Source organism: Primulina tabacum, chromosome 4 (genome assembly GCF_025594145.1).
Source record: "Primulina tabacum isolate GXHZ01 chromosome 4, ASM2559414v2, whole genome shotgun sequence".
Taxonomy (NCBI): Eukaryota; Viridiplantae; Streptophyta; class Magnoliopsida; order Lamiales; family Gesneriaceae; genus Primulina; species Primulina tabacum.
The window spans coordinates 12,692,654-12,764,742 of record NC_134553.1 but is presented as its reverse complement, the minus strand read 5'-3'; the positions used below and the strand labels follow the sequence as shown (position 1 = coordinate 12,764,742).

Below are 72,089 nucleotides of genomic sequence, written 5' to 3'. Positions count from 1 at the left end.
TTGCAAATTACCTATAAATACCGCATCCTTAGTCATTTCTTCCCACAACAAATTCTTCTCTCTTCAACTATTTTAAGTTCTAAGTGTAAGATTTTAAATATTATTTTAATAAAAAAATATTTTAAATTCTAAGTGTAAGATTATAAATATTATTAATTTAGTAAGATTGTAAGTTTTTTTTTAGGTTTATTAAATTATAACAGTAAATTTTTTTTATTTTACGAAAAATTTAAGCGACGGAAATCATATGACAAACCGTCGCTTATTAGCGACGAAATTTATATAAACATCGTCGCTAATTAGCGACAGAATATTAGTATTTGTCGCGGATTTGCGACGGACATTTAAACAGTCGCTAATAGCGACGGGTTTTAACAACGGTTTTACAAGACCTACGGCAATGGTTTTTCACCGTCGTCTTTGACGTCTACGACAACGGTTTTTCACCGTTGTCTTTGAGCGCACCGTTTAACCACAAGGGCTTTAACAACGGTTTTATTTGACCTACGACAATGGTTTTAAACCGTTGTCTTTTGCCTTTTTTTTTGTAGTGAGATTTTCAAAGGCAACTGGACTAGCAAACTGAACTACGCAGACAACTGACTGATCAGTTGGAACTGATCAGTTACTACAATCAGTTGTGAGCCATTAGCTACATCCTATCATCTGATCTTTTAGAAGTATATGTCATCAGTTAGATAAAAGGACGTTCAACAGACAACTATACAAAAGCTGACTGCAACAAGTAGTGGGATCGCCGCATTTCAGAAAAGCTGCAGTGCACGACTGTCAGAAGAATGTTGACGTGGAAAACAACGGATAGAAAGTTTCAAATCGCATTTAATATTACCGTTGGAGGCATAGCCTATAAGTAGCAGAGAAGAGCAGCTGAGTTAAAAAATCTGGATCAACCCGATCGATATACTATTCTATCAACTAGGCTGTCACTCTGCTGAAATCTTTACAAATTTCAAAGCTCACACTTATTGTATACAAACATAGCATTCAAGGCTATACTTCGAACTTACAAGCACAAACTGTTATTATCATAATACTTGATCTTGAAGTGTACGTACGAAAAATCAACCTACGTAAACCACATGCATGCAAAATTATTTTAATTGCTTAATTGTTTTATTTAATTGTTTTTAAATGTTTGCATGATATTTATTATATGATTAAATGTATGATTGCATGATTAAATGATTATATGACATGTTTTCATGAAATTAAAGTTTTTACCCGAATATTCGATAATAGGCAGGGGAAAGGAGACCGGGGACGACCAAGACAAGAATATGTATTTTTCATTAAATAATGGTAAGGCTTCCTAATATAATTAAAAATGATTTAATTTTTCTAAAAATGTTGGAGTTCAAATTATTTTACGAGTCGAGCTCGATATTTCCTTGGAAGCCGGTTTTGGGCAAACAAGGAGTTTTAAAAGATCAAAAATATTATTTTATGGAAACTTATTTTAAATTTTTTATTATTTAATTAAATAAGTATTATTGGGCCCAATTTAATTAATTTAATAGGCCAATTACCCTTAAGCTTGCAAGCCCAAAACCAAAGCTCATTAATATGTTAATTAAATTATAAATAACTAAACCTAGGTCATTTAATTCCACAATTCCACACCATATCAGCCGTAACACACCACCCACACACACTTCAGAATTTTCGAAAAATAGGAAGAAGAAAAAGGCTTGTGTTCTTCGTCGTCCAATGTCGCACCCTCGCTGAAGATCGTATATTCGAGCGTTATAAACGCAAATGCACGTTTTCTAAACTCTTTTAAACATCATACAAATCATAATATGTGTGTTTTAATTGATTATGTATGAAAAATATGTGGGTTCAATTATTTTACGGTATGATACGTATTTTCAACGTTTTATGATTTTACGCTTGTTTTAAAAATGTTTATGAACCCAACGGACACGCTGCCAATACATGATAAAATATGATTGATTATGATCAAAACATGACAATTTTAAAAAGAAAACCAAGCTGGAACCGTAGGAAGAAAATCAGTATAAGTGTTGAGAGTTTTTTTGAAGGTTTGTGTGCTTGTTGAGGTTCAAGGTTCGGTTCTTGTGCATGGGGTCTTGGGGCTCAACCAGGGCTCGGGGTTGGGTCCTAAGGGTCGTGGTCTAGGGCTAGGATGGGTCCTAGGGCGGCTAGGTGCGTGGGAATGGTTAGGGAAGAGTCCTAGTGAACTAGGACTCTCCCCCATGCTTGGTGCGATGGTGTGCTTCGGGAGAGGGGTGCAGTGGGGCTAAGGGCGGGCCAAGGTGGTCCAGTAAAGTCCTAGGAGAGTCCTAGGAAGGTTGAAGGCAGGCTGGCTAGTAGAAACAGGGGCTGCGAACTCCACAGCGCTGTTGCGCATGCACAGGGGGAGGGGGCTGTTCGCGAGGCTTCAGAAGGGATTAGTAGGGTCTGGGTGAGGGTCAGGCTGGCTAGGTAGGTCCATCAGGGTCCTAGAGTGATGGGCAGTGGTTGGGCTGGCCACTGACACGAGAGAACCGTAAGAGAGCTTGGGGCGCGCAAGTTGCTGCTGTGCGTGGGAAGGGGCTGTGCACGTGGCTTGTTGTAGGGGCTCGACGGTGGTCTAGGCTAGGTCTGGGCTGGTCTAGAGTCACTAAGAGTCGTGGGTGATCAATGGGTTGAGGGCTAGAGGAGTCCTAAGCCAACTAGGAGTCTCGGGAGAGGATTGGTGCACGCACAGATTGTTGGGTCTAGTTCCAGGAGAGTTTCGGTGAGCTAGGGGCTGATTCTTTGTGCTGGGCTTGGTCAGGAGGGTGCCTGGGTGGGTTGGCTCAGGTTTGGCTTGAGGTGTCTCGACCGTGGCTCGAACAAATAAGGAGATGGCTCGGGTGGTTCGATAATGTGTCAAAAATAAAAAAATTAAGAGACTAAAATTGGAACCATGGGTCCATGGGTGTGGATCATGATTTGGAATGGTATAATATAAAATAAAAATGTGATGTTTAAAATTTGGGATCAAAATAATGAGTTTTGGATTTATCCGGGATTTAATCGCCTTACAAAATGCTAATTAAAGAATTAATTGAAAAACCTAATTTTAAGCTTTATAAAATTATGAAAAATTATATATAAGCTTAAATAATTATTCAGAATAATCCCTTGTCATAAAAGGGTGAAAAGATAATTTCAAGAATTTTTACGACTAGGGGCAAAACGGTAATTTTACACTTACGAAAATACGAAAATGAATTATTTATGCTTAAAGCTTATTTTAAATGATTTTTAAAGGATTTATTTATGTTTAAAGTTATTTTAAAATGATTTTACAATTTTTTATTTAATTATGCTAAAATGATTTTAAATTGTTTATTTATGTTCAAAAGATATTTTAAATACAAATATGATTTTAATGCATGTGAATGTATATGTATTAATTGTTATCCATGTTTAGAATGTGTTGAGTCTTTAAACTCACTAGGTTTATATGATGCAGTTTTGGATGATTTTTGGGAGGTGCTGACGCTTGAGTGGATCGAGTGCAGCAGTACACACCCGAGAGCCTTTATGTTTCCGCACTAGCTATATAGATAAATGATTTAAAGATTATGTTAATGATTTTTATTAGAGATATTTTTATGCTTAATTTTATTGTTAGTCGATCTTTTTAAAGGTCGATTTAGGAATTTTGGATAGTCGATGATTTATGATTTTGTTATATGCACTTGAGATTTCATATGTTAACTTATTATGAATGTTGGAAATGTTAAGTTTATTTATTTGGTATTTTTAAGTTATGGTTTATACTTTAGTATTAAAAAAAAATCGATGTCGTTTCATGAAGAGATCCGTTGTACTACATTATTTCAGTCCAATTGAGTACTGTAATCTAGTTCATAACTAAGAGTTTCAGTTTGGCATTGTTAAGTCCAAAACTGAAGTGGGTCGTACAACTCTTTGTATCGATCAAAATCTTTTAGTGAATATCCTATCTTTGTGATATAAGGGGTGACGTAGGAGTGTTTGAAATCTCCGAACATCCATAAAATCTTGTGTCTTCTTATTTCATTTTTATTCTATATATATATCAGTCAGTTTATTTCCGCACTTTTATTGTTAACTTATTGATATCGACTTACAAGATTCCTGAGTATCAGTTTATCACTAAACTGACTCATAAAAAGAGAAAAAATTGTGAATCCTTAAAAGAGGTCTATAGGATCATATGGATGCTTGTCCCTATTTTGACTCTTGTGTTTTATTCAACCCCCCCTTCTAAACATTCTTTCACCTTTACCCGATCCTATCAAGTGGTATCCGAGCAGTTGAATCTTGTTCTTGAATATTCCAATATACAAACTGATTACCATGTCTTCATTCAACAAAATTCCAATGTTCTCCAGGGAGGATTTTGATGATTGAAAAATCAGAATGCAAGCTCATCTAGCTGCACAAGACGATGACATGTGGTACGTTATTTCAAACAGACACATGAAAATATTAAAGGCAAACACTGTTGTTGCCATAACTGATGGGCCACCACATCGCATTGAAAAACCACGAGATGAATGGACAGCTGAAGACAAGAGAAAATCCAACTTGGACAACGTGGCTAAAGACATTTTGTACAATACGCTGGATAAAGTCACCTTCAGCAAAATAAAAATGAGCAAAACTGGTAAGGAAATCTAGGAGAAACTGATTCAGCTCTATGAAGGCAATGAGCAAACCAAGGAGAATAAACTATCTGTTGCTGTTCAAAAATTCGACAATATCAAGATGAAGATTGGAGAATCCATGCACGAATATGATGAAAGAATCAGTAGCATAGTAAATGAACTGAATGCACTCGGAAAGATGTATTCAAATAAAGAGGTAGCACTGAAAGCAGTCAGAGGTCTTCACAAGAAATGAGATGTTAAGACCATGACAATGCGAAAATCACAGGACCTGAACAAGGTCGAACTTCATGATTTATTTGCTGATTTAAAAGCCTACGAGTTTGAATTGCAAACCAGAGAAGGGAAACCATCTACACCAGCTGCTACAACTGCCCTAACTGCTGTCAAACTGCAACCAACTGGTTCAGTTGACAAATCTGCTGATCAGTTAAGTAATGACGCTATGTCATTGTTTGTCAAAAAGTTTGGAAGATTTATGAGAAGAAATCAAAGAAAATTTCAAAGACAATATCAAAGAAATAACTCCAAGGAAGAACCTAATGTTTGCTACAACTATGGCAAAGCTGGTCACTTTATTGCTGACTGTCCTAATCCAAAGAAGGACAGTCGAGGCTCAACTGAGAAAAGAAAGAAATCTTACGAGCACAAGAAAAGAACTAAGGATGATAAGAAATCATACAGAAAGAAACATGAGGTGCTTCTAGCATAGGAAAACAATTCTAAATGGGTAGAATCTGACAGTGATGATTTAGAACCGGAGAGCTTGAGCTGCTCCAATGATGATGATGAGGAGGTCAAGTGTCTGATGGCTGATAACACAGAACTGAAGTCAACCAGTCAACAAGTATTCGATTTTAGTTCAACTGACTTCACACGAGATGAAGTTATTTCTACACTTCAAGACATGGTAAATGATTATCACAAGCTTGCCCTATCTTTTGAGAAGGCCAGAGCAAAGCAAACTGATCCCAAAGACGATAAAACTGAAATTGATGAATCAATTTATCTGTTGAGTCTTAAACGGGAGATTGCTGAGCTGAATGCTGAAAGAAGCAAGAATCAATTTATGATTCAGCAGTTAATGCTTGATAATTCAAAGCAAATTGAGCTTATTTAGGCATGGAATAAATCATCTTTTGCACTAGATGAAATAAAGGATAAGCAAAAATCAGTTACTAATAAAACTGGTTTAGGGTTTAGCAACCAAGATGAAACTTTCACCAGTGATACTCAGCCAAAACTGAACATGGGCAAAGGGAAATATATTCACTTTGTAAAATCAGTTGTGGTACAAAAACAACCTGAGCCAAGTAAACCAGTTGTACATCCTATTGAAATAAGAACAAGGCTAGAAGGTATGGTATTGGTTATAGCTCAAAAATTTCATCTGACCCACAAAGTCATTCACCAAAAAGGTTCAGCAATAAATACCCGAACTATTCAAATGGCTACTCCAATTACTATAACAGTAAGCCAGTTTAGAAAAGATATTGGCTGAACAACCAGTTGAACAAGGCTAAAGCTCACATTGCTTCATCTGCACACTACACATCAAGCACACACAAGCCAAGAAAAACTATTTGGAACACAAAAACTGGAAAGTCAGTTAGACTTGTCCAAGTCTGGGTTCCTAAAGGATTAATCAGTTTAGGACCCAAATAGATGTGGGTACCAAGATTATATATTGTGTTTGATTGCAGGTGACAGGTACAAAAAAAGAATCAACCTGGTATCTGGACAGTGGATGCTTGCGTCATATGACTGGGGGATGCAAATTTGCTATCCCAACTGATCAAATACATTGGTCCAAACATCATTTTTGGAGACAACTCCAAAGGTAAAACTGTGGGTAAATGTAAGCTTATCCATGGTAATTTTATTATCAAAGATGTTTTACTAGTTGAGAATTTGAAATATAACTTGATTAGCATCAGTCAGTTATGCGACAATAAATTCTCAATTCAGTTCGACAAACACACTTGCTCAGTTAGAGATTCAACTCACTCTAACTAGCAATCGTTGTGGGAACACCTACAAAGTCAGTTGGACTGATCAACCTTATACACCCGTTTGTTTTATAGCTTCTAAATCTTCTAAAAACTGTTTGTGGCATAAGAGGTTGAACCACCTAAATTTTAAATTTATTGCCTATCTGAGTAACCATGATATGGTAACGGGTTTGCCCAAAATAGATTCTTCAAAAGATCAAATTTGTTCGGCATGTCAGTTTGGAAAGCAAGTAAGAACTTCATTTCAAAACAAAGGTTGTAAATCATCTTCCCGATGCTTAGAACTGCTACATATGGATCTTTTTGGTCCTATACTAGCCATGAGCTTAGGGGGAATGAATTACACCTTAGTAGTCGTAGATGATTTTTCAAGATTTACTTGAGTTATCTTTCTTAAATCCAAAGACCAAACTGCTGCACAAATGATTAAGCTTTTCAAAGGACTATTAAATGAAAAATCAGTTGGAATCGATCGAATAAGGTCTGATCGAGGGACTGAATTCATCAATAAAAATATTTCACAATTTTTAGAAAATACTGGGATCAAGCATGAGCTCTCAGCAGCAAGAACTCCTCAGCAAAATGGTGTAGCTGAGAGAAGAAATCGGACCCTTAAAGAAGCTGCTAGAACAATGGTTGCTGATTCTGGTATTTCTCAGAGGTTTTGGGCAGAAGCAGTAAACACTGCATGTTACACTCAGAACAGATCAATGATTAATAAGAATCATTTGAAAACACCGTACAAGATCTAGCATGGACGTAAAAGCGTGGTTTCTTATTTCAAAATATTCGGCTGCAGATGCTTTATTCTTGATAATGACAAAAATCATTTAAAAGATTTTGATGCTAAATCCGCAGAAGGAATATTTCTTGGGTATTCTTCAGTTAGTAAAGCTTACAGAGTTTTTAACAAATGCACTTTGAATGTAGAAGAGTCTATTCATATTTTATTTGATGAATCTGTGATAACTGATAAACCAACTGATCCAGTTGAGCTAGTTGATCGCTTTACAGATATTAGATTGGAGGATGATAATGAAGAAGATAATCACATTAATCGAAATATCCTTCAAACACCAGAACCAGAAGTGCTGGATCAATCAATTGAACAAGAAATTGTTACTGATAATCAGTTGGTGGAGCAAAATGATAATACTCAGTTACCAAGTGATACATCAGCAACTGAAACTGAAGAAAATATTCATTTGTCAACCGAAGCAGTTGCTGAGTTGGATGCAACAAATGCTGAGTACATATGGAAGAAATCACATCCACCAGAATTGGTAATAGGTAATCCATCTAATCCGGTAAGAACTCGGAATCAAATGTTTAATTTATTTATTCATTCAGCTTTCGTTTCCCAACTGGAACCTAAGAAAACTGATGAAGCTCTTGCTGATCCTAACTGGATAAATGCCATGCAAGAAGAGTTAAATCAGTTTACCCATAACAATGTCTGGAACTTAGTTTCAAGGCCAGTTTCTAAACCATTATAAGTAAAAAGTGGGTATACAAAAACAAACTGAACGAAGATGGTTCAGTTGTGCGCAGAAAAGCGAGGCTTGTAGCACAAGGATATAGGCAAGAAGAAGGAATAGATTACGATGAAACTTATGCACCAGTTGCAAGACTGGAAGCAATCAGAATGTTCCTTTCTTATGCTTCATTCAAGAACTTTAAAGTCTACCAGATGGATGTGAAGAGTACATTTCTGAACAGTCAGTTGTAGGAAGAAGTATATGTTGAACAACCACCAGATTTTGTTAATCACTCTCTTCCTGATCATGTTTATCATTTGAACAAAGCCTTATATGGTCTTAAACAAGCTCCAAGAGCTTGGTATGAAACTCTTTCAAAATTTTTAACTGATCATGATTTTATTGTTGGATCAGTTGATAAGACTCTGTTCAAATTTTCAAAGAATGATCACATTTTACTTGTGCAAATATATGTTGATGATATTATTTTTGGGTCAACTAACCCCAAATTGTGTGATAAATTTGCAAAGTTAATGCAGGAAAAATTCGAGATGAGTATGATGGGTGAACTGACATTTTTCCTCAATCTGCAGGTGAAGCAACTGTAAACTGGTACTTTTATCAGTCAGACTAAATATACAAAGAAATTGCTTAAGAAGTTTGGCATGGAAACATGTTCAGCTGCAAATATTCTCATGAGTTCATCAATCAAACTATACAATGATCAAGGGGGAATATCAGTTGAGACGACACCTTACTGAGGTTTAATAGGTTCATTATTGTACCTAAATGCTAGTCATCCTTATATTGTATTTTTTGTTTGTATGTGTGCTAGATTTCAGGCATATCCTAAGTAATCACATTTTTCAGCTGCTAAAAGCATCTTAAAATATCTTAAAGGCACACAAAATGTGGGCTTATGGTTTGTTAAGGACTCTTCTTTCAATTTAGTTGGATATTGAGATGTAGATTATGCAGGATGTAAGCTAGATTGTAAAAGCACCAGTGAATCATGTCAGTTTCTAGGAGACAGACTGATTTTATGGTTTAGCAAGAAGCAAACATCCACAGCCACTTCCACAACTGAAGCATAATATCTTGTTGTTGGAAGCTGCTGTGCACAACTGATCTGGATTTAGCAACAAGTGAAAGACTATGGAGTCATCGCAAAAGAATCACCAATAGTTTGTGATAATACAAGCACGATTGCAATTACATACAATCCAGTTATTCCCTCTAGGACCAAGCACATCGATGTCAGGCATCACTTCATCAGAGATCATGCTCTGAAGAAAGCAATAAGGCTGTAATACATACCAACTGAACAACAAGAAGCTGACATCTTCACCAAACCATTACCAGAGACTAATTTTTCTCATTTTCGCAATATTCTTGGTTTAATTGATCTGTCTTAATTATATCAATGATAATTTTGTTATGTCAGTTGTTGTTAATTTTTATTCAGTTAGTCAAATATCAGTTAATAACTATTCAGTTAGCCATTATCAGTTAGTTAACTGTTTGTCAACTGATATCAGTTCATATGCCGATAAGGAAAGAGCAATGAATCGAAAAAATAATTTTATAAATAAAATCTTTCACATATTACACGATTTAGTTCCCTTTCTATGGCATTTTGCCAAGAGAACATCCAATCAGACAATGCTTTACAGGAAATTCTTTTTTAGTCTTCTGAGAAGATAATCTTCTCTAGCGATCTCTGCTTCTGCATCAGCATCAACTCCAACAGACCTTCATCAGTAGCAAGATCTGAAGTGTGGATCATATTAATACGTTTCTTGTACTTTATCTCGGTTTCCCTCTGTTTATCAGTAGCAACCAACCCTTCTCGATGAACAGTTTGGAGGTCTTGAACTTTAGTCCAGTTGGACATGACTCTCTCAAGGACATAGCTTCCTTCTGTCTCTCCAGACGGCGAAGCTTTTTTGGAGAAAGAAGGTTGTTGGAACTGTTTGCTCTATCCATCTGTCTTTAATTGTCGTCGTTATCAACTAATGACAATGGTCTTATTTATAGACAGTTTTTTATTGAAGAAACAGAAAAAGACGAAGAGACTCTAGTCAACTGAAAGCCTTTGACTTATTCAAACTAAGTTTCTCTAACCCTTTATTTTATTAATATGCATTTACTGAGGGGAATATCGAATATAAACGGTTAACTGAGAATACAATAGTCAGTTGGTCTTCAACTGAAATGACTCAACCGAAATGACTCAGCCTTCAACTGATCACTCAGTTCCTGACCTAACTGATTTTCTCCAATAAGTTAACTAATTAATCGATAAATATTTCATAATAAGTGATGTGACTGTTAATTACGCTTTAATTGATGTCTTTCAATGAATAGCGTTTTAAAATGTGGCCCCACGTAGCCCATTTAAAGTCTACACACATTTTCACCACTCAAACACACAATTTTATCCAGGACTGACATGTGTCCAAAAATTTGAACAGTCACATACATATGTACTTGAACCCTCTTCATTTCAGTTTTTCTTTACGCGCATTTCAGTCTACAAAGAAAATCAATACACAGAACTTTCTCTCTCGCAGATAACCAATCTTTCAGCAATGGCAAATCAAGTTCCGTCATACATGCTGAACGCAATGACAATTGATTTTGATTCACTCCTGTCTGTCTAGGACAAGGATATCAATAATGTGTTTCTCAAACTGGAGGCTGCTGGATTGAAGACATTTCTGGGATTATCTTCCCAAGAAATTTATCCAAAAGAGATTCAAGATCTCTATGCCAATGGATTTATCTCTGCTGACGGCAACATCACTACCACCGTCAACAATCAATTGGTGATAATCGAAGAAGAGTCCTTCAGCAACATCTTTCAGCTTCCTACTGATGGACTGACAAATATCTCTGATGTGAAAACACCTGATGTCAAGGAGATGCAGACTCTCCTATCTGTTGATGGATGGAAAATCAAGGTTTCCGATCCCAAGAAAGAACAGAAGTTAGAAATCCAGTTACTGTCTGACATCGTGCCCAAAGGGCTACTCGCCAAAGCAGGATCCTTTGCTTCTCTCACACTGGAAAAATTTCAAGTCATGACTGTTATCATGGCTGGAAAAGGAATGCAATGGAAAAGGTATCATCTTCAACCTTCTCAAAAACATGTTTCAGTCATCGAAACAATCAAAGGGATTTGCAGTGCCGCTCAGTTATTTGCTGAAAAGCAAGAGTTTGGTGGGTGACTCCTCTGAGAGCTCATCCAAGTTCAAGTTATTCAACTTGAAGAATGTTCAGCTGTCGAAACTCATGCTGGACATCTCTCCTGAACAGTTCATTAAGGTGAAAAAGGAGATTGGGACGCAGGAGGCTCCCAAATCAGTCAAGAAAGCCAAGCAGACAATTCAGAAGAAGACAATCAAACGCAAATTGATTTTCAGTGAAATTGATTTTGAGAAGACTCTCTATCCTAAAATCTTCAATAAGCCCAGAACTCTCAAGACGAAACCAATAGTTGTTCTGAGCACCATCCCAACTAACAGGCTGATACAATCTAGAGCCAAACAGCCGATCAAGACTGCTCCTCTGAGAGCAATACCTGTTGAACCTTCAACTGATGATTAGTTACCTCCTCCTACTACTCAACACAAGAAGACTATCACCGAATCTGGTGATAAGAAGAAACTTACTGGAGTTAAAGCTCCACTGATCACTATCTCTGGCCCAACTACTTTTTCATTTTCCAGACCCAAAGGGATAGTGATTAGAGAAATTATTGATGCAACTAAATCAGGACTGAATATTTCTCATGTTCTGACTGACTCAAAGGGAAAGGCCAAGATGACAGAAGAGCCCAGACGTACAAACACAATTCAAACTCATATTGACCTAATCTGAAAGAGGTCAATGAGATTTCTGAGACTAAGCTAAAAGCTTATGATGAATGGGTCAGGTTTAGGACTGAAGTGTTTGCCAGGCAACTACGAAAGAAATCAGTTTTGAAAAAATTTATTGCCCTTGAAATTATAGTCCTGAAAATGGTCAAAGCGGCCTCAGTTGTTCAAGCTTTGCGGAGGAATAAGTACTTCTTTGATCAAGTACATGCAAAGAAATTAAGACAAATGATTATTCAGCTACACCAAAATTATGATCCCACCAGTCCAACTGCCTTTAATGACAAAGCAGTTCATGATCAATTGGACTCGGATCTTTTGTCACTGCAGATGGAGATTAAACATTGGGAACTGGATCAACATCTGACTATTCCAGTAGATTCCCACAATATTTTCATCAGAAGAGGAAGCTGAACAATCAGTTCAACCACAAAAGTCATCCCAAGAACCAGTTGTTGAATCTTCTGAGCAAGTAACCGTTTCTTCCTCAAAGGATGCGCAACTATCAGCTTCTGCTCCTCAATTCTCAACTGCAGAACTACAACTATATTCTGATGCTGAATTATCATTGGCAAACATCGACGAAGTTACTAAATCATTTGCTGCTGATATTCAGCTGATTAATACAAAAGCAGTTGAAGAACTAATCCCAACTGAAGAACCCGCCTCACAGGATATTCTTCAACCAACTGAAGAGCCAGTTCAGTCGACTGCCACGACTGAACAGGCAGTTGTCACAGAAACTGAATAGCCAGTTCAGTCATCTGCCATGACTGAACAAATCGTTCCAACAACAACTTAAGAGGCTCAGCTGCACTTGATACAATCTGAATAGGTGCCACCTGAAGATCCAACCACAGTTTCAGTTGTTAAAACAACTGAAGAACCATTTTCTGAATCAGCTGAGCAACCAACTGAAGAACCAACTACTGTTTCAGCTGATCAACCAACTTCAGAGCCTTCAAGTTCCACTGCTGTTCCGAATCTCTCTTCTCCTCCACAGCTTCAATAAGAAGCTATATTAGACGATATTACAGAAATGGTTAGTCGTGAAACTAAAACAACTGACAGGGCCTTGGTGGTCTTTAATCAAGAAAATAGGGAGCAGGAACCAGAAACCTCTGGAGCCATGTCTCATGGTATACCAATATAAACTGAATCAATGTTCGAAGAAATTCAGTGTAATGACTTCTATTTCTGACATCAAGTCAACCCAATTTCTACATGCTATGAAGCTCGACTCTGCAAAAGATTACACTATAGGAAGACTACAGCAAATCACAAATGATGTAACTTAACTATTTTTCAAAATGGATGAACTTAGAAAAGATAGAGTGTCAGCTGAAACACACTTCCAAACTCAAGCCTTGTTCTCAAGACGCCTTAATTTTTTGGAAAACACTGTCTCAAAAAGAATGGATTTGCTGCAAGTAATTTTGATGAATGCAGTATCAAACCTCTCCTTGGATGTTCATATGTTATCCAAAATGGTGAATGTGTTTGACAAAAAGGGGGAAGAAGAAGGAAAATATCAGCAGGAGCAATCTACAAAGAGATCCAACTTATCAATAAGAAATAGAATGATTTTTGGCAGATTTTGAAGATTATTTTAGTCAGTTAGAATATTCCTTTATTCTTTCATTCTTTATGCGAATCTGTACATTGAAAGAGTTGTCAATAAAAGGTTATTTTATCTACAATGAGTTCAGTTGATCAGTTCATATTTTCTAAGTTTTGTCAAACACCAAAAAAAGGGAAATTGTGGAAACTGAATTTCGGAAGTTTGACAAACTGAGCGCTTAATAGATTGAACTAACTGATCAAGTAAACTGATAGAAATTGATCTAAAATACACAAACTATTGGTTGCCCATAACTGAAGATTAGTACGCAGATTTTCAAAGGCAAATAGACTAGCAAAATGAACTACGCAGACAACTGACTGATCAGTTGGAACTGATCAGTTACTACAATCAGTTGTGAGCTTATCAGCTACATCCTATCAGCAGATCTTTCAGCAGTACATGTCATCAACCGACAACTATACAAAAGTTGACTGCAACAAGTAGTGGGATCGCCACATTTCAAAAAAACTGCAGTGTATGACTGTCAGAAGCATGTTGACGTGGCAAACAACGGATAAAAAGTTTCAAATCACATTCAGTATTACCATTGGAGGCAAATCTTATAAATAGCAGAGAAAAGCAGCTGAGATAAAAAATCTGAATCAACCCGATCGATATATAATTCTATCAACTGAGATGTCCCTCTGCTGAAATATTTGCAAATTTCAAAGCTCACACTTATTGTATATATTCATAGCATTCAAGGCTATACTTCGAGCTTACAAGCACAAATTGTTATTATCATAATACTTGATCTTGAAGAGATCATTTGTGCTACATTATTTCAGTCCAATTGAGTATTGTAAACTAGTTCATAACTAAGAGTTTCAGTTTGACATTGTTAAGTCCAAAACTGAAGTGTGTCTGTTCAACTCTTTGTATCGATCAAAGTCTTTTAGTGAATATCCTATATTTGTGATAGAAAGGGTGACGTAGGAGTGTTTGAAATCTCCGAACATCCATAAAATCTCGTGTCTTTTTATTTCAGTTTTATTTTATCTATCAGTCAGGTTATTTCCGAAATTTTATTGTTAACTGATTGATATCGACTTACAAGATTCCCGAGTATCAGTTTATCACTAAAATGACTCATAAAAAGAGAAAAAGTTGTGAAAATTGTTAGTGTTTATTCAACCCCCCTTCTAAACACTCTTATACCTTTACCCGATCCTATCATAGGTTAAGGATTCAGTTTTAAGTAACGAGGCCAAAAACTCTAGCATCCACTGCATGCAAAATTTCGAAAATCCATATCCATATTACTTCAAAATTTCGGCTACCTCAATTGGAATTAAGGGTTTGAGCCGCTTTTTGATTTTTGATTTCAAACGATAAAAAATTTTCAAAATTTTCTAGTGCAGTTTAGAGGAGGAACAAATATTTTAGTGGTAGACTTGATTGGAAAAAGAAGATTTCAAGAATATCGTTTGTAGAGAATACTACTAGAGCTATTTCCGTCAATCCAAGAATAGTTGGTGCCAAGTGATTTATTCACTTAAGGTATACTCATTAACACCCTATGAATGCTTTATTTGTTTAAACCATATGAGTGTCCAAAGATATTATTTGAACGTCAAAATAAAATTTTTTAAACTTCCGCTGTGTTTTGGACACGAGAAACCGATACCCAACAGTGGTATCGGAGTCAGGTTCCCTACATCATATGATTTAATTTCATGTTGAGTATTTTATATCTAACCACACAAGAAAATTTTTCTGAAAATTGATGCACCCTTAAAATTTTGATTTTAATCAGAAAACAAAAAAAATTCGGACTGTCCGAAATCTATGCGCACGCTGCACTGCCACCTGTGCACCCAGCGTACGCGCCAGCGCCCGATCTGATTGGGCAGCGCAGGCAGGTGCCCGAGAATGTCTCGAGCACCATGCTAGGTCATGAGCTTGAATTGCTACAAAAAATCAAATATTATTGAATAAATTGGAAATTAAATAAAATATGTTTATTTTTTTTATTAAATTCTTTAATAATTGTGGTGGTTAGGAATAAAATTATTAGATGGATGGTTTAATCAATTATTCAAATTTGTTTAATTAATAGACGATAATATATGATATTAAATGCATGAATGATGATCGAGAGCCTTGACCAATGTGATAGGTGTATGTTATGATATTTTACTATTTTATTCATTTTGTTAGTATTTGATATTATTAAAGTTGATCTAGTTTATTGCCCGTTCCCACCCAATGAGATGTATCTTTTATGTGACATGACTATCGAAATGTAATTATTAGAAATAGTGGGAGATCAAGACTGGAAGATGGTAGACCCGATGCACAAGATTAATACGTGTAAAATATTGGAAGCTCTTGTAATAAGTTGCATTTGTATCCCTGCATTCACAAAGGTTATGGGCCTGAATCCATGTCTGGTTCACATAGACCTAATAATATTGGTGATCGATCATCCTTATTAATTGTTGTTGTTGAATGTTATATTATGATATATATGCGATATATAAGTATGCATGTATATATATTATTAAATAATATAGTTGCATGAATCCGACAAATATACAAACTCATGGCGCTCAATTTTAAATTAAAATGCTGACCTGGAAGCCCGAAAGCTGTGACTTCCAAAGGATATATGACGTGAATTGAGTGAAACTCTCATGACTTCATCTCATATTATTGAGGGAACTCATGGCGATCGTCCACTACAATTCAATATTGATGGATCGGTTGGACACATGAAAATAAACGATATCATATTATTGGGTCCTTATTAAACGTGAGGCGAAACACACAGAGGTTGCATAGAGATTCAATTGGATTCTACCTTTTAGAAATTATAATTGGCTGATATTATTTGAGATCATAATTATCTAATTTGGCTCTATGTGCCTACTAAGAAATTATGATTTCTCTTTTACATCAGAGGGTAGTGGAAATATCAAAACAGTGGGAGAGAAATTTATAAAATTCTTAAAAATATTTTCAAATAATAAGTTGCCATTATCTGTTTTCGTTTTCAGTGTATTTACGATGACGTCTCGTAACTCGCTTTAAATATTTTTTGATCAAACAAGATGATTGTCCCTAACTCTAATGATTGGTTTTGAAATTTAAATATTGTTTGAACTCGAAAAGGATTGTGTATGTGCTTGATAAGAAGCCACCGAGGGAAGCGCCTTTGGACGTCACTGAGACTGAATTGATTAAGCTTGAGAAATAGTGAGACCGTGATCTTCAAGCTAAAAGCTACATGTTAGCTTCTATGACAAATGAACTTCAAAGGAGGTTCAAGGAGGCGGTGAATGCTGCTGACATTCACTTTCATCTGAAATAATTGTATGGTGTGCAAAATCGCTCAGAGAAACATAATACTGTTAAAGAATTCATGACCTCACACCTGCGAGATGGGACTTCGGTCCATGAGCATGGTGTTAGGATAATTGGTCTGATTGAGAAGTTGGTGGGACTTGATGTGGTTATTCCTAGTGAGCTCTCGACCGATATTCTCTTGCTATCACTGCCCCACTCGTTCGATGGATTTGTAGTAAATTTTTATATAAACAAACTTGAGGCCACCCTTGAAGAGTTCATCAACATGCTTACTACTTATGATGCCACAATCAAGAAAGAAAAACATGTTCTTCAAGTGGGCTCATCGTCCGATATGGAAAAAGAGCCCGAAATAGAGGGAAGATGCGTTCTGCCCCACCCAAGAAGAACAAGCCTATTAAAAAATAATACAAGAAATCCACTCCAGAGCCCACAAAGTCTGACAAGTTAGAAGACATCTATTTCCGTTGCAACAAACCTAGACATTAGAGGCATAATTGCAAGGAGTATCTAGCCTAGAAGCGTTCTAGCCATAATATGTTTTACATTGAAGTAAATGTCTCAAATAAATCTTCTTCTTGGGTATTGGATACCGGATGTGGTTTTTATCTATGCAATGATTTGCAGGTGATGGCAAGAAGCAAGAGACTTAGAGATGGTGAAATATTTTTGAGATTAGGGAATTGAGCAAGGGTTGCTGCAACTGCCAGTGGAGATATTAGTTTGATTTTAAACATAATTTTAAGTTATTTTTGGGAGACGCTTTATATGTTTCTGAGTTGGTTAAAAATATTTTTCCATTTCTATGCTTGATAGAGATGATTATTCTTATATTTTTGCAATGTGTTTGCAATATTTACAAGAATGAATGTTTGATAGAAACCGACGAATTAATGAATGATCTCTATATCTTAAAATTTAAAGATATTCCGTTGAACAATATCCAAGCACATATGAAAACAACAACAAACAAAACAAAATTAGATGATACAAATCCCGCACAAATATGGCACACTCACTAGACTAGATCATATTTCTCAAAGAAGGATGCACAAAATAGTGGGAGAAGACATATTTGACTTGTCAAGACATAAATTCTCTACCTACTTGTGAATTCTGTCCAAAAAGACAAATGACCAAGACTCTCTTTAATGGAAATGTGGAACATGCACATGGTCTACTAGATTTGATCCACACAGACGTTTGTGGTCCGCTAAGTGTTAGCACGAAATATGAGCAATCCTACTTCATTATCTTTTCTGGTGATTATAGACACAAATCCGAAGCATTTGAAAAATTCAAAGAATTCATATCAGAAGTAGAAAAACAATTAGAAATGATTATTAAGACACTTCCATCTGATCGAGGTGGAGAATACTTGACTACTGAATTCTTGGATTATCTAAAAGAGAATAAGATTATCTCACAGTAGACTCCACCAGAGACACCACAATTGAAAATATACTGCATATTTATAGTAGAGTGCTTCAAAGTAAAATTTTTTCAACAATTATCTATATTGTTTCCCCGCATTATGGACATATTCCATATTTATCATTAAATTCTCTTAAATTCAATTGAATTTAAGTCCATGTTTTTTATAAAGCTGATACACTACATCCTAATAGAGTGGCTCCTGTTATTTTGGAAGTTGATAGGATATTGTATAATATTTTTATATCGAGCTTTCAACTGAACGACTCAAAAATTCACATTCATTTTGGGAATTCTCAGTACTGACCTTTCTGCAGTGCAGTTGGAAAACAACGATTTGAAATATGTAATGCGTTCAATAGTTTGGACTGGTTACTTGTCAGAGGATGTCTTGCAGCTGTAGTTTGATAAAGTCCATAGGTTTGATTTCTAGATAGAAAGAACGACTTGAACTTCGGAAAAGGCTTGCAATAATCCAGCAGTATGAAAAATCAGTTTTATGATGAAATGAGCGGCTGGATCCTGGAACTGGTTGATATTGTTTATTTTGTCAATCGCTAAAACTTAATTGTAATAGAAATTATTTTAACAAAATATAAATTAATATATGCAAATTAATGTGTTTATATGGCCATGGTTTATTAAATTAAATATTTATGATTCTCGGGAAAAAAAAAGACATCCAAATATTTATAGACATCGATATATAGTACTCATATGTTTAAAATAAAAATTTAAGAACATAAAAATAATTTAAATAACCATTTTCGCAATTTTTATTCAAATTAGTCTTTAAAATGTAAATTTTAAAAAGTAAAAATTTATTTCTCATTATTTTTTTTACTTCCTATATAGTAGCATTTTTTAATATTAAAGCTAATATATGATATATAAATAATTTGTAAAGTGTCAAAGACAAAATAATGATTTGTTACTATCATTTAATTAAAAGATTAGAACCGAAGTATTAAATCAAATCTAAAAAATTGTAGAAAATAAATTTATGAATTATGTTTATAATAAATTTTCATATTTTTACGATTATTGAACAATATACTAAAAACTACGTAATATATTATATTTATTTCAATGATTATTTGAGAAATTTAAGAAATAATTTAAGTAAAATCTTTTTTTGGGGAATAATTATTCACTAACTTGTTGTAGTGCAAAAATGGTAGGTTAGAATTATTAAATTATACAAAGCTATATTATGAAATGTTTAGCAAACAAATCTATTTTTAAAAATAGAATTAATAATTAAATTTTCTTTTCAAATGTCAAGAAAACAAATCTCAATATCTTAAACCTCAATTAAAATTTTAAATTTTATTTTATCTCAAATAAATAAATTATCAAATATCTAGTATTTGATATCCAATATTTTAACTAAAATATTGAACTATATAATCTTCGAGATTTTCTCGAGTCTTTCTTCTTCTCAAATCAATAAACCAAATCTCAAAAAACTTGAATTCTTTAACAAATTGGTTATCAAATATTTAGTATTTGGCATTTAATTTTTTTCAAAAAAAAAAAAATTGGCCCACTATTCATTTGAATTCTCGAGAATCATAATTCACAAAATCAAAGAAACAAGTTTGATTGTGACTTGAATTAGATAATCAAAACTATAATTTGAAATTATTTGCTTTCAGGGTTAGATGGCAGCGGCACCGGCGATGGCGGCAGCAGCGGTGTGTTCCCTGTGCTCTCAGCTATCAAGCTTTCTTCAATCGATAATTTGCAAAGAAAAACAACTGAAGAGGAAGAAAAGCTTTCAGCTCAACTAGCTGGTTTGTAGCAAGAAATAGCAGATATGCCATGATGCGATCCGGGTGAATCGGGTGAGCCGAGTCAGGACAATACACCGGATCTGATTGTGTTTTGTTTAAGAAAATGAGCGAGGAGATGAATCTGTGAGCTATAGCTTCCACTGTGACCTGCAGACAAGGAGATGAACTCATGAATGGGCGCCGGAGGGGTGTTCGGCATGGCCACTCTGATGCTTAAGTCAGCAGGTGAAGATGATAACCAGTGTAGTTTTTAGAGAAATAAAGAATACTTGTGTAAATATGTGTGTTAACATATGTGTGAGGGTGAATTCTCCAGAAAACCAGAGAGGGATCCAGAATCAAACCCCTTAAATGAGAAGCATACCTACTATTTATAGGAGAAAATGTTGTAGGTAACTTGTTTACAGTGCCTACTTGCCACTTGTCCTCTTAGATGTTGACTTCCTGTCACGCCACCCTATTTTTTCATCGTGTCACATCAATAGGATTCTGTCAGATATGCTTCTTGAGACAAGATCTTATCTTCTGAAACACTCAAGTGCGGCACTCTTATCGAGGTAGCCCGGGTAGAATGCCTCCCGGGAGCTTATATAGAGCCCGGGTTTCTGGTTGCCCGGGGAGTTGAGCCTGAGCTTGCACCTGCCCGGCTTCAGAAGAATCCATCATGCATATTAACCCTAATTTGAGAATCTATTTGATATCCCAGATCATCCATGACCCGAGCTCTTATGGGATATCATCACCCTTATCTTAAATAGTAGGGCTAGAGTCATACTCGCTGTCTCGATCAGTCGTGTTTGGATTCCCAAAGAAAAATAATCAATCTTGATTCATAAAGCATCGGGGGCTTCAAATATCCCAGAGATAGGATGAGGTTCCGGGAGCTTCAATCTCCTGGTCTTTAAATAAGATTTCGGAGCCTCGTGTCTCCTGAACTTTTATCGATAAAAGATGCTTCGATGGAATATTCTTTCCTTCACTGTCTTGTGTTTTATAAACTGAGAATACTTGCAATATTTCCGACCTTAGAAATAATTAGATTCTTCTTGTTTGTAAACCTGCTTTTGAACCGAATTTCTGAATTTTTTTGAGTGTTGGAAAATAACAGGTAACTTCAAATAAGTAGTCGGGATGTTAGGCCTTGAACTGAATAAAAATCCCTTTACTTAGTAAACGATCGAGGTGTGGAACCCCTAAGTCAATGTACAGAGCCTTGGAACTTAACAATAACCAAGGTGCGGAGCCTTGGGCCGGGGAGCATGTCCCGGGACTTGGGAGTGGTCGAGGTGCGGAGCCCCGAGCCAGGGTTAGAGCCCTGAGCTTATCGATAACCAAGGTGCGGAGCCTTGGGCCGGGGAGCATGTCCCGGGACTTGGGAATGGTCGAGGTGCGGAGCCCCGAGCCAAGGTTAGAGCCCTGGGCCTGGGCTTATCAATAACCAAGGTGCGGAGCCTTGGGCCGGAGAGCATGTCCCGGGACTTGAGAATGGTCAAGGTGCGGAGCCCCGAGCTAGGGTTAGAGCCCTGGGCTTATCAATAAACAAGGTGCGGAGCCTTGGGCCGGTGAGCATGTCCCGGGACTTGGGAATAATGTGTCGAGGCCTTATATCTCCCGCACTTTCAAGAATGTGCCGGGGCCTTGTGTCTCCCGGACTTTAAAGAATGTGTCGGGGCCTCAAACCTCCCGGGCTTTCAATATGGTGCCAAGGCCTTATAACTCCCGTACTTTCAATATGATGCCGAGACCTTATATCTCCCTGACTTTCAAAAATGTGCCGGGGCCTCATGTCTCCCGAGCTTTCAATATGGTACTGGGACCTCATGTCTCCCGGACTTTAAATAAGATGTCAGGGCCTCCTACCTCCCGGGCTTTCAATATGGTGCCGGGGCCTTATAACTCCCGGACTTTCAAGAATGTGCCAGGGCCTCGTGTCTCACGGACTTTAAAGAATGTGCCGGGGCCTCATACCTCCCGGGCTTTCAATATGGTGCCGGGGCCTTATAACTCCTGGACTTTCAATATGGTACCGGGGCCTTATATCTCCCGGACTTTCAAGAATGTGTCGGGGCCTCATGTCTCCCGGACTTTCAAGAATGTTCCGGGGCCTCATGTCTCCCGGGCTTCAAATAATGTGACGGGGCCTCATATCTCCCGGACTTTAAAGAATGTGTTGGGGCCTCATACCTCACGGGCTTTTAACCTTTCTGCTCCTTATGCTATATTAGTTTTATTACAAACCAAATCACTAACCTGGAAATACTGAATCCGAATTCATTTTTCGTAGAGTAAAATTTCTCTAGTTGAGCTAAATTAGTTGACTAATATAGTTGTATGCTATTGAGTGCATAACAAACACTTTCCACGCCAATCCGGCATAGCTGCTGAGCTTCGAGCCCATATAAAACTCCTTTCATAAAATCTGAGTACCGAGCCGGTCAGACTTATTTTTGAATGGAAATCATATCTACGTCTTGAGCTCATTTATCACAGACGGCGCCGATGATACGAATCGGGTGAATCGGGTGAGCGGAGTCGGGGCAATCCACGGGATCTAATTTGTGTTTTGTTTAAGAAAATGAGCGAGGAGATGAATCTGTGAGCTATAGCTTCCATTGTGACCTGCAGACAAGGAGATGAACTTGTGAATGAGCGCCGGAGGGGTGCTCGACGTGGCCACTCCGATGCTTAAGTCAGCAAGTGAAGATGATAACCAGTGTAGCTTTTAGAAAAATAAAGACTAGTGGTGTAAATATGTGTGTTAACATATGTGTGAGGGTGAATTCTCAAGAAAACCAAAGAGGGATCCAGAATCCAACTCCTTAAATGAGAAGTATATCTGCTATTTATAGAAGAAAATGTGGTAGGTAACTTGTTTTCAGTGCCTACTTGCCACTTGTCCTCTTAGATGTTGACTTTCTGTCACGCGACCTTATTTTTCCATCGTGTCACATCAATAGGATTCTATCACATACGCTTCTCGAGACAAGATCTTATCTTCTGAAACACTCAAGTGTGGTACTGTTATCGAGATAGCCCGGGTAGAATGCCTCCCGGGAGCTTATATAGAACCCGAGGAGTTGAGCCCGAGCTTGCACTTGTCCGGCTTCAGAATAATCCATCATGCATATTGACCCTGATTTAAGAATCCATTTGATATCCCGGATCATCCATGATCCGAGCTCTTATGGGGTATCATGCCACTAGCCCCAATAGCAACAAAATCAAACCCAGATTACAAGCTCAATGAAGAGGTTAAAGAAGAGATCGCCAAGATTAAAGAGACCATGTTTGTGTACGATGGAAGAAGATAATGAGTTGATGCTGATTACATACAAAGAAGTGGAGAAAATACCCACACCGGTGAAAGCTCTGGAGGAAATAATAGCTGCCAAGAAACAACGACTTTGTGTTCAGGCGTGGGGAATTGAGAAGGATCGAGAGTATGATTTAAGAGAGGAGACGGAATCTTGGAGCATTTAAGGCATCGTCCTCCGTTATAGAGAGGGTGGAAACTCCACCAAACCATCGCTATTTGCATTCTCCGAGACTCTATTTCGGAGAGTGTTACGATGATCACTCAACATTCAGAGTATCAAATAAGAGAATAATATAAATTCCAAATATCTCATCTTTAAAAATTGTAAATAAGATTTTTTTTTTGTCCATTTCAATTTTTAATTTTGCTTTTTAGTTAATTTTAGTATTAATTTTTTTTTATCTCTTTTAAATTTATCTGAATTGTTTTATTTTTTTCATTAATTAATTTTAGTTTTATTATTTATAATAAACATCAAACAGAAATAATGAATAAGATCATGAAAAAAATACATAACAAATTTTATTACAAACACTTTTATCGGCTGAATTTAACACTTATTGTCTTGATTATATTTTATATTTGTATGATTAATGTTATGTGTTGTTTACAATTTGATTACAAAATAAACGCATTAAATTTAAATAAATCGATTCAAATACACATTTAATTGTGTTATGTTTAATAATAATATACGTAATTATTTAATATATTATACAATTTATTTCATGTTTATCGAATTAATTACAATACATCATGTAATTATTTAATTATACATGTGTCTCTTTGAAAATGAAAAGAAAGAAAAAAAATGGAGTATGTTCAAGAAGGTTTTTGAAAATTAAACTCATTAATATCTTTTTGGGAGGATAGAAGGTAAAAAATAGAAGATGTCGGATGAACATGACCTTAGCGTAAGTGTGTTTTTATTTTTTTTAGGTGAGGTTTAATGAAATTTTGATCCAAGCTTTTACTAGTTGAGTAGGTCTCTTGTGAGACGGGTCTCACGAATCTTTATCTGTGAGATGGATCATCCCTATCGATATTCACAATAAAAAGTAATACTCTTATCATAAAAAATAATGTTTTTTCATGGATGATCCAAATAAGATATCTGTCTCACAAAATACTAACTGTGACACCGTCTCACACAAATTTTTGTCTTACTAATTTTTGTTTCTTGATCCATAGATAAGGTGGTTTTGTGGCGCCTGTTTAATTCCTTGAATAAAATGCAGCAGTTAACGATTGCATGTAAAGTTTTAATTGCCCAAGCAAGAAAGCCAACAGGATGTTAAATTTATATACTTTTCAATGATTCCCATATCAAATATATAAATTATGATAATCTGTAGACTTTTTGAGTTGGCAAGGTACAAACAAACTTTATGTTCGAGTGAGATCAACCAAGTATAAAATTCAGGTGTACGAAAAGGAGATGTAACTTAGCAGATTGGCGCAAAATCGATATTACATGTCATCCTAATACAAGACCAGTAACGAGATTTAAAGCTAAAAATGAACAACTCGTTCTTGATTGACTCAACTGACTATCCATACAAAGTCCAAATTCATTTCATCAAAATTTCAAAATCCTCACCACAAAACCTCTTTCTGTGAATTCCGCTGATGAAAAATCACAGTTTCAGTTTCTAATTGTTCCTTTGCTGGGCTCCGGTCAAAAGGTTTGCAAGAGAGGGAACACCCTGGTTTCCCATTTCTTCTTGGGCTCGTTTAAGTTCTTCAGGATCTGTTCCAGGATAAATAAAATTTGATGGCATTCTATGATATGGGATGTCTAAAAACAAGAAGGGGATATATTCACAAATATATAAGATCATATCATGAAAAAGCTGAAGAAAATCCATATTAACCAAATGCAAGTACAACGTTCACGTGCAAGGTTAAATGGAATCAGGAAGTATAAATAAACAACAAACTTACCAACAAGTTTGGGCATCACAAACATCACAATCACCATAAATCCAACCATCAATCCCATGGGGCTTTTAAATATGGACATAACAGAAAATGGTTCTCTTATCTGCAAGAATTATATGAAATAAAACATCAAGAACTGAAGCATCAAATATTAAATAATGTAATAAAGTGTTTGATCTAACCTCATAATATTGTTCCTCTTGCAAAGGCTCCAAAACAAGTTCGGTCAATGCTTTTCTGGTTTCCGTCAAAGCTGCCTGGACCTTACCAGGATTCCTAGCACTGACATCAACTCGGACCTGGCGGAGGAAAAATAATATCATACTACAGTTGTAAGCTATTTATTGCAAATTGAATACAGGAATTAAGAAGCCTACGGGAGAGAAGAAATAGCCTATTGCAGCCACTTCAATAAGATGAGTCCCTGCTGGCACATTATGGCTTGAGGGATTATGGATAAAGAACAACATTCAGTCCAATAAGTCGACTTTTACAAGGTTTTCACAAAAATGAATAGTTTCAGTTTTCAAGACAATATTAGTGATGACAAGGTACTGATGCTAGTCACAAACCATCACCATTTGAAAAGTCTCACATGAAACAAAAGAAAAACATTATTGTAAGTAACGAATGATTTGTTAAATTCATCTCCAATCCCCTAAAGTGAGATGGAAACAAGAAGAAGATGAATAGGATACAATGAAAAATATCCATCTGGCCTCAAAAAAGCAACTTTCTGGCCACCATTGAGTATGACTCTGACATTTGAAAGTTTTGCTGGGAGACCAAATCCTGTGGCACTAAATCCTTCAAGAAGAAAATACCAACATAAAACAAAAAGTTAACCCCCAAAAAATAAAAAGAGAGAGAAGGGGACATCGGACAAGACAAGGATAGATATTCTGTTTAGGGTTGCAGTACCCACACAAAAACTTTGATGAAAATTATGCAGTAAAGAAGAAATATAAGTAATGGGGTGTCCGTTCAATTATAGACCAGTACACTTTGTTTCCACGCCCAAAAAGCTCAAATGAGAATTTTGCATTAAAGACCAAATATTAAGCCATGGGGCGTCCCCTCCCACGACGGAGTTCATTTTTAAAAATTGGAATTTACATGGCCATTTCATAGTTTTCCTTGAAACACAAAGTATAATATTCTATGCCCCTCCATGCTAAGCAGGTTTGGGAAGTCAAGTCCCTTATCACTCATTAGTGGCATTTATCAAAACTTGGCCTGGTCTCTATCCTCTATTCCCTAAGGTGGACATGAGGTTTCAAAAGTATATATCCTTTTAACTTACAAATTATGCCCTCATGATCATTGAAATAGCTTTCCACTAAATGTTGGCTCTCATGAGGAAAAATCTCACCTATTTTCTCCACACATATTAGCACATACTTCTGATAGTAAACAAAAAAAAAAGGCCAAATTAAGTAGTAACTATAACTATGATGTCTCTTATCCCCAATTGAGTTTCTGTAACTGACAAGTAAACTACATGGTTTCGGCTGATGGAACTCTTATTATTCTAAACTTCTTAGATTTAACATTTCCATATCTCTAAGTTAAAAAGATGAGCAAGAAATTGGATAATTGCCTCATATTTTAAGCTGTAATAAAAAAAGAGAGAGATCATAAGCATCTAAGCACGGATCGTCGCAAAAAAAAAAACCCTAACTTTATTACAAAAAAATTATAAATTGCAAGATCCGGCTTAGCAAACTAAAAGGAAACCAAGGTACCTGGAAATCTAACTTTACCATTAATGCTGAATCCCTCGCCATTCCTGGGCAAAATCAATATCCAATAAGAAACTATTTTCCATGAAAATCAAATCAATTACAAGGTAATAGCGATTCGAATAGAAAAAACCCGACTTATCAGAGATCCCGAGTGCAAAGGGCAGAAAGAGTAAGAGTAGCGACAGAAAGATCGACGAGGGATGCGCTGCCATGGGTGGAAGAGAGAGTTACGTTGAAAAGTTTTTGGCTGCTTGGTTAGTTATTTTTTAAGGGGCAAAAAAAGAGGAATTTGCTTATAAATATTAAATCTCTAATAGCAAACTTTCTCTCCGAGACAACTAAATTATATTTTTGACAAAAACTTACGTGATTTGTGAGAAAGATCACTTATTTGAGTCATTCATAAAAAAATATTACTATTTATGCTAAAAATATTACTTTTATTGTAAATATCGGTAGAATTAACCTTCTGATTTGTGAGATCTTCTAACAAGAGATCTACTCTTATATTTTTCAAAAATCTCGTACCCCGGAAAATACCACACTACCCTTAAAAATTATCTAAAATAAAAAAAGTAATAATTTAAGTGAAATTCGTTAAGTAGGATAAATTAATTGAGTTCTATTATATTTATTATATGAATGAAGCTTTGTATTTTGGTTTTTCATGGTATTTAGTGAAATTATAATTTGTATTAATGAAAATTTCTATTAATATTTTGAATATTAAATTGGTCGATAAATCGTTGGATGTTTCTTGTCGTGTAAATGGTTAGGAAAGGTAAATAGGTTGATAGGCTCAAGTGGACACTTTCAAGTTACGATACAGTCTTTTTGTAGAAAAAACTTGTGTGAGACGATCTCACGGATCGTATTTTGTGAGACGGATATCTTATTTGGATCATCCATGAAAAAATATTACTTTTTATGCTAAGAGTATTACTTTTATTGTGAATATCGATAGAGTTGATCCATCTCACAGATAAAAATTCGTGAGATCGTCTCACAAAAGATGCACTCTTTTCTATAAATAGAAGACATTATCGAAAACAATATTATTGAAAATAAGAAGCAAATATTGACTGTTACGTTTATTTATTTATTTATGTCGATGGAATGATGAAATGTGGAAATATGAGAACGATTGCGGAGAGATTCTTCTTGAATTTGGCATGTGTCTATTCAAACCTATTTACCTTTCCTAACCATTTATACGACAAGAAACATCCAACTATTTATTTATTTATGTTGATAGAATGATGAATGATAAAAACTTGTGTGAGAAGGTCTTACATATCGTATTTTGTGAGACAGATCTCTTATTTGGGTCATTCATAAAAAAATATTACTTTTAATTGTGAATATCGGTAGGATTGACCCGTGATGCAACCCGGGCGAAATGGACGAGTCGGGTCGGGAACTCTACCGGGTAAACTATCAAAATATTAAAGGAAATATGAGTTGGACGCCTGGCTTGAATCTTGCAACTCCTCGGTCCGATTCGTGAGATCTGCAAACAGAAAGTGACCACAGTGAATGGGCGCCGGAGGGGTGTCCGGCGTGACCACTCCGATGCTTAAGTCAGCAGAGTACTCAAGCAATAAAACCAATGTAGCCAAGTGATGGCTGTGAAGTTGGTGTGGAATAATAAATGAGAGTATTTAATGTGTATTCAATTTCTGAATTGAGAGTAAATGCAAGTAAAGAACCTGATATTTATAGTAGAGGATGCAATGATGACCTCGTTTTTTGTGTGTGAGCATTAATTATAATAGGGTGGCTGATTATACCCTATTGTTCTGACATGTCAAATCCCACACTTGTCACATCCAGACTACTTGATTCATTGACCACTTGCATTAGTGTCGGAGATAGGTCGGTTATACACACTGTTTATTGACGGCATTAAATACTTCACTCATATCGAGGTGACCGAGCAGAATGCCTCTCAGGTTAATTTACAGAAGAGCTCGGGTATTCCACATCTTGGAGAAATCATGTCCCGGGTGGTCCAATGGCTCGGGACATTAATCCATTTTGTCATGCTATTGGCCTGAGAGCATCCCATCCTCGCCCGGGCACCAACCATGGATATGCTCCATGGACCGGGAAGTCCCAGGGCCTATTCCTGACCCGGGGCATTCCAGGGCGTCATCACTCCCTCCTTAATTAGTCGGACTAGAGTTCACTCGCTGTCCCGATTGGCCTTGGGTGCCCGGGCAGGAAAATCGCCTTGCCACTTGGTCTTTTTCGGGATAGTTGTAGCGTGTTGACACGTGGGTATTGCTGACGTAGGCCATAAGATTTGTCAGAGATTCTTTGTTTCCCAAGAAAATAAATCATTATGACGCATTGATTCCTGGACCTGTCTTTTCAAATATCTTTGCGCAATTTTCTATGTAAATCTGAGCCGTTTGATTCATTATGGATCAATGGTGTGGATTGGCTTCCCTCTCCTATATATAGTAACCCACCTTTTGTTCAACGACATCAGCAAACTTATTATTCAGGGAATACAATGGCAGGTGCAAGCGGCTCAAAGTCCCCGGATATGGCTGTAGCTTTCAAGAAGTATGTCTTGGAAACTCGAAATGCTGCTATAGAAGATGAAGTTTTCCACAAAATTATCCACTACTGGGAAGAGCTTCAGAGATTGAAGTTTCTCTACGAGACTGGGGAAGCTAATGCTTCTAGACTGGTGGTAAAGCTGAAGAAGTACCGGGAACGCCTGCACGTTTCCGAGACAGCAGATCTCTTCGAGGATGATTATGTCTACGAGCTGATGCTCTACAAGGAAAGGAATATTCTGATGGACATCGCCAACTCCGATAGCTTCCTCAAGACGTCCACTGAGAAATAAAGGGCTGGATGACCCTGTGGATGACTTTTGTAGAGGAGGAATATTATGATGTAATCCGCAAGAATTTCGTCAGATAAATAAAAACTATTTTTTTTATATCTCTGTTATTTTCCTAGCGTCTTTGATTGTCATCAGTTGATATATATATATATATATATCATGTATAGAGTAACCGACAAAACTGAAGCGACCTTAGTCGAAGATAAATAACGGATAATTGACAAACCGAAATGCCGGGACCTCACATATCTCGATTTTAGAATAAGGTACAGGGACCTCATATTCCCGGGCTTAAAATAAAATGTCGGGCTCTTAATATTGATACCTCCGAAAATCGTTTCATATTCCGATGATCTGATAATTATAAGGCATTGATATTTGTGCCCGTCTTTTCGTCTGCTCAGCTCTATTTCCAAGACTCATCCTGATCGTTCATGTATTCATTCAACGGTTGTGATTAACTCTCCCCTGGAATAAATGGGAAAACGTTTTGATTGGTTTAAGACCTTCCAACTTCTTCAATATTAAATGCAACATGCTTATAAATAAGATGGTAGAGATGAAAGATGGTCATCAATTCAAAATGTCGAGTTCAAGTGATTCCACTGCCTGCAGTAGTACGCACGTGCAGGTAACAAGCAAAATGCGTCCTCATCTGGAGGATCTGAAGAGGACCATTGAAGAGTATATCTGGGTAAAGGTCATGTCTACCTGGTATAAGATTCAAGATCTCAATAACACATACCAGAATGGTTTGGCTCTTAGTCGCGCACAAAGAGCAAGAGCGAGGAAGTATAAGCAAGAGTTCGAAGTAGACCGGGTTACAGATCTAGCCACTGACCAAGTTCTGCTGCATGCGATGCTGTGGAAGGAATGGCATCAGCTGAACAAGATCGCAACTTCCGAGTCCTTCATCAATCTTCGGATTCATGAATTGACTAATTGGATAACTGAGAGGCAAGACTCTGTATCTTCGATAATGGATAATATAACAGTCCGCCGACTGTTCTTGCAATACAATTTTAATTATCGTACTGTCTCTTCCATGAATAAATCAATATAAATTGAATAGCATATAACTGAAAAGTGAAATTGAAATGCTAAGACTTAACGCCTTAAGAGCATAAAATAAGGTGCCGGGGACCTCATATCTCCCGGGCTTATAGATAGTGCCGGGGCCTCGTGTCTCCCGGGCTTATAAATAAAGTTTCGGGACCTCCCGGGCTTATAAATAAAGTGACATGGCCTCGTGTCTCCTGAGCTTATAAATAAAGTGCTGAGGCCTCGTGTCTCCCGGGCTTATAAATAAAGTGTCGGGCTCTCACACCACCCGGGCTTATAAATAAAGTGTCGGGGCCTTGTGTCTCCCGGGCTTATAAATAAAGTGCCGGGCTCTCGCACCACCCGGGCTTATAGTATTTTGTCGTTTGGTTTCCCCGAGCAATTAATGCGATGTCAGAATGATGCGTCCCCTTCTAACAAGCTGTCAGGAACTGTTCCTATTCCGAGCAGATAAATGATCACGACTCCTCGATTTGTGCACACGTCTTTTCAAATATCCCGCCTAATTATGCCGCTCAATTTCCGAGGCTGATCTGGTCCGTTTTATTTGCTTTAGATCAACGGTGTAGATCTCCTTCTTCCCTTATATATAGTAGATGACCGGTTTTCCCAAAAATCATTTGCAAATTCAACTTGTAGCGAAGCTCTGCCAAATTCCTCTCTCGAGCTTTTTCGTCGCGCAGATCTTATTCCGGCGATCTTTCCGTTCATCGACTACCAGTCATCATCTTCGTTTCTTCCTAGTAAGTCTTTTCCTCCCTTCTTTACTTAGCCATGTCAAACTCTACTTCCTCTACTTCTGGCCAAATGCCAAGGGTCGATCAAAAGATAATTCCCCGACTCCTTCCGAGCAATCTGCTCATATTCCCATAGATATTCCCATCTCCCGTTCCCGACCCCTCCAAAAATCCAAAGCATCTTCTTCCCGGCCTTCTGGTACCCAGGGCAAAGGAAAAGAAAAGGCCACAGGGCCCTTGTGGTTTTCTACTGTGACTTCTACCCTTCGCCCGGGTAGTATAGAGGAGCTGAGATCTCTAGGTTCCATCCCTTCCAACTATGACATCAAAATTCCTGGGCCGAACGATCACCCAGACACCCCTCCTCCCGGTTACCATGCTTTCTTTCTTGAACAACTTAAAAGTGGTCTTCGCTTCCCGGTACACCACTTCTTCGAAGGGGTGGCCCGATTTTTTAACCTTCCCCTTGACCATCTCCATCCTAATGCTTTTCGCATTATGGCTGCCACTTTTGTTCTGTTTCGCATGAAACTTATTCTTATCAACTCTTCGATTTTTTATTATTTTTATTCTTGCCGGTTTAATGACGGGGTCTTTTCTTTCATGGCCCGAATGTATTACCAATTTTTAACTGACATCCCTTCCTCTTTGAAGGGGTGGAAGACAAAATTTTTCTTTCTTCAATTCCCGACTCTCCCCACCTGTGCTTTGGGTTTTCTATCTTCTATGCCCACACAGCCTGAGCTTCCCCGGGACTACAAACTCCTCCCCTCCTTTACCCACGCCTGGGATAATTTAGGGAAACAATCTCACCTGTCCTCGGTGCTGATCGGGGGGGAGGGGGGGGGGGGGGGCAATCTGGTTCATTATGGGATCGGGTCCCGGCCCAAGGACTTAGTGGTTTGGATTATTGATGAATTTGATCAACCCGGGTCGCAGGCGGGTAAATTAATTTCCTTGGTCTACTCATCTCTTGTATGCTTTAATTCTAATATGTCGATTTTCGATGCAGCTGAAGAAGATATGATCAGGGCAAGTCTTCAGGAGGCTGCTGCCAAGAGAAAAGCCGAGCAGAAAAAGATCCGGGCTGAGAAGAGGGCCCGGGAAATTCAAGAGGAGGAAGAACGCCAAGCCCGGGCGGCGGCTGAAGCCCGGGAAATTGAAGAACGCCGAGTTGAGGAGGAGGCTAAGGCCCAGGAGGAAACCACCCCTCCCCGGGAAGAATCCACCGTCCCGGCTACCAAAGAAGACTCGGCTCCTCTAAATCAGCGAAAGAGGAAGGCCACCCAGGAGTCGATCGCGGAAGCGGTGGTGGTGGTAGAGGATGAGGTCGAGGAGATCGTCCGATCTCCTCCTATGACTGGTTCTTCTTCCGGTCCCTCCGGGGGAAGGCCCTGGATCCTCCCCAACATCTTTGGGGATGATATCAGCTCGAATCTTGTCAAAATGATCTGGGGCCTTCTGCGCCCTGACGAGGTGGCACACCTTCAGGGAGTTCATCCCAATATGCTGCTTTGAAAAGGAGTGTCCCGAACCTACTCTGTAAGTCCATAAAATTGCACTCTTTTACATTGCCTTTTCTGACCTTTTTATGTTTTCAGGGCTTGCAGATGCTCATACATTCCCACGAGCGAGTGGCTCAAGTAGCCAAGGGGGCCAATGCTCAGGCTACCTCGGCCCGGGAGATGCATGCCAAACTCCAAGAGGAGGTGGGTCGTTTGAATGAGCTTCATGAGCATATGTTGGCTCGGGAGAGGGCTGTTTGGGAGCAGCAAATGAATCGGGTCCAGGCAGAACTTGCCGAGGCCCGAGCAGAGACACAGGCGACAAAGGAAGAAGCTGAGTCCTCCCGAGTCCGAGCCGAGGACTTTCAAGCTGTTGTAACCCTCATTAAGACTGCTCAGGAGGAGCAAATGACCAACTTTTTGAAGTCTCCTGAGTTTAAGAAGATGGTGGCTGAGAAGGCCTTTCCATATTTTGAACAGGGCTTCAACAAGTGCCTAGAGCAATTTGAGGAGGCAGGCTTAGTTCCGGCCGATCGGGAAGACTTTCCAGACCTGGAAAAGGCAGTCGCCTCTCTCCCAGATGAGGAGGAGGAGCAGGACAAAAAGCAAGATCCCCGAGTAGACTAGGATTTTTTTTTTATTCCCGGGTTTTCGGGCACCTTGTAAATATCTTCCCTTTAAATGAGATCTTCTTTTCTCGCATTTGATAATTGCTTCCCAATATTTCCAAAATTGTTGATTATCTTGAACTCTGTATTAACTCTGAATTTTATCAATCATTAACCAATATATTTTTTCAAGGCAAAGAACTGAGGGCCCGATACGAAATTAATCTTGATGGGCAATCAAGATGTAAGTTACTGGACTGGTTTCCTAAGATTGATAGACGACCAGGGTACGGGTCCCTGGACTTAGTAGATAACCAGGGTGCGGGTCTCTGGGCCAGGGTACGGGTTTCTGGACTTAGTAGATAAGCAGGGTGCGGGTCCCTGGGCCAGGGTACGGGTCCCTGTACTTAGTAGATAACCAGGGTGCATACCCTGGCCCAGGGACCCGCACCCTGGTTATCTTTTAAGTCCAGGGACCCGTACCCTGGCCTAGGGACCCGCACCCTGGTTATCTACTAAGTCCAGGGACACGTTGAAATGGACGAGTCGGGTCGGGAACTCTGCCGGGTAAACTATCAAAATATCAAAGGAAATATGAGTTGGACGCCTAGCTTGAATCTCACAACTCCTCGGTCCGATTCGTGAGATCTGCAAACAGAAAGTGACCACGTGAATGGGCGCCGGAGGGGTGTCCGGCGTGACCACTCCGATGCTTAAATCAGCAGGGTACTCAAGCAATAAAACCAATGTAGCCAAGTGATGGCTGTGAAATTGGTGTGGAACAATAAATGAGAGTATTTAATATGTATTCAATTTCTGAATTGAGAGTAAATGCAAGTAAAGAACCTGGTATTTATAGTAGATGATGCAATGATGACCTCATTTTTTGTGTGTGAGCATTAATTATAATAGGGTGGCTAATTATACCATATTGTTCTGACATGTCAAATCGCACACTTGTCACATCCAGGCTACTTGATTCATTGACCACTTGCATTAGTGTCGGAGATAGGTCGGCTATACACACTATTTATCGGCGGCATTAAATACTTCACTCATATCGAGGTGACCGAGCAGAATTCCTCTCAGGTTAATTTACAGAAGAGCTCGGGTATTCCACATCTTGGAGAAATCATGTCCCGGGTGGTCCAATGGCTCGGGACATTAATCCATTTTGTCATGCTATTGGCCTGAGAGCATCCCATCCTGGCCCGGGCACCAACCATGGATATGCTCCATGGCCCGGGAAGTCCCAGGGCCTATCCCTGACCTGCGGTATTCCAGGGCATCATCAACCCGTCTCACAGATAAATATTTGTGAGACCCCCTCATAGGAGACCTACTCATGATGAAATTTGGAAATATGAGAATGATTGCAAAAAGATTCTTCTTGAATTTGGCATGTGTCTATTCAAAAAAGATGTTGAACTTTGATATGTTGTTATGAAGTGAGTTGTTTTAGATTTCAATGGGCATGTGATAATGAATTTGTAATATTGATTTTATTTGAATTCACAAATATGCTAAATTAAGTGACATTTGTACTATTAGTCCTTAATTATGTACCAAAGCGAGAAGATACCAATACTTTTGTAAACCATGATGTTAAGTATTATGTACAAGAGCTTTATTTTTATATCCTGAAACTTGAAGTATTCGTACATAGGGATGTAATCGAGCCGAGCCGAGCCGAACTCTTGAATGTTTGAGATTGGTTTGTTTATAATCGAGCCGAGCTCGAGCTTTATTTATCGAATATATTCATGGCTCACGAGCTTATTCAAGCTTTTATCGAACCTAAACGAGCTCAATAAATATGAATTGTACATTTAAATATTCATTAAATTCATTAAAAAAATAAATTATACATTTAGAAAAAAATATAATATTCTTATTAAAATTTGTCAATTTATTATAATAAAAATAATTTAATAAAATTTTCTATATATTTCATAATTAATGTGTTAAATCAATAAATTAAATAGCAAAATTATTATTTTTCATCTAAGATATTACTTATGAATTTATTAACGAACATGTTTACGAGCTAACGAGCAGAATATCGTAGAGCTTGAGCTTGGTTCGTTTATCTTAACGAGCCTCATTAAACGAGTTCAAACGAGCTTTTATCGAATCGAGCTTCGAATAGCTCACAAACGGTTTGGCTAATTTACATCCCTATTCGTACATGTATACAAATAGGTGGAGACAATATGCAGTGAATGAGATCACCACATCGGGTTTGTGCACAAAATGAATTTCTCGTATCCAAAACCATGTGTGTACGTGCCTCGAATATCCAAAATTGTTCTATATTAATTCTGAATTATTTCGAATTTGGTACACTTCTAACCTAATTTATTCTAAGTAGTAAAGTTTAATCTTAATGGCCTAAAATTTTAACCTTGAAAGACAAATAATATGTGTTCAATTATGGAGCATATGTACTTGTATTGTTTGTGTATTGTATCAGATCACATGATCACACATACGTTTTTAAGAGTGGAGTTCAACTACAAGCGTGTTTACAAATTGGTCTTATAGAAGCCTAAATAACATATATTTTTGAAGTTTATGATTACATATAATTTCGCAATCATAGACATTGAAAAATGATTGATATTACAACTTGTGATCTCATTGAGAAATTATTGATGTCACAAACGTCGTCTTACAAATTCATACAAATTGTTTATCATTCAATGAGATCGCATGTTGTGATATCATTCATAGTTCAATGTCTAAAATTATGAAATTATACTTAATTATAAACTTAAAAAAATGTTGAATATGTTGTTTAGGTTTCTATAAGACCAGTTTTTAAGACAGCTATTGTATTTGAACTCTATTCTTAGTAGAGTATGAGTGATCATGTGATTTGGTACAATACATGCACAATCCAGTACATATACTAACTAAGTACATAGTGTTCTTCTTTTAGGGATAAATATTTGAGCTTTTCATCAGCTGATCGGGCTTCTGAAGGTTTTCTGCTGAACTACCTATCAGCTGGACGATCAGTTGAATTGGTCTTTGATATATCAGTTGAACTGTTTGGGCGATCAGTTGGCGCTTTCAGTTTGCGTCTCAATAACTTCAGTTTAGACTCGGTAGCTTTCTGCGTACTTAGGTAAATTCATTAGAAAAAAATAACAACTTTTGTTAACATCAAAATCAAGATTGCAAAAATGAATTGTTTCAACATTTGGATAAGGTATTGAAAACAGAACAAATAAAACAACAGACACAAAGAATTTTATGGATGTTCGGAGTTTTAAACTGCTCCTACGTCACCCCTTCTATCTCAAGGATAAAATTTCACTAAAAGAATTTGATTGATTACAAATATTTTTAGTCCAAACTGAAACTCTTAGCTTATATTTTTAGTTATCGATTTGATAACTGAATAGATCTAAAAGTAGTCTGAATGTTACGAGTAAAACAATAAAGTGATAGCTAAATTTTGCGATTTGTAAACTAAATGAACTTGAAAGTAAATCACAGATAACTGATAGTTGTTCGTGAATTGTTTGTTATGTTGATTCATAACTGTGAGAACCGAAAATTTTCAATAATGCATTTAATAAAATTGTAAGGAAATTTGTAGGATTTGATTCTTTGTATAAAATAATAATAATAAGATATGCACTTTGGGAATCAATTGTTGGACATAGTTTTGCCAAGTCAATAATAATACATTAAGGCAAGCATATTTTCGAAAATTAGGTAGGAAATATTGCAAGATTGAGATATCCTACAAGAATCTAAAGGATTAAAGCATGAGATGGTGATCAAATTTTCGAAATATTATGATATCCTATGCCTAATGGGTGTGATGCTTGAATACGATGAAGCTTTTAAGGTAATTAGAAGCAAATCAACTAAATTGCTCAAAAATCATCCCATCCCTTGCACCTAGATTTTCGAGCCAAGCAAAGAGGAAGGAATCAAAGATTAAATCTCTCAATTTAGGTAGATGAATTTTCGGAATTGGCAAGGGAGATTGGAGTCAAAATTGTGAGATTTGGTATGATTTTTGGTAGGATGTGAGTACCAAATTTAGACCCTTTTCCCTCACCTATAAATAGACCATCAAGCCTAGCCATTTTTGCACCTACAATTTCGAAAATCCCCTTGCTGAAATCTCGAAATTTAGCAGCTCTCCATAGCCACACTCTGCACAAAAATCGTTTCAAAGTCGTCCAAGAAATCGAAGCCGAAGCGCCGTCCGAGCAAGAAGGAAAAGCGATCCAATTCTCGAAGCCAAACACCTACGTTTCTAGCATAAATATATATGGTAAGTGGGCTTGTTTTTTTTTAACTTAAAGTTTTGAATTTTATGCATATGTGATTTTCGGTTTTTTTGATAAAACAATTTTTTTCCTACTCCTTCTTGTGTTGTGTCATTCGGTTTTAAGCACTGTGAGGAGTCGACTGTATATGAGTGGGAATCCCAACCATAACGTACCCTTACGCGGTGGGGGATATAACCGCTATACGGCCTCGCCCCCTTAGAGGAGTAAAAATTAGGGACTGACGTCAGTAAACCATAGAAAGTTAGATAAATCACAGTGGCTGGTAAATGTTATGCATGTTGATGAAGTATGTATGCAAGTCATGTGTTTCGAAATTACGCATGTTGTTTTATTGTGCTCGATATTCCCCCACTTGCTGAGTATTCTCAAATACTCACCCCCCCTTACAACCCTTCCCAGATAAGCTTGAGGAAGAAATTGAGGAGGAAGAATCTGAGCAGTTCTGGGGATGGTGAATGCTCAAGAGATTAGATTAAGTTTAAGTTTATTATTATTATTATGCAGTTTACGTTTCCGCTTTAACTCTGTCGCTTTTATGAAATTTCGGTATTGTAAGACCATTGTTATTTCATTTGAAATTATGATATATAAACTGGTTCGGTTTATACTGTGCTACAAAAAGCTTGTTGTTTCGATTGTGTGATTGTTAAACGCCGGTGTCAATCCCGAGCTTCGGGGCGTGACATTTAAGTTGTATCAGAGCCGTCAGGTTCATAATCCGGGTGGGGAAGAAATTTTTCGGGAAAAATTTTCGGTGAGATTTCGAAAATCGGCCAATGCTATCCCCTCCGAAACAGTCCAACGAGCGATTTTCACTACTTTGTTGTGAGGTAGGGGTCGAAATCGCGAAATCCTCCATTTAGGCCTCCGAAACGTCGTTTTTGCCGTTTTAGGAAATATTCGTAGACCCTATAACTTCTCATAAAAAATTCCGAATCCGATTCCGTCGATTGTTCTGGAATCCCCTCGACATATGCTTCAAACCCATATGTCTAATTCAAAACTTTCCACTTTTGGAAAAAAAATATATTTATGTAATTTTCGAAAAATTCATATATATTGCATATTGTCCCTTGTTATATACTGTCTCTTTCCGATTCTGATCATTTTCATTTTTTGATTTCAGGAAATGGCTACATCTACTCCCATGCGACCCCGCACCCGTGCCCAAGCTTCCATTCGGTTGAAGGAGCTTGCCCTTCTATCAGTCCCGTCAGATTCAGAGACTTAGAGCCAGACTGAGTGAGAGGAGGAGGCAGGTCGAGACTTTAGCCGCTGAGAAAGAGGAGATTCGTGTGCGCCTTAACCAGTCTATCTATCAGGGTGAACTAGTTAGAGGTGATAACATTGACCTAAGATATGTCATAGAACAGTGCAAGTCTCAACATGGAAGGCTACGAGAGGATGCAGAACGTTATCGCGAGGAGCTGGAGGAAGAGAAACAGCAGAATGCCAAGGGTAAGAGGAGGCTGGAGAATTCGTGTGAGGCCATGAACAGCCTCGCGTATGTAAGCCAACGTCTGACCCAACAGGTGGAAGCTCTAAAGGACCAACTCAAGCAGAAGAAACAATATCATCTGCAGTATCAACAGCATTGGAACGACGAGATGGAAGTGGCTGAGGCGGAGATTCAGGGACTTAAGGCACAGGTGACACAGCTCACAGAAGAGAACGCCCAGCTTACCCACATGGTGGAGATACTCCAAGAGGAAGAGCCAGAGGAGGAGCCGGAAGAAGAGGAGCCGATAGAGATCGATGAGCCTATAGCTACCATAGGATATGGAGAGATAGATGATTAGAGTTTCTTAGTTACCTTTCCTTATTACTAGGAGTTTATCTTTCCATTGTTGCTATTTTATTTCAGTCAGTACTATTTGTTGCATTCAGTTGTTCATCTACATTCAAAAATTAATAAAGTTATGTTTATTTATTAATCTCAGTTGTTCCAGCATAACATAATTATTCAATCTTGTCGTTATGCACGTCAAATTCTTAGAAGCATTTAACTTGTAGGAAATGGCCGGTAGACCACCAAGACAAAACCGCAACCCCCGTTATGCTAACAACAACAGCAATGCCAACGAAGAAGGCAACGTACCTCCACCTCAATTCAGTCTTAATCAAGCAGACTTGATGGCCATAGCCACGATCGTGGCAACAACACTGCAAGGGTTAGTGAACCCGAACGCCAATCAACCACCACCACCTCCACTACAGCACGGAGTAAAGTTCCATTATGAATCCCTCCCCAAAAACAGGTGTCCAACCTTCAGTGGAGCTGCTGACCCTGAAGTTAGCCAGAGTTGGCTAAAAAGCGTGGAGACTCAGCTGCGGCTGTTGGAAGTCCCAGACGCGCTGAAAGTGGATATAATAGTGCCCTTCATGGAGGATAAATCGGGCAAGTGGTGGGAAGCAATCTCGCCAGCCATGGCAGCTGCAAGACAAATCACATGGCAGCGTTTTAGAGAAGCTTTCCTGAAACAGTATTATCCAGCCGAGGTCAGACTGCAGAAACTGAGCGAGTTTGAAAACTTCAGTCAAGCTCCAGATATGTCAATTGTGGAATACACCTCTCAGTTCAATGCCCTTGGATCTTATGCTCCAGCAATTATGGCGGATGAAGTTCTGAAATTGCACCGCTTTAAGAAGGGGTTGAATAGCAGGATCCAATCAGCTCTAGCAGTCTACCAACCTGCCAACTTTTCAGATCTGATGGGTGCGGCTATCTGAGCCGAAGCTGACATTCGTCGAAGAGAAGGGGAAAACAGGAACAAACGACCTCTTAACAGCTAGCCTTTTCAGGGCAAACCAATGTTCAAGAGGCCCAATCAGTCAGGTGGACCTCTCTCAGGGCAATTCCCCGCCAATAACCATCAAGGACTCAAGCCATGCCCAACTTGCGGCTTCAAGCACTCCGGGGAATGCCGAAGGGCCAGCGGTGTATGTTTTGGATGTGGAAAATTGGGGCACAGAATTGCATAGTGTCCTACCGCCGCCAAACCGACCAGCAGGGCCGAATAGAGGAACTGGGCCAAATGCGGGAGCAGACCCTAGTAAATCAAAGGAGGACAACCCAATGCCAGGGTCTTTGCCATGACTCATGAGGAGGGAGACGACGCCAATGAAGTCGTGTCAGGTACCATACTTATTCAGCAAGTGCCTGCTTATACATTATTTGACTGTGGTGCTACCCATTCCTTTATGTCTAAGAGATTTGCTAAGAAGTTAGGCTATAAGCCCGAGAAATTAAATGAGCCCTTTCGTATAGCCACACCTACAAGTAGGGCCATTGAAACTCACGAAATTTACAGAGATTGTAAAATCAGTATTAGTGATCAGACTTTTAGTGTCGACTTGATACAGTTGATCATGGTCGACTTCGACATCATCTTAGGGATGGATTGCTAGCCAGAATCAATGCGACAGTAGATTGTAAGGGGAAGAGAGTCAATCAAGATGTAAGTTACTGGACCGGTTTCCTAAGATTGATAGACGACCAGGGTACGGGTCCCTGGACTTAGTAGATAACCAGGGTGCGGGTCTCTGGGCCAGGGTACGGGTCTCTGGACTTAGTAGATAACCAGGGTGCGGGTCCCTGGGCCAGGGTGCGGGTCCCTGTACTTAGTAGATAACCAGGGTGCATACCCTGGCCCAGGGACCCGCACCCTGGTTATCTTTTAAGTCCAGGGACCCGTACCCTGGCCCAGGGACCCGCACCCTGGTTATCTACTAAGTCCAGGGACACGTTGAAATGGACGAGTCGGGTCGGGAACTCTGCCGGGTAAACTATCAAAATATCAAAGGAAATATGAGTTGGCAACTGGCTTGAATCTCACAACTCCTCGGTCCGATTCGTGAGATCTGCAAACAGAAAGTGACCACGTGAATGGGCGCCGGAGGGGTGTCCGGCGTGACCACTCCGATGCTTAAATCAGCAGGGTACTCAAGCAATAAAACCAATGTAGCCAAGTGATGGCTGTGAAATTGGTGTGGAACAATAAATGAGAGTATTTAATATGTATTCAATTTCTGAATTGAGAGTAAATGCAAGTAAAGAACCTGGTATTTATAGTAGATAATGCAATGATGACCTCATTTTTTGTGTGTGAGCATTAATTATAATAGGGTGACTAATTATACCATATTGTTCTGACATGTCAAATCGCACACTTGTCACATCCAGGCTACTTGATTCATTGACCACTTGCATTAGTGTCGGAGATAGGTCGGCTATACACACTATTTATCGGCGGCATTAAATACTTCACTCATATCGAGGTGACCGAGCAGAATGCTTCTCAGGTTAATTTACAGAAGAGCTCGGGTATTCCACATCTTGGAGAAATCATGTCCCGGGTGGTCCAATGGCTCGGGACATTAATCCATTTTGTCATGCTATTGGCCTGAGAGCATCCCATCCTGGCCCGGGCACCAACCATGGATATGCTCCATGGCCCGGGAAGTCCCAGGGCCTATCCCTGACCCGCGGTATTCCAGGGCATCATCAACCCGTCTCACAGATAAATATTTGTGAGACCCCCTCATAGGAGACCTACTCATGATGAAATTTGGAAATATGAGAATGATTGCAAAAAGATTCTTCTTGAATTTGGCATGTGTCTATTCAAAAAAGATGTTGAACTTTGATATGTTGTTATGAAGTGAGTTGTTTTAGATTTCAATGGGCATGTGATAATGAATTTGTAATATTGATTTTATTTGAATTCACAAATATGCTAAATTAAGTGACATTTGTACTATTAGTCCTTAATTATGTACCAAAGCGAGAAGATACCAATACTTTTGTAAACCATGATGTTAAGTATTATGTACAAGAGCTTTATTTTTATATCCTGAAACTTGAAGTATTCGTACATAGGGATGTAATCGAGCCGAGCCGATCCGAACTCTTGAATGTTTGAGATTGGTTTGTTTATAATCGAGCCGAGCTCGAGCTTTATTTATCGAATATATTCATGGCTCACGAGCTTATTCAAGCTTTTATCGAACCTAAACGAGCTCAATAAATATGAATTGTACATTTAAATATTCATTAAATTCATTAAAAAAATAAATTATACATTTAGAAAAAAATATAATATTCTTATTAAAATTTGTCAATTTATTATAATAAAAATAATTTAATAGAATTTTCTATATATTTCATAATTAATGTGTTAAATCAATAAATTAAATAGCAAAATTATTATTTTTCATCTAAGATATTACTTATGAATTTATTAACGAACATGTTTACGAGCTAACGAGCAGAATATCGTAGAGCTTGAGCTTGGTTCGTTTATCTTAACGAGCCTCATTAAACGAGTTCAAACGAGCTTTTATCGAATCGAGCTTCGAATAGCTCACAAACGGTTTGGCTAATTTACATCCCTATTCGTACATGTATACAAATAGGTGGAGACAATATGCAGTGAATGAGATCACCACATCGGGTTTGTGCACAAAATGAATTTCTCGTATCCAAAACCATGTGTGTACGTGCCTCGAATATCCAAAATTGTTCTATATTAATTCTGAATTATTTCGAATTTGGTACACTTCTAACCTAATTTATTCTAAGTAGTAAAGTTTAATCTTAATGGCCTAAAATTTTAACCTTGAAAGACAAATAATATGTGTTCAATTATGGAGCATATGTACTTGTATTGTTTGTGTATTGTATCAGATCACATGATCACACATACGTTTTTAAGAGTGGAGTTCAACTACAAGCGTGTTTACAAATTGGTCTTATAGAAGCCTAAATAACATATATTTTTGAAGTTTATGATTACATATAATTTCGCAATCATAGACATTGAAAAATGATTGATATTACAACTTGTGATCTCATTGAGAAATTATTGATGTCACAAACGTCGTCTTACAAATTCATACAAATTGTTTATCATTCAATGAGATCGCATGTTGTGATATCATTCATAGTTCAATGTCTAAAATTATGAAATTATACTTAATTATAAACTTAAAAAAATGTTGAATATGTTGTTTAGGTTTCTATAAGACCAGTTTTTAAGACAGCTATTGTATTTGAACTCTATTCTTAGTAGAGTATGAGTGATCATGTGATTTGGTACAATACATGCACAATCCAGTACATATACTAACTAAGTACATAGTGTTCTTCTTTTAGGGATAAATATTTGAGCTTTTCATCAGCTGATCGGGCTTCTGAAGGTTTTCTGCTGAACTACCTATCAGCTGGACGATCAGTTGAATTGGTCTTTGATATATCAGTTGAACTGTTTGGGCGATCAGTTGGCGCTTTCAGTTTGCGTCTCAATAACTTCAGTTTAGACTCGGTAGCTTTCTGCGTACTTAGGTAAATTCATTAGAAAAAAATAACAACTTTTGTTAACATCAAAATCAAGATTGCAAAAATGAATTGTTTCAACATTTGGATAAGGTATTGAAAACAGAACAAATAAAACAACAGACACAAAGAATTTTATGGATGTTCGGAGTTTTAAACTGCTCCTACGTCACCCCTTCTATCTCAAGGATAAAATTTCACTAAAAGAATTTGATTGATTACAAATATTTTTAGTCCAAACTGAAACTCTTAGCTTATATTTTTAGTTATCGATTTGATAACTGAATAGATCTAAAAGTAGTCTGAATGTTACGAGTAAAACAATAAAGTGATAGCTAAATTTTGCGATTTGTAAACTAAATGAACTTGAAAGTAAATCACAGATAACTGATAGTTGTTCGTGAATTGTTTGTTATGTTGATTCATAACTGTGAGAACCGAAAATTTTCAATAATGCATTTAATAAAATTGTAAGGAAATTTGTAGGATTTGATTCTTTGTATAAAATAATAATAATAAGATATGCACTTTGGGAATCAATTGTTGGACATAGTTTTGCCAAGTCAATAATAATACATTAAGGCAAGCATATTTTCGAAAATTAGGTAGGAAATATTGCAAGATTGAGATATCCTACAAGAATCTAAAGGATTAAAGCATGAGATGGTGATCAAATTTTCGAAATATTATGATATCCTATGCCTAATGGGTGTGATGCTTGAATACGATGAAGCTTTTAAGGTAATTAGAAGCAAATCAAATAAATTGCTCAAAAATCATCCCATCCCTTGCACCTAGATTTTCGAGCCAAGCAAAGAGGAAGGAATCAAAGATTAAATCTCTCAATTTAGGTAGATGAATTTTCGGAATTGGCAAGGGAGATTGGAGTCAAAATTGTGAGATTTGGTATGATTTTTGGTAGGATGTGAGTACCAAATTTAGACCCTTTTCCCTCACCTATAAATAGACCATCAAGCCTAGCCATTTTTGCACCTACAATTTCGAAAATCCCCTTGCTGAAATCTCGAAATTTAGCAGCTCTCCATAGCCACACTCTGCACAAAAATCGTTTCAAAGTCGTCCAAGAAATCGAAGCCGAAGCGCCGTCCGAGCAAGAAGGAAAAGCGATCCAATTCTCGAAGCCAAACACCTACGTTTCTAGCATAAATATATATGGTAAGTGGGCTTGTTTTTTTTTTAACTTAAAGTTTTGAATTTTATGCATATGTGATTTTCGGTTTTTTTGATAAAACAATTTTTTTCCTACTCCTTCTTGTGTTGTGTCATTCGGTTTTAAGCACTGTGAGGAGTCGACTGTATATGAGTGGGAATCCCAACCATAACGTACCCTTACGCGGTGGGGGATATAACCGCTATACGGCCTCGCCCCCTTAGAGGAGTAAAAATTAGGGACTGACGTCAGTAAACCATAGAAAGTTAGATAAATCACAGTGGCTGGTAAATGTTATGCATGTTGATGAAGTATGTATGCAAGTCATGTGTTTCGAAATTATGCATGTTGTTTTATTGTGCTCGATATTCCCCCACTTGCTGAGTATTCTCAAATACTCACCCCCCCTTACAACCCTTCCCAGATAAGCTTGAGGAAGAAATTGAGGAGGAAGAATCTGAGCAGTTCTGGGGATGGTGAATGCTCAAGAGATTAGATTAAGTTTAAGTTTATTATTATTATTATGCAGTTTACGTTTCCGCTTTAACTCTGTCGCTTTTATGAAATTTCGGTATTGTAAGACCATTGTTATTTCATTTGAAATTATGATATATAAACTGGTTCGGTTTATACTGTGCTACAAAAAGCTTGTTGTTTCGATTATGTGATTGTTAAACGCCGGTGTCAATCCCGAGCTTCGGGGCGTGACATTTAAGTTGTATCAGAGCCGTCAGGTTCATAATCCGGGTGGGGAAGAAATTTTTCGGGAAAAATTTTCGGTGAGATTTCGAAAATCGGCCAATGCTATCCCCTCCGAAACAGTCCAACGAGCGATTTTCACTACTTTGTTGTGAGGTAGGGGTCGAAATCGCGAAATCCTCCATTTAGGCCTCCGAAACGTCGTTTTTGCCGTTTTAGGAAATATTCGTAGACCCTATAACTTCTCATAAAAAATTCCGAATCCGATTCCGTCGATTGTTCTGGAATCCCCTCGACATATGCTTCAAACCCATATGTCTAATTCAAAACTTTCCACTTTTGGAAAAAAAATATATTTATGTAATTTTCGAAAAATTCATATATATTGCATATTGTCCCTTGTTATATACTGTCTCTTTCCGATTCTGATCATTTTCATTTTTTGATTTCAGGAAATGGCTACATCTACTCCCATGCGACCCCGCACCCGTGCCCAAGCTTCCATTCGGTTGAAGGAGCTTGCCCTTCTATCAGTCCCGTCAGATTCAGAGACTTAGAGCCAGACTGAGTGAGAGGAGGAGGCAGGTCGAGACTTTAGCCGCTGAGAAAGAGGAGATTCGTGTGCGCCTTAACCAGTCTATCTATCAGGGTGAACTAGTTAGAGGTGATAACATTGACCTAAGATATGTCATAGAACAGTGCAAGTCTCAACATGGAAGGCTACGAGAGGATGCAGAACGTTATCGCGAGGAGCTGGAGGAAGAGAAACAGCAGAATGCCAAGGGTAAGAGGAGGCTGGAGAATTCGTGTGAGGCCATGAACAGCCTCGCGTATGTAAGCCAACGTCTGACCCAACAGGTGGAAGCTCTAAAGGACCAACTCAAGCAGAAGAAACAATATCATCTGCAGTATCAACAGCATTGGAACGACGAGATGGAAGTGGCTGAGGCGGAGATTCAGGGACTTAAGGCACAGGTGACACAGCTCACAGAAGAGAACGCCCAGCTTACCCACATGGTGGAGATACTCCAAGAGGAAGAGCCAGAGGAGGAGCCGGAAGAAGAGGAGCCGATAGAGATCGATGAGCCTATAGCTACCATAGGAGATGGAGAGATAGATGATTAGAGTTTCTTAGTTACCTTTCCTTATTACTAGGAGTTTATCTTTCCATTGTTGCTATTTTATTTCAGTCAGTACTATTTGTTGCATTCAGTTGTTCATCTACATTCAAAAATTAATAAAGTTATGTTTATTTATTAATCTCAGTTGTTCCAGCATAACATAATTATTCAATCTTGTCGTTATGCACGTCAAATTCTTAGAAGCATTTAACTTGTAGGAAATGGCCGGTAGACCACCAAGACAAAACCGCAACCCCCGTTATGCTAACAACAACAGCAATGCCAACGAAGAAGGCAACGTACCTCCACCTCAATTCAGTCTTAATCAAGCAGACTTGATGGCCATAGCCACGATCGTGGCAACAACACTGCAAGGGTTAGTGAACCCGAACGCCAATCAACCACCACCACCTCCACTACAGCACGGAGTAAAGTTCCATTATGAATCCCTCCCCAAGAACAGGTGTCCAACCTTCAGTGGAGCTGCTGACCCTGAAGTTAGCCAGAGTTGGCTAAAAAGCGTGGAGACTCAGCTGCGGCTGTTGGAAGTCCCAGACGCGCTGAAAGTGGATATAATAGTGCCCTTCATGGAGGATAAATCGGGCAAGTGGTGGGAAGCAATCTCGCCAGCCATGGCAGCTGCAAGACAAATCACATGGCAGCGTTTTAGAGAAGCTTTCCTGAAACAGTATTATCCAGCCGAGGTCAGACTGCAGAAACTGAGCGAGTTTGAAAACTTCAGTCAAGCTCCAGATATGTCAATTGTGGAATACACCTCTCAGTTCAATGCCCTTGGATCTTATGCTCCAGCAATTATGGCGGATGAAGTTCTGAAATTGCACCGCTTTAAGAAGGGGTTGAATAGCAGGATCCAATCAGCTCTAGCAGTCTACCAACCTGCCAACTTTTCGGATCTGATGGGTGCGGCTATCTGAGCCGAAGCTGACATTCGTCGAAGAGAAGGGGAAAACAGGAACAAACGACCTCTTAACAGCCATCCTTTTCAGGGCAAACCAATGTTCAAGAGGCCCAATCAGTCAGGTGGACCTCCCTCAGGGCAATTCCCCGCCAATAACCATCAAGGACTCAAGCCATGCCCAACTTGCGGCTTCAAGCACTCCGGGGAATGCCGAAGGGCCAGCGGTGTATGTTTTGGATGTGGAAAATTGGGGCACAGAATTGCATAGTGTCCTACCGCCGCCAAACCGACCAGCAGGGCCGAATAGAGGAACTGGGCCAAATGCGGGAGCAGACCCTAGTAAATCAAAGGAGGACAACCCAATGCCAGGGTCTTTGCCATGACTCATGAGGAGGGAGACGACGCCAATGAAGTCGTGTCAGGTACCATACTTATTCAGCAAGTGCCTGCTTATACATTATTTGACTGTGGTGCTACCCATTCCTTTATGTCTAAGAGATTTGCTAAGAAGTTAGGCTATAAGCCCGAGAAATTAAATGAGCCCTTTCGTATAGCCACACCTACAAGTAGGGCCATTGAAACTCACGAAATTTACAGAGATTGTAAAATCAGTATTAGTGATCAGACTTTTAGTGTCGACTTGATACAGTTGATCATGGTCGACTTCGACATCATCTTAGGGATGGATTGCTAGCCAGAAACAATGCGACAGTAGATTGTAAGGGGAAGAGAGTCAAACTCCGAACCCCAGATCAGGAAGAAGTCGTGTATCATGGCAAGTCCAAGGAGCGAAAGTCACTGCTTTCCGCATCTCAAGCTTGGAGAGCAATGAAATCCGGAGAAGACATCTACCTAGCAATGGTCAGTGAAGTAAGAGAAGAAGTAGAACTGAAATTGGAGGACATCCCGATAGTGAAAGAGTTCCCAGATGTGTTTCCAGAAGAACTCTCGGGGACGGTCCCGAATCGCGAAGTGGAGTTCGAGATCAATCTGGTTCCCGGTGCTGCACCAATCTCTAAGGCACCTTACAGAATGGCACCAGCCGAACTCAAGGAGCTGAAAGAACTACTCCAAGAATTGCTAGATAAAAGGCAAATTCGACCGAGTGTGTCCCCGTGGGGAGCTCCAGTACTCTTCGTGAAGAAGAAAGACGGGAGTATGAGATTGTGCATCGACTATAGAGAATTGAACAAGATCACAATCAAGAACAGGTACCCTCTACCCCGGATAGACGATTTGTTTGATCAGCTTAAAGGAGCCGCCGTCTTTTCTAAACTGGATCTGAGGACAGGTTATCACCAGTTGAAGGTCAGGGCTGAAGATATCCCCAAGACAGCCTTTCGAACCAGGTATGGGCATTATGAATTCACAGTGATGCCTTTTGGTCTGACCAACACACCGGCATCATTCATGGATCTGATGAACAGAGTATTCAAGCCATTCTTGGATCAGTTCATAGTGGTATTCATCGATGATATCCTCGTCTATTCTCCTGACAAGACGAGCCATGAAGAGCACATTCACCTTGCTCTGCAGACCTTAAGAGAGAATAAGCTCTATGCTAAGTTCAACAAGTGTGAATTCTGGCTAAGGAGTGTGTCATTTCTGGGACACATAATCTCGAGAGAAGGAGTGTCAGTGGATCCAAGGAAGGTAGAGGCGATTAATGAGTGGCCAAGACCGAAGAACGCCACCGATATCAGAAGCTTTCTTGGATTGGCAAGTTACTACCGGAAGTTTGTCGAAGGGTTCTCCTCGATAGCCATGCCACTGACGAAGCTCTCACAGAAGAATGCTAGATTCACCTGGAGTGAGGGTTGCGAGAAGAGTTTCCAGACATTGAAAGAGAAACTCGCGTCCACACCAGTGTTGATCTTGCCCGCAGAGAATAAAGATTTCACTATCTACATTGACGCCTCTAAGGACGGTCTAGGATGTGTACTCATGCAAGAAGGAAGGGTGATCGCCTACGCATAAAGGCAGTTGAAACCGCATGAGCAGAACTACCCTACTCATGATCTGGAACTAGCAGAGGTTGTCTTCGCCTTAAAGATTTGGAGGCACTACCTCTATGGCGCTAAATGTGAAATCTTCACAGACCATCAGAGCCTCAAGTACTTGTTCACCCAAAAAGAACTGAATATGAGGCAACGACGATGGATCGAACTTTTGAAGGACTATGACTTGACCATAAGTTACCATCCAGGTAAAGCAAACAAAGCGGCTGATGCGCTAAGTCGGAAGGGCCCAGGCAAGGTAACTCTAGCTTCCCTCTCGGCCCAGCCATGTCTGCAGGAGACCGTCAAGTTAAACCAAGATCGAGATCCGGCACTGACCAAACTTAAGGAGCAGGTTAGAGAAGGGAAGTCTCTGGATCATCAAATTGATGACAATGGAATCTTAAGGATGAAAGGAAGACTGTGTGTGCCCCACAGCGATAACCTTCGCCAAAAGATAATGGAAGAGGCGCTCAAGTCAAAATTCTCAGTCCATCCAAGCAGTACGGAAATGTACAGGGATCTCAAAAATAATTTCTGGTGGAATGGCATGAAAAGAGATGTAGCTGAATTCGTCTCCAGATGTAAGGTATGCCAGCAGGTCAAAGCCGAACACCAGCGACCTGGAGGATTATTGCAACCTCTGGAAATCCCCGAGTGGAAGTGGGAGCATATTTCCATGGACTTTTTGGTAGAATTGCCAAGGTATAGGCAAAGCCACAATGGTATATGGGTGATCGTGGACAGACTCACGAAGACCGCACACTTCCTACCCGTCCGCATGAATTACAATCTCGATAATTTGGCTTCGCTGTACATGGACAACATTGTGAGACTGCATGGAGTGCCAGTGAACATCTTATCTGATAGAGACCCGAGGTTCGTCTCGCGCTTTTGGAAGAGCTTTCAAGAGACCATGGGGACGAAAGTGACCCTAAGTACGGCCTATCATCCGCAAACCGATGGGCAAACAGAGAGAACCATACAAACCTTAGAAGATATGCTGCGAGCATGCGCTCTTGAATTCAGTAGCAACTGGAGCACTCATTTACCCTTAATTGAGTTTGCCTACAACAACAGCTATCACAGCAGTAACGGAATGACTCCATACAAAGCCCTTTATGGAAGGAAATTTCGATCACCACTTTACTGGGATGAAGTGGGAGAGAAAGCCGTGGTGGGACCCGAGCTAGTACAGATGACAGTGGACAAGGTTAAAATTGTCCGAGAAAAACTCAAGGCAGCTCAGGACCGACAGAAGAGCTGGGCAGATCTGAAAAGAAGGCCTGTAGAGTTCAACGTGGGCGAGAAAGCTTTTGTGAAAGTCTCGCCTATGAGAGGAGTTGTCAGATTTAGTAAAGCTGGGAAGCTGAACCCTCGATATGTGGGACCTTTCGAAATCTTGGAAAAAGTGGGCACATTAGCAAGCAGACTGGCATTGCCACCAAGCATGTCTAGGATCCACAACGTGTTCCATGTGTCCCAATTGAGAAGGTACATTCCAGACCCGAGTCACGTGTTGGAGGTAGAACCACTCTTGATCGAAGGAAACTTGGGAGAAGAACTGAAATACGAAGAAGTCCCTATCAGAATCGTGGACACCAAGGAACAAGTCCTTAGACGACGTATTATTCCCTACATCAAAGTGCAGTGGTCCAACCACACAGAGCGGGAAGCAACTTGGGAATTTGAAGAAAAGATGCATAAGGAATATCCCTACCTATTTGGAGACCAAGACAACTCCAGTTTCAAAGACGAAACTTCTCATAAGGAGGTAAAAATGTGAGAACCAAAAATTTTCAATAATGCATTTAATAAAATTGTAAGGAAATTTGTAGGATTTGATTCTTTGTATAAAATAATAATAATAAGATATGCACTTTGGAAATCAATTGTTGGATATAGTTTTGCCAAGTCAATAATAATACATCAAGGCAAGCATATTTTCGAAAATTAGGTAGGAAATATTGCAAGATTGAGATATCCTACAAGAATCTAAAGGATTAAAGCATGAGATGGTGATCAAATTTTCGAAATATTATGATATCCTATGCCTAATGGGTGTGATGCTTGAATACAAGGAAGCTTTCAAGGTAATTAGAAGCAAATCAACTAAATTGCTCAAAAATCATCCCATCCCTTGCACCTAGATTTTCGAGCCAAGCAAGGAGGAAGGAATCAAGGATTAAATCTCTCAATTTAGGTAGATGAATTTTCGGAATTGGCAAGGGAGATTGGAGTCAAAATTGTGAGATTTGGTATGATTTTTGGTAGGATGTGAGTACCAAATTTAGACCATTTTCTCTCACCTATAAATACACCATCAAGCCTAGCCATTCTTGCACCTACAATTTCGAAAATCCCCTTGCTGAAATCTCGAAATTTAGCAGCTCTCCATAGCCAAACTCTGCACAAAAATCGTTTCAAAGTCGTCCAAGAAATCGAAGCCGAAGCGCCGTCTGAGCAAGAAGGAAAATCGATCCAATTCTCGAAGCCAAACACCTACATTTCTAGCATAAATACATATGGTAAGTGGGCTTGTTTTTTTTAAACTTAAAGTTTCGAATTTTATGCATACGTGATTTTCGGTTTTTTTGATAAAAACTTCGGTCGAGTACAATTCTTTTCCTACTCCTTCTTGTGTTGTGTCATTCGGTTTTAAGCATTGTGAGGAATCGACTGTATGTGGGTGGGAATCCCAACCATGACGTACCCTTACGCGGTGGGGATATAACCGCTATACGGCCTCGCCCCCTTAGAGGAGTAAAAATTAGGGACTGACGTCAGTAAACCATAGAAAGTTAGATAAATCACAGTGGCTGGTAAATGTTATGCATGTTGATGAAGTATGTATGCAAGTAATGTGTTTCAAAATTATGCATGTTGTTTTATTATGCTCGATATTCCCCCACTTGCTGAGTATTCCCAAATACTCACCCCCCTTACAACCCTTCCCAGATAAGCTTGAGGAAGAAATTGAGGAGGAAGAATCTGAGCAGTTCTGGGGATGGTGAATGCTCAAGAGATTAGATTAATTTTAAGTTAATTATTATTATTATGCAGTTTACGTTTCCGCTTTAACTCTGTCGTTTTTATGAAATTTCGGTATTGTAAGACAATTGTTATTTCATTTGAAATTATGATATATAAACTGGTTCGGTTTATACTGTGCTACAAAAAGCTTGTTGTTTCGATTGTGTGATTGTTAAACAACGCCGGTGTCAATCCCGAGCTTCGGGGCGTGACAGTGACATTTGTTCAACTGAATTCATCTGAATTCATCAGCTATGAATAGTCTTCGATTTCAACGGTCACATCGAATGCATTTAATGATTAATATCCGTTGAATCGTCTTCTAGTCTATGTAGACGACTTTTTCTCACAGTGGTACGATGTATCAGACTTGCTCTGCTTCATCTGTTCTACTTTGTTACTGATAATGAGTTTGTGTGCTAAGATTTAAATTTCCAGCAGATGACATGGATAACTTATATGAAGTCAAACTGGTCAACTGATCAGTTCAGCTGGACTACATCAGTTTTAACTGATGTCTTCTAAGTTTGAACATTCAGTTGAGTTAGGTCATTTCAATTCAGCCTTGCGAAGTCTTCGGTTCTGATCTTCAATCTGTTTATCAAACTTAGAATCATTAGTTTTACGATTTATTTATACTTATAAGAACTTTATTCTATAAACTTCAGTTCTTAATCTATTTTAAGTCGATAAGTCTACTTTGATTTCATAATCAGTAACGACCTCTCAGTTGCGTTATTTCAATTCGATTTTTCAGTTCTTTTACAGATTTTGTCAAACTCTGAAAATCACAAATTCCAACAAATGTTGTTGGAGCGTTTGTCAATACAAATAGCATTATTTTGAACTCGTATTGTCCATAACTGCTTCTGAGTGATGTCTTCGGAATATTTTCTTTCTTGACCTTTAGCTGATGATAGCCTGATCTTAAGTAGAGTTAAGAAAAAATGGTAGCCCCTTTGAGTTGATTGAACAAATCATCTACCCTTGGAAGAGGGTACATGTTTTTGACTGTTATCTTGTTCAGCTCTCTATAGTCAATACTCAATCTCATGCTTTCATCTTTCTTCTTTAGAAATACAAGAGGAGCTCCCCAAGGAGAGATACTTGTCTGATTTGCTTCTTGTTTAACAACTCTTGGCGATTTGTTCTTTTAGTTGTTTGAGTTTGGCAGGAGCCATTCGGTAAGGTGCTTTTGAGACTGGTGTTGCACCTGTTACCAAATTAATCTCAAACTCCACTTCACGGTCTAGGATTGTTCCACCTAATTCTTCCGGGAAAACGCCTAGAAATTCTCGTACTACTCGTATATCTTTTATCTTGATATTGTCTTTATCTCCTACTTCATTCACCATTGCTAGATAAATATATTCACCTGACTTCGTGACTTTCCTAATTTGAGAAGCATAAAGAAGATATTTTTCTTCTTTGGTCTTGCCATGTTATACAATTTCTTATTTTTTATTTAATCCAAACTTTAGTACTAGTAACTGCGTAAGTCATTTAATCCAACCGTTAGCACTGGAAACCGCACAAGTCATCAAGCAGAATCGAACTATCTATCGAAGTGCTAAAAACAGGATGGTGAAACCAAGCAGGACGAAGTGTCACCGCATATAAGTCAAGCTGCAAAGATGTCGCGCCGTTCGCATTTCTCGTTGTTAAGCTGGTGGACAAAACATCTTGCCGTTCAAAACTCGAGCTGCTATCTGAAATTTCACGGTCTTCGAATATTTTCTGTCCATTTGTAGGAATTTCGGACTTTGGAAGTTGGAAAAATTCTTAAATAAGACAAAATTGATTTTGCAAAAAAATTGGTAAATCATTTAGTTCTATTTAATTATACCTGATCCTATATTCTGAGTTTCCCAAGTTTTAAAAATTTCTAAACATTTTATGTTATTCTTTACAGTTTACACTTCATAAGAACTAGCGGATGAGACACACGCGTTGCGTGTAACATAATATTAGATATTTGAAATATTGTTTAATCAATTTATAAAACGAATATTTGATATTTGTAATTTGATATGAATATTATAATTAGTGTGTTTATACACCTTGTTGTGTAGGACAAAAAAGTCTATTTCTCTATTAAACTTAATTTCAATAAAAAAATATAATAATATTATGGTAGAAAAAAAAGGTTTTTTTGCGTTAAAAATACTAACCATAAGATTTTTTTAAATTGAGAAGTTTTCAAATGTGTTGATATGGTTATAGCTTCCATTTTTGGGGAAGATTTCATACGTAGGATTGATGTGGTTGAAATTATTATAATTTATATGTGGTGTTGAAGAAGATAGTAAAAATGGAAGAAATTTTGGTGTCCTCTTCAAGCAGTATTTCTACCACACTCACATTTAATAATACGGTATAGATGGTATAGATATAAGATAAATTATTTTATTTTTAATCATGATTAATAATTTAAAAATAAAAATCTCGATTGAAAAATCTTGGTGCATGTGAATGATGGTGTTTGTGTATATCATAGAACAGCCTCTTAGTAGCATTTTTGCCGACCATTTCATTTTTTTAGTAAAATGGATAGAAACAATCAATATTTATAAATTGCTTAAATTTGTTCACTTATTGAACAAATCTCACATATCATATTTCCGAATTATCCCTTTTTCACAAATTAATATTAGTCATATTTTATAAATTTTAACATCACTATTATCCCATTTAGTTATTTTAGGAAATTGATATTTACACTCCATTGTTTGTTATTTGCACTCAATTTATGAATAAATTCGACACATATTTTACACACGAACATAAATAACACAAAATGAAATGTAAATATCAACTCGTTTTATTTTAATATAATTAGATTCTAATTATTTAAAATTTTATTTCATAATTTTTATAATACTATAATTATAAGAACAAAATACATATGCCAGTTGCCTATTTTGATTAAATGAATGTCACTAACAGTTCTAGATAGTTTGATTTTAGAAATAAGCAGAAATAAAAAATTTAGAGGCCTCAAAGATAAATTGAACGCCAATAACTTAAAAGAATATGGCTAAAAATTGAGATTTAAAAAAAATTAAAGGGAAAGTTATAAGATAACATTTTAAAAAATAATAATTTTATGAGCTTATATTTGATTAATACCACCATGCATAAATTAAAAAGAATAACATTGTAGAAAAAGGAAGATAATTCATTGGAATGCTAAAATAATAGATAAAGAGAGTACGAAAATTACAAATTGTAACTTATTTTTGCTTAGTATTCTCGAAGGAAAGACATAATTGGGCTCGTACTAATCTTATCGGATCGCAAACTTATAATATATTAAAATTTTCACTTAAGGATACCGATTAAAAAAAAATAAAAAAAAAAAACATTTGCAAAGAAAAAGCAAATGCAAGTTTTGAACTTGCATTTTGCAGTATGATTGTTTGAGAACAAGTCACAATACTTAAATGCAAAAATTACACTTTTGGTATCTTAAAATTGCAATTCTAGTTCTTCTGTGACGTAGTGTTGATATGACATATGTATATAATATAATGTCATGTCAACATTCTCACGGATACGAAAGTTGTTTAAATTGAAACATTCAGTATTAGGACTGAAATATATTTAACCAAAATTATAATTTTTCCTACATGATATATACTTCTCAGTTTTCCCGTCTTATCTCCATCCATAGAGTTGAATATTTACTTTTTAATTAATTAAACCTTATGCGATAATTTGTGCTTTTAGTATCAGATGTTCAGTGAATAATCAAAGGTATCATGCAGATATATTCCGTGCAAATATACACACAGATATATAATTAAGAGGAAAAGTATATATATATATTTATGTAATATTGAAAAAAAATATCGGATACATCCAATGTTGTATAAAAGATTACCCTACTTTTTAATTTCATCTTTTCCAGCTTTCAACAACGCTTCTTCTACCTCTTCCTCCACATCTCTTACCTGCCAGCAGTTCACATGGATCAACTGTTAATTTCTGAGCAATCATATATATATATATATATACTAGTAAAAGATGCACTGTTAATTTCTGAGCAATCATATATATATATATATACTAGTAAAAGATGCACATGCATTGAATGTGTTATTATTATTTTTAATTTGATAATTTGATCAAATAATGCTAAATAATTAACACAAAATTATTTTCGATTTAGAAAAGTTATTCGATTTAAAAGGGAAGTTTTGTTTTGATTTTTTTCTTATTTAAAATATAGAGTGACTTGAAAATATTTTTAGTAGAATAAGAAGGGTAATTATGGAATTAAATATTTTTGTGTCCTCAAATATAGTTATTCTAAGGCCCTCACACTTAATATAATAGTATATATATATATATATATATATAAATGCTACGAGGAAATAAAGTATTGTAACAAAAGCACACTTGTATTTAATTGAACTTCAGTATTGTTTATTTAATTTATGATAGATCCTTTAGTTTTAGTGATAACAAAAAATAATTCATTGTATTAGTATAATTTGGTTTTTTATGTGTATTGCAACTACCTGACAGCGTCTCTATTAAGATTCAGAAGATACCCGTTCAACCGGTTTCAAGGCCTCATTCAACTAGCCTCATAAACCAGAGCCATCCAACCATTGGATTTATTTATTACTTCAGTTGATCGGTCGAAAGCATTCAAAGTATTGTGTAAAGTTAAAACTTTTGATTCCCAACAGCACTACAAACGGTCGGATTTGAAGATTCCCACAAGGATATTGCAAAGTCAACTATGTAGACAAAAAAATTAAAATAGAAAGATTGCAAAAATATCATACCTAGCTACTCTCGTATAACAAAAAATTTGCAAAATGTTGGCCTTTTGATAAATTATGGCCTTAAAGCCGCAAAAGCTGGAAGGATATTAATGAGCATTAAATGATAGTTGGAGCAACTGATGCTAATATGTCCATATTTGCAGGAAATAGTACAAGTTATCGTTGAACGGGAAATTTCAAAAGGTACTATAAATAAAGGATGCTTAGAAGAGTTGAAGACATGAAAAAATTCACGAGAACACATATGCAAGCTTGCATTCTCTAAGAAGGTTTATGAACATTCTTAATCTTAATATAATCTCCACTGCTCAACAATCTTCATATCGAAAACATTCATCATATATTTCAAGGATCATCAAGGGATTTTTTCTTTAACCATTCAACCATTTCTGTTCCAGACGATCAAAGAGTTGTTTGACAGTTTGAATCGGAGGATTCATCTCTTTATTTTATTTGTGTTGTATTGGTTGTTTGACCGAGTGTCTCAACCGTTTGAGTTTAACTAAAAGTTTTGACTTAGGTAGTTTAAACCAAAGTCTTTGGTTCTAGAACTTTTTTAAGTGGAAGAATGGGTAACATAAGGGCTAAAGTCTTCGAACATCCATAAAAAATTGTGTCATTTCCTTTACCACATTAACGTATATTGTTTACTTGCTATATTTGAGTATATAATCATCTTAAGAACCAAAGTTTGACAATTTCAAAATGAAGTCTAGATATCTATTTTGTATAATGGGAGTAGAGAATAGGGAATGTGATATTGCGCAATCTGGGGACCACAACCCATATGTAGATAATGTCTATCATTATCTTCTGATATTTCTGTTTTAGCTCATCATAAAAACTGAAATTATAGTTTTGTTTGTACATATTAAAGGTTATTACCTATCATATACATTAAAGCTTATTAACCAAAACCTTAACCAATCACAATTAAGTTTTGGGTTTCACATTAACAGACAACCTTCATCACATAATAATTCACATATAAGGTCATATACATGGTCGGAGCCGGCTAAGGCCCAATGCGGGTACTTGCCCACGCTAGGCCAAAAAAAAATATGTCTATATTATAATTTTTAGAAAAAAATTAAGTATATATATATTTAGTGTTTACTTTTATATTTACGAAATGTAATTTTACTATTTATGATGCTTAGTATTAACTTTTGAGAACATGATTTTCAAGCTAGTCCCAGATTGATCAGGGAGTGATATTTAAGTTGTATTAGAGGAAAACCAGATTTATATTCGGCTAAGAAAAACTTATATTGGCCTATGTCTGGTAGTATAGCAAATCAGAACAACTCTGGAAAAGGCAATCTTGCCGTTGCGAAGCCAGAACAAACAGTTAATTAGTCGATACTAATCCAATATAAACTAAGTCTGATAGATATTTAATCCAACTGAGACAGTCCATTAGAATATAATAATAAATCCAACATATGATCTCCAGCTAGCAGCTATCGTTTTCGTTTCGAAAATTTGGAGATATTATCATTACGGCGTTTATAAGTCCACAATTTTTTGTGGATCACTAAACCATCAAGTTACTAGGACATTAGAAAAAGTTATCTCTTCACTTGCCAAGTGATTTCCTCATATCGTTACAACTTTTTTTCTGGGAAATAATGAACTTGTGTATATATCATGCGATTTTTAAAAATTATTAATTTATAAAATAGGTTGGCGTTAGGTGAAGGTCGCCTCAATAGCAGTAGATATTTTAAAATTGATGGTGACTTGAGAATAATCATCGGCATGTGATTCACACACACATTGGCAAGCCTTCCGAATAATATTCATTAATGTTCCTCGAGGAAAAGGCAAACCACGTGAAAGGATGAGTGGGATGGGATATCTTCATCAAATATTTTTACCTTTTCAAACTTAAAAATGGTTATATTACCAAAATACTAGAGTCAAAAATTTGTCTGACACAGTCTCATCGGTTGTATTTGTGATACAGATCTCTTATTTCAGTCATCCATGAAAAAATATTATTTTTTATGCTAAGAGTATTACTTTTTATTGTGAATGTCAATAGGGTTGACCCGTCTCACATATTAAGATCCGTGAGACGGTCTCACATACCCACTCAAGACTAGATTATTTTTGTCTACTAGAAAATGACTGTAAAGTAAGTCAATGAACCAAAAAAAAAAAAAAAACCACTTGCAATTTAAGCGCAGGCAAAACTTTGTAATAGGAAGAAAGTGAGACGGACCTTGTGAACGATGTCTTCAGCTTGTTTGGCTTCATCGACTGCTTTTTTAGCAAGTTTATCGAATTTATCCAGGGTTTGCTTAAGCTTGGAGTCTCCGGGGAGCTTCGCCTCCACCTCCTCCACGATCTTGTCCGTTTCCTCCGCTATCTCTTCAACCACTTCAGTCAATTGCTCCACCTTTTCTATGGCTTTGTCGATCTTCGCTGTAACAACATATATATACAAAAATTTAAATACGATCTACAAACGACTTGTGAGAGATAAATGTCATAGAAATGATTTGTTCTTGATTAATACATACTTACTCACCTTTAAGCCCTACAAAGAGTCCTCCTTTGTAGCCAACTGCAGGTAGAATCACTGTTAGTAGTATGCCTAACCACCATTTTTTCCTGCATTAAAAACGTTAAAAACATTAGTTGACTAAACCAGCGAGAAGCAGGCAGGCGCTGCTGTATCTTGACTGAAACGAAAAATAATATTTTTTTTACTCGAATTTTGTCAAGCATCAAAAAATTAACCAATGTATTATGCACGAAAATGATCCTCGTTTCCACCAAACCAAAATTATTTGCTTGCATATGTCTCAAATACATGTTTTGTTACCATGGCGGGGTAGAAGGATCTGGAGAAGATGATGCCCTGGGTACAAAGTTCCTTGAAATAGTGATAGCCCTGTAAATTTGCAAAAAAAAAAAAAAAAAAAGAAGTCAATCTAAGCTGATTGAATAAACAATAACTAAGAAACTCAGTGTAAGGGATTGCTAATTAACGTACGTAAAAATCCCATTTTTTGAGTTGAATTTCAAGAACAGCTGAGATTGATCGATACAAGTCCTACAATGTCCCTGAGACAGGCTGCGCGGCCGAAGACATGGAAGATGGAGATTGCTGCAATCTTTAACATGAAAGTTGATGCAGCGGCTTGAGATTTTCGCACTCATACTCATGACTCCAATTTTTATTAAAAAAAAATCGCCTATTGGGCTAATAGTCGAAGAATGGAATATAATGTATAATGAATTGTTGAAGTTAATTAATGATGAAGGGCAATTCAATAATTGAGATGGCTGATTTTTATTCTTTGTCTATTATTTTTATAGCTGAAAATACATGTTGGAGTCTTTATCTTCTTGTGTTGGTTGTGGGGCTGATGAGTATGTATTTCTGCTATATTCGCTAGGTTTATTTGTTTTTTATATTGTTTTTTTTTAATTGATATTCAACCCATAACACATAGGATGGTTATAAATAAGAGTTAGAAATTATTGAATATTGAAAATAAGAGTTGAAATTATTGAAAATTAGTGTGTGATAATGTATGTAATGATGTATTTATTTTTTGATTATTTCCAAAAAAATTCTATAACAAGTTTCTCAATTTGCGAAGAAAAACACAATTGAGTGGAGAAAATTTTATAAAGTGTGTAGTTTAATATATTTTGTGAATTTGAAATTTTTACTTTTTACCGTAAATTTTTACTTTAACAAAGATAAGTACTTAGTCATGTAAAAGACCATGTAATATATACTATTTTATTAAGCGTGAGACCCTTAGAGTCACTATATTAGAGGACATCAAAATATTTAATTTCATAATTATTCTTTTTACCCTACTAAAAACCTCTTCATCACTCAATGTTTTACATAGAAAAAAATCTAAACAAAACTTTCATTTTAAATCGAACAACTCTTCTAAATTGAAAATAATTTCGTGTTAATTGTTTAGTATTATTTGATCAAATTAAAAATAATAAAACACATGAAATGCGTGTGCATATTTTACTAGTATTGAAAATATGGGAGATTTGAACAAATGGGGAGCCTAGTTTTTTCAAAAAAGAAAAATCATGCAGCCTCATTTATGATAACAAAACTCCATGTTTCTATATGGGGATATGCAATTTTACATGTTGCTGCATTAATTCGTATCAGACCAAGTGTATATAATAAATACTCCCAATTGCAGCTTGCTTTTGGTAAAGAACCAGATATTTCTCATTTGAGAATTTTTAGATGTATGGTATATGTGCCTATTGCACCGCCTCAACGAACAAAAATGAGACCTAAAAGAAAGATAAGAATTTATATTGGTTATGATAGCTCATCAATCATTCGATATCTTGAACCTCAGACATGCGACTTGTTTACGGCACGTTTTGCTGATTGTCAATTTAATGAAGAAAATTTTCCAATGTTAGGGGGAGAAAAGAAACATATCGAAAAGAAAATTACATGGTATACGTCACCATTGTTACATCTGGATCCAAGAACTAAACAATGTGAAAAATGATGTACAACAAATTGTGCACTTGCAAAGAATGACAAATCAAATATCAGATGCATTTGCAGATACAAAATATGTGACTAAATCATATATACATGTTGTAAATACCCCTGCTCGAATTGAAATTTCAAAGAAACAAATTGAAGACACTCATGATGTCATAAAACGTTTGAAGCGTGGAAGGCCAATCGGTTCCAATGATAAAATCCTCGAAAAAGAAAAATCAAAGAGAAACACGATGATCACAAAATAGAGAATGATATTCTAGCAGAATACATGATGATGAAAATGTTCTGTTAGAACCACAAACTAATGAGAATCGTGAAATCTTTATCAATTATATTAATACTGAAAAAATATGGAATCGAAAAGATATAAAAAAAAAATTGATGAGATATTTTCTTACAACATGACATTTGACAACATAAATCACAATGAAGATTAAGAACCAAACACTACAAGAAAAGTGGGTTTTCGCAGCGTGCAATATGCGCCGCGGAAAGGTATCCGCAGCGTGCATTGCACGCTGCGACGCACGCTGTAAAGTTGAAATCCGTCTTAAGTTTGACACTATTGGCGACGTGCGATTTACGCTGCGGTTTAGTCTAATAACGGCGTGCAGAGTATGTTATTGATAGTTAAACTATTGGCAGCGTGCATATATACGCTGTTAATACAACTTTCTGCAGCGTGCACAAGTACGCCGTTAATAGTCATAAAAAAAAATATTCAAAACCGTCGCAAACGGGCGACGGGGCCAAACCGTCGCTAATTTAGCGACGGTCTTAAAATTTAGCGACGGTGTTATAATTTCGCGACAGTTCCAAAACCGTCGCTAAAGTTTGCGTAAATTTAAAAAAAAATTACTTTTATAATTTAATACATTTTTTATAAAAATACAATACAACTATAATAATAATACTCATGATCTTAATTAACAATTAAAAAATACTCATTATCTTAATTAACAATTAAAAACTTAACCAAAAATTGAAACAAAAACAGGTATTTAAATCGAAACTAAAATCATGTAAGTAGAGAAAAATGTCTAAGTATTGTGAAAAAAATGGAACGAATTTACGATTTTTTAGCGACGGTTTGTTACTAAACGGCCGCCGATGTAAATCTATCAGTGACGATTAATTATTAACCGTCGCCGATTTAAATCTATTAGCGACGGTTAATTATTAACCTTCGCCGATTTAAATGTGGCCTTAAATCGGCGACAGTTTCTTATAAACCGTCGCTAAATGTGGCCTTAAAATCGTCGCAACTTTAACTTTAGTGACGGTTTTACTAAAGCCGTTGCTACGTTAAAATTCGAACTCATTTTCCGCAGCGTGCTTATAATATGCATGCCGTGAATAATACTATTGACGACGTACGATTAATGTGCGCCGTTAATGTCTGAACACGATTTTTTAAAAAAAAAATGATTTACTTTTTGCAGCACACATAAACTTGCACGCCGTTAATAATATTATTAACGGCGTGCCTTTATTGTGCGCTGTCGTTTATATAATTTATGAACAGCATACATAAATGCAAGCTGCAGATATTACTATCCGCGGCGTGCTTTTAATGCATGTCGTTCATAATAATATCCGCAGCGTGCTTTTAATGCACGCCGTTAATAGTATCAAGTTACTATCCGCAGCGTGCTTTTAATGCACGCCGTCAATAGTAATATCCGCAGCGTGCTTTTAATGTACGCCGTTAATAGAGTATCAAGTGCAACACTATTAACGGCGCACATATGGGTGCACACCAGTGAAAAGTAGTATTCGCAGCGTGCGTTTAATGCACGCTGTTGATGACGTGCTGCGGAAAATCATTTCTCTTGTAGTGAAAATATTTTGGTCAATGTAAAAATCGACATGACTGCAAAAAATGGAAATATGTCATCCTGGTTGAATTGGATTCGCTAAATAAAAACGTTTTTGGACCTATAGTCCTTACACCTGAAGGTATAAAAGTTGTTGGGTACAAGTGAATTTTTATTTGAAAGCGAAATAAGAAAAATGAAATAGTAAAGTATAAAGCTCGACTTGTTGCACAATATTTTTCTCAAAGGCCTGAAATTGATTATGAAGAAACGTATTCTCCTGTTATGAATGCAATTACATTCCGGTATTTGATTAGTTTGACGGTATCTGAAAATTTAGAAATGCGTCTTATGAATGTTGTCACAGCTTACTTATACAGATCACAAAGAATGTTATGAAAATCCCTGAAAGATTTAAAATGTCTAAAGCACAAAGTTCAAAACCCAAAGAATGTTATTCTGTGAAATTGCAAAGATCATTATATGGGTTAAAACAATCATACCGAATATGGTATATTCGGCTAAGTGAACACTTAACGAAAAAGAGACATGTAAATAATTTAATATGCCCTTGCAGTTTCTTTAAGAAAACAACATCCGCATGCATATTTATTGTTGTATATGTTGATGATTTAAACATCATTGGAACGAATAAAAAAATTCAAAAATTTGTGTTGTACTTGAAAGAAGAATTTGAAATGAAGGGACTTGGAAAAACAAAGTATTTTCTGGGTTTGTAAATTGAACAAAAAGAATGTTGAATATTTGTTCACCAATCAAATTATACATAAAAGGTCCTTAAACGTTTTAATATGGATAAATCAAATCTTTTAAGTACTCCAATGGTTGTTAGATCAGTAAACATAGAAAATGATCTATTCCGTCTAAACATAGAAAATGATCTATTCCGTCTATGTAAAGATGATGAAGTTATTTTTCGTCCAGAAGTACCATATCTAAATATTATTTGTGCCCTTATATATCTTGCAAATTATACAAGACCTGATATATCTTTTGCTGTAAATTTATTGGCAAGATTTAGCTCATATCAAACAAAGAGACACTGGAACGAAATTAAACATATATTCCGTTATCTAGGAGGAACGACAGACTTGAGACTTTTGTACTCAAAAGATAACAATCAAAGTATAATTGGTCAAGGCACGTTCCCAAACCGGATATGCATTTACTCGTGGAGGCACTGCAATTTCTTGGCGTTCATAGAAACAAACACTCGTAAAAACTTCATCAAATCACACCGAGATTATTGTACTACATGAAGCAAGCCGTGAATGTGTGTGACTAAAATCAATGACCCAACATATCTAAATCTCAGACGGATTATCATTCGACAAGAAGCCTGTAACACTATATGAATATAATGTTGCATGTGTTGCTCAAATAAATAAAGGATACATAAAAAGCGACATAACTGAACATATTCCCCTTAAGTTCTTCGCATTCACCCAAGAGCTTGAGAAGAATAAATATATTGATATTTGTTACATTCAATCAAGTGAAAACTCATCAGATCTCTTCACAAAGGCACTTCCTACGACAATATTCATTAAGCATATATATAATATTGGTGAAACGCCTGCTTATTCGTTTTCTTAAAAAATACTAATTTTTTTTTAAAAAAACTCACATTTTCGGTCATTGCATATACATATACATAAAATTATTTTTGCACCATTTTAAAATAAACCATCCAACTAGTATTTGAAAATCCAAAGGGAATAGTCAAAACCAAAAATCGTAAAAAGTTTTACCAAACTTAAAAGCAATAAATGTTGAAAAGTGTAGCACATACTAAACCTCTCAAAAATCTCTCAAAAGCATAAATAAAATGTTGTAAAAATCTTTAATGTAAAATCATAAACTTAAATGCGGAAAATAGAAGCGCTGGTCCTCGGGTTATGTGCACCGGCAGTCCAGCAAGTCACCCATCAAGACCTCCAATATCAAAGTTATTAATATCACCTGCATCATACACACCTAGTGAGTCTAAAGACTCAACACATCATATCCTTGATATCAAGTAATACGTAATACAGTTAACATATAACAGTGAAAAATACTTGTACTTAAAATATCGTTTTCGTGAAGATGCATAAACTTTATACAATAACGTTTTCGTGAAGATTTTCATATCAACATATTCATAAACCTTTGCATAAACATAAACATATTCATATTTGTATCCATATTCATATCAACATATTCGTATTCATATTCATATTCGTTATAAATATATTCATATTCATGTTTGTTGAATTCGGATCGTGATTGTGACTCGTATTCTTAATTGTATTGGGCGATGCATCCATCTAAAGAAAACCACCGTACTGGGCGGCGGAGGACACCAGCAACACTCTTACCAGTCAACTGGGCCATGGCCAACGTATTAACATATTCGTATTCGTATCTGTATCCAAGAAACACGATCGTCGGGCTCCCACTGGGACCATAACCCTCACAATATTTCCAACATGTCACATATAGTCACAATCCTTTCACGTCCTTCAACATGTCTTATTTCCATCACTTAATAAAAACATGCATATAATATCATTTTTATTTTGAAACCAAGCATGCAACATATCTTTAAATGTCCAATTTAACGATTAATAATTCATGAACATTTAAAAATCATAATTTCAACATATAAAAATTCATAAACATGTGAAATAATCATATTAGCATATAAAATAGAAAATATGGTGCTGCCATGACGTTTACTAATTTTTCGGTGTAAAAAGACCGTTTTATCCCTGGACGTGACATCTTACGTTTTTGACTTTTTCTTGATTTCTTTGACTCTAACATGTCACAAATAATTATTTAAGTTTAAATTAAAATTTTCATAATTTTATTTAGCTTAAAACTAGGCTTTTTAATTAATTCATAATTAGACGTTTTGAAGGCGTTTTAATTCCGAAAAATCCCAAACTTTAATATAAAATTTCTAAATTCTAAATTTAGTCTTTTTATTATTTTAGCCCCCATGAACCATGACTAGACCCCCGTAAGCCGTTTTTAAATTTATTGAAGTTACAATAAATCCTAATATGACACATAAACTTCGACCCGAGCCATCCTTCGATTTTCTCGAGTCACCTCGAAACCATGTTGATCCAAACCCTGACCAACACATTAGAGCACCCTACTGGACCCTTGGATCCCAAAAAAACGTTTCCTGAATCAAAACCGAAGCCCTCACCCTAACCCCAAGCATGGCCGAGAACCCCACTAGTGTTAGGACTCTTCCTTTTTGCTTCAAGGACCCTACCAGCGAGCCCAACCCCCAAACCACCCTGTTGTGCACCCACTTAGGACCCTAAGGACTCAACCTGACCTAGCCCAGGCCCCCTGGACCGAGCCCACAAGCCTGCGCAAAATCACAGAACCTGCGCGCCTCCCTGGAATGTTCTCGGGTAGGAGTCCTTGCTGTCAAGGACTCCTCCCAAGCCCCTTAGCTCGAGTCCGATCATGGCTAGGACTCTTCCCTTGACTCCCCCACGACCCTGGCTAGCCCCTGGACAGAAGCCAACCCTAAGCCCAACCGTGGAGTACAAAACCCGAACTCCTTGTTTTCCATGACAGCATGTTGGTTTCAAATTGTTTCAGATTCGTGTGTGGTGTTTAGGTGGTGTTTTAGGAGTCTAAATTCATGTAGAACAATGCTTGATCAATAGCTATATCATGGCAGCCCTTAAACCATACAAAAACATGAATTTGGGAATCAAAACTTTGCTTGAAACTTCATGATACTTACAAAAACGAAAATACAAACAGGCGACACTTGTTTTCCACGTTTTCATGCACAAAAATATAATATGGTGTGATGATGTTTTGAAGGAAAGAATAGGCGTGTCTTTGCGTAATTAACGCACGAAAAAAAAAACCGTTGATGATTTGCGAAGAATGGACAAGAACCTTGGCTTGAATTCCCTTGAGCTTTTTCCGAAAATTTCTTCTACTTTGATGTGTTGTGTGCCGTGTGATATGGTGAGATTTCAGAAAAGTGGGCGTGTGAAGTGTAGAGTTTTGGGGAGGGTTTAACATATTTAAATATTAATTAATCACTAACAAGGCTTTAGGCCTATTAAGCCAACAATTTAGGCTCATTAGTCTTAATTAGGATTTAATTAAAACATTAAAATAGTTTTGTCAAAATAATTTTGTGAATTCACTAGCCGGGTCGTCGAAAAGTTTGTATTTTTGTTGGAAAACCAACACCGATAAAATTTACGTCCCGGCGTATAAAATCATCTCAAAAGCCCTTATTTTCAAAAAAAAAAAAAAAAACATCACCCTTAATTTAAATAATTAAAAACAATTAACAAATAAAGACATTTTCTATTTTTTCAGCCCTCGGTCTCCGATCCTCGATCGCAACTCGAATAACCTTTAAAAATTATATTTTAATGCAACCATGTAGAAAGTATATTTTAAACATGTAAATGTGCACAACATAATTAATTATGCAATTAAAACATTTAATTGAAATACACAAGGAATTTAATAATTGCATACATTTGGTTTGCGTTGACCTTTAAATTTTCGGGGCGTTACAATTGGGATACACAATCTACAAAATTTGTGAAGAATCGTTCGTGTTAGCATGAAGAGGAGTTTACGTGATTGTACTCTTTTTTCCTTACTATGATTTTTATTCCAATGAGTTTTTCCTACTAAGGTTTTTAATGAGACAATATAAAAACACGTAATGAAGATAATTATTGTATCATGATTATTGTCACAAGGGGGAGTGTTGAAAATAAGAGTTGAAATTATTGAATGTTGAAAATGAGAGTCGTAAATATTGAAAATTAGTGTATGATACTGTATGTAATGATGTATTTATTTTTGAATTATTTTCAAAAGAAATTCTATTAATAGGTTTCTTAATTTGTGAATAAAAACACAATTGAGTGGAGAAAATTTTATAAAATGTGTAATTTAATATATTTTGTGAGTTTGAGATTTTTACTTTTTATCGTAAATTTTTACGATAAAAAAGATGAGTATTTAGTCATGTAAAAGACCATGTAATATTGAAAATAGGGGAGATTTGAACAAATGGGGATCCTAGTTTTTTCAAGAAAGAAAAATCACGCAGCCCCATTTGTGCAACTGATCTATGGTAAGTATACTAAAATATACAATTATCTAATCGTATACAAATCTAGTGAATTTACTCCTAATTTTAGATGAACCTATCATATCCAATACAAAAAAAATATTATAAATCATAATAAACAACTAAACTATCATATTTAAATAATTATACTAACTATTATTAGAAAATCTTCATGAAAATCATTTCTAAAATATTTAATTTTATTAATATAATCTATAGATTCGTTACACAAAAATATTGGGAAAGCTTATAATATTTCAAGAACTTGAATAACTTCAGTAATATAGTTCAACTTTAAAAGTATGTCCTTTATATTTTTATTATCTCCACATGCAAATAATATTTGATATTTTTGCCAAAAAGAAAAAAAAAAATTGTTAACATCAAAGGTGTTATTGTTTAGGGATGTCAATGGGTTCTGGTTTTACCCAGACCCGCAATGGACCCGCGTGTATGGGGTGGATTTGGACATACTAAATGGGTCATGGGGTGGGTCTCGGGTCCAATTTTTCAGACCCGTCAGGATATGGGGCGGGTCATGAGTCCTATAATATACGCCCCATACCCACCCATATATGTGGATATAAATACTCTAGGGTTTTAGTTTTATTAATTTTTATTTTTTTAGTAGCTCACCTCAACCATAACGGTCTTCGCTATTCCTATGTCAACTGTTGCATTTGATTCTGCTTTTAGTAATAATGGAAGAATAGTTTGTCCTCATCTTAGTAGACTTAATCCAACGACTTTGGAGGCATTGATGTGCTCGCGAAAATGGTTATGGGTGAGGCGAAAGGTAAATAAATCACAGTTTTATTTTGTTATTGTACTTTCATTTTATTTTTTTTACCGTACTTTCTCTTTTTAAATTAAAGTTTTTTACCATTTGAAATTACAGTTTTATTTTTTCAATGTACTTTCTCTATTTAATTTTTTAGTTAATTCTTCAATTAGTTTACCAACTTGTCCCACCATTCTTGATGAAGAGGAAAATGATCTCGAAAAATATGTCTGAAATATTGTCTATTTGCTAATTTTATATTGATCTGTTTAAATTATGTTATGACTTATTTTTGGGAAGATTTTTTTGGAGAGCTAGTAACTCTTTTTTTATGTAATTTTTTATGTCGTGAAAATACTTTGTTTCTTATTATTAAGTGTGATCAAAGACATGAATTAATTTTCCACAATGTTGTATTTAGAGGCTTGTCTGTTTCATAATCCAGTCATGTGAGATGAAAGATTACTTTTTTATTTTAAAAAAATTCGGGTCTCACGGGTCTACCCGGCCTCGTTTCGTATTCAAGGTGGGGTGGGTCCGAAGAATATTTAATCGGGGTGAGACAGATAATGGGTCAAAGTTTTTTTCATGGGAAGGGTCTTGGGTTTAGCCAAACCCGCCCCATACCCACCCCCATTAACATCTCTATTATTGTTCATGAAGTAAATTTATTTTTATTTTAAAGTAATATTGAAAATATTACACTCACTGGGATTGGTTGCCTTAAGATAACAAGTGTGATTCTCTAATAAAATACTTTAAACTTCATATAACAAACCTGTCGTATAAAGTTACATGGAAATTAGCGAATATATACTTTTGCGACACGATAAAAATACTTTATAAACTCCTCTTCATTAAATTTCTAATCCCAATAATTAAATCTACTTACAAAATAAATGCTTATGATGATATTCATAAATGTCATCATATTTAATAATTAGTGATATTTAAGTTTCAGTGACACCTCAAACTCATGACCTCTGTTCCAATGCCATCTTAAACTTCCTGATATTTTTTAATGTCATTATAAGATGTTAATGACAACTTCATACATATTACTAATTATTCTATAATGACAATTTTAAATGTCAGGAAAACTCATGTTTTAAAGACATTTATACATACCTTGTTATTATAGTAATAATGACAAATTTATATGTCAGTTAAAATTATTTATAATGACAACTAAAAATGTCGTGTATGTTATTTATAATGACAATAAAAAATGTCACTAATGATAGGTTATAAGGTAAATTTAAAATGTGTGAGGGCCCGTTATCCTAATCACGATTTATTATCATGCAATCTTGATTAATCAGTAAACAACGGAAAAGTGAGTTAATAATTTGCGTTTGGGCCTATAAAAATTTCGACATGACCTTCTCGTAAATAGGACATACCAGAAAATAAAATACTCAAAATAAACAACATATGCCTTCAATAAACACAACAACATACACAT

At 36.8% G+C, this 72,089-nt stretch overlaps 2 protein-coding genes, 2 long non-coding RNA genes and 1 pseudogene across 8 annotated transcripts in view; 2 read left to right on the top strand and 3 right to left on the bottom strand.

The window, feature by feature from the left end:
- The first annotated feature begins 18,100 nt into the window (after nt 1-18,100).
- On the top strand, nt 18,101-23,680 carry LOC142541840 (protein DELAY OF GERMINATION 1-like; annotated as a pseudogene).
- A 1,018-nt stretch (nt 23,681-24,698) lies between these two features.
- Nucleotides 24,699-25,265, top strand: LOC142543103 (uncharacterized). The gene is made up of 2 exons (XR_012819655.1): nt 24,699-24,939; nt 25,012-25,265. It is a non-coding gene; the product is annotated as an uncharacterized LOC142543103 (long non-coding RNA).
- Nucleotides 24,939-27,502, bottom strand: LOC142543102 (ER membrane protein complex subunit 7 homolog). 2 transcript variants are annotated; one of them, XR_012819654.1, is made up of 8 exons: nt 27,336-27,502; nt 27,201-27,244; nt 26,154-26,262; nt 25,833-25,896; nt 25,638-25,754; nt 25,459-25,558; nt 25,066-25,264; nt 24,939-25,026 (listed from the first exon to the last, which is right to left on the bottom strand). XR_012819654.1 is itself a non-coding variant. In XM_075650122.1 (7 exons), exons 1-7 carry the CDS (start codon nt 27,410-27,412, stop codon nt 25,167-25,169), a joined length of 609 nt encoding a protein of 202 aa, XP_075506237.1. In that variant the 5' UTR covers nt 27,413-27,502; the 3' UTR covers nt 24,939-25,166. The 2 variants fall into 2 exon arrangements, 1 of the variants encoding a protein (XP_075506237.1); XM_075650122.1 differs by having other exon boundaries at nt 24,939-25,264.
- Nucleotides 27,503-57,093: 29,591 nt separating this feature from the next.
- On the bottom strand, nt 57,094-61,649 carry LOC142543101 (uncharacterized). Of its 2 annotated transcripts, XM_075650121.1 has the most exons (6): nt 61,363-61,649; nt 61,192-61,260; nt 60,895-60,977; nt 60,586-60,788; nt 57,424-57,515; nt 57,094-57,193 (listed from the first exon to the last, which is right to left on the bottom strand). In XM_075650121.1, the coding sequence occupies exons 1-5, from the start codon at nt 61,533-61,535 to the stop codon at nt 57,447-57,449; spliced, it is 597 nt and encodes a 198-aa protein (XP_075506236.1). In that variant the 5' UTR covers nt 61,536-61,649; the 3' UTR covers nt 57,094-57,193; nt 57,424-57,446. The 2 variants fall into 2 exon arrangements, with proteins under 2 accessions (XP_075506236.1, XP_075506235.1); XM_075650120.1 differs by lacking the exon at nt 57,094-57,193 and having other exon boundaries at nt 57,360-57,515; nt 61,363-61,648.
- A 10,245-nt stretch (nt 61,650-71,894) lies between these two features.
- The window catches only part of LOC142543099 (uncharacterized), a 17,016-nt gene continuing 16,821 nt past the window's right edge, over nt 71,895-72,089 (bottom strand). For all 3 annotated transcript variants that reach the window (XR_012819652.1, XR_012819653.1, XR_012819650.1), the window contains one exon: nt 71,895-72,089. This exon is cut by the window's right edge and continues 164 nt beyond it. This is a non-coding gene — a long non-coding RNA (uncharacterized LOC142543099).

Excerpts from the sequence above, each read along its gene's own strand:
- LOC142543102 (XM_075650122.1), bottom strand. The coding sequence starts at position 27,412 with ATGGCAGCGCATCCCTCGTCGATCTTTCTGTCGCTACTCTTACTCTTT. Across the intron at positions 27,245-27,335 it reads GCACTCGGGATCTCTGATAA|GAATGGCGAGGGATTCAGCA; the intron begins GTCGGGTTTTTT and ends GATTTTGCCCAG. Across the intron at positions 25,559-25,637 it reads AAGAGGAACAATATTATGAG|ATAAGAGAACCATTTTCTGT; the intron begins GTTAGATCAAAC and ends TAATTCTTGCAG.
- LOC142543101 (XM_075650121.1), bottom strand. The coding sequence starts at position 61,535 with ATGAGTATGAGTGCGAAAATCTCAAGCCGCTGCATCAACTTTCATGTT. Across the intron at positions 61,261-61,362 it reads TCAAAAAATGGGATTTTTAC|GGCTATCACTATTTCAAGGA; the intron begins GTACGTTAATTA and ends GCAAATTTACAG. Across the intron at positions 60,789-60,894 it reads ACTCTTTGTAGGGCTTAAAG|CGAAGATCGACAAAGCCATA; the intron begins GTGAGTAAGTAT and ends ATGTTGTTACAG.